Consider the following 72,089-nt stretch of genomic DNA (forward strand, 5'->3'; position numbering starts at 1 on the left):
TTTCATTGCTTTGCATGCAGCTGTCCAGGTTTCCCAGCAATGCTTGCTGAATAGACTTTCATTTTCCCATTTGATGTTCTTGCCTCCCTTGTCAAAGATGAATTGACCATAGGTGTCAGGGTTTATTTCCGGGTTCTCTATTCTGTTCCATTGGTCTGTCTGTCTGTTTTGATACCAGTACCACACGGTTATGATGACTGTGGCTTTGTAGTATTTCTTGAAGTCTGGGAGGGTTATGCCTCCTGCTTGGTTTTTGTTTCTCAGGATTGCTTTGGCGACTCTGGGTCTTTTCTGCTTCCATATAAATGTTTGGATTGTTTGTTCTAGTTCTGTGAAGAATGTCCTGGGTAATTTGATAGGGATTGCATTGAATCTGTAGATTGCTTTGGGTAGTTTGGCCGTTTTTACAATATGGATTTTCCCAATGCATGAACATGGAATATCTTTCCATTTCTCTACATCATCTTTGATTTCTTTGATTAAAGGTTTATAGTTCTCGGCATCTAAACACTTTACATCTTTGGCCAGGTGTATTCCGAGGTATTTGATTTTGTGAGGTGCAATTTTAAAAGGTATTGTATTTTTATGTTCCTTTTCTAAGATTTCATTGCTGGTATACAGAAATGCAACTGACTTCTGCATGTTAATCTTATATCCTACTACTTTGCGGAATTGGTTGATCAGTTCAAGTAGTTTTTGTGTGGAGTCCTTAGGGTGTTCTATGTATAGTGTCATGTCATCTGCATACAGTGACAGTTTGATCTCTTCTCTTCCTATATGGATGCCTTTTATTTATTTTGTTTGTCTAATTGTTGTGGCTAGGACTTCCAAAACGATGTTGAAGAGCAGTGGTGAGAGTGGGCATCCCTGTCTTGTTCCAGATTGGAGTGAGAAGGCTTTCAGTTTCTCCCCATTGAGCATTATATTTGCTGTGGGTGTACCATAAATGGCTTTGATTATGTTCAGGAATGTTCCCTCTATACCCACTTTGGTGAGGGTCTTGATCATGAATGAATGTTGGACTTGGTCAAATGCTTTTTCTGCATCTATTGAGATGATCATATGGCTTTTGACTTTTGTTAATGTGGTGTATGATGTTGATTGATTTGTGTATGTTGAACCATCCTTGTGTACCTGGGATGAACCCTACCTGGTCATGGTGTATGATTTTTTGGATATGTTGTTGGATTTGGTTGGCTAAGATTTTGTTGAGAATTTTTGCATCTATATTCACCAATGATATTGGGTGATAGTTTTCTTTTTTGGTGGTATCTCTGTCTGGTTTTGGCGTGAGGGTGATGGTGGCATCATAGAATGTCTTTGGGAGTATTCCTTCTCCTTCAACCTTTTGAAAGAGTTTAAGGAGGATGGGCACCAATTCCTCTTTTTATGTTTGATAGAATTCACCTGTGAAGCCATCTGGTCGTGGACTTTCATTTGTAGGGAGTGTTTTTATGACATCTTCAATTTCATTTCTAGTGATCGGTCTGTTTAGTTGGTCTGTTTCTTTTTGATTCTGTTTTGGCAGGCTGTAAGATTCTAGAAAATTGCCATTTCTTCCAGATTGTCAAACTTGTTGCCGTATAGTTGTTCATAGTACTCTCTTATGGTTTTTTTTTTTTTTTTGTATTTCTGCAGTATCTATTGTGATTTCTCCGTTTTCATTTATAATTTTGTTTATTTGGGTTTTTTCTCTCCTCTTCTTGGTGACCCTAGCCAGGGGCTTGTCAATTTTGTTCACCTTTTCAAAGAACCAGCTCTTGGTTTTATTAATTTTCTCTATTGTTTTTTGAGTCTCTATTTTATTGATTTATTTTTTCATCTTTATAATTTCCTTCCTTCTGCTGACTTGAGGACATTTTTATTCTTCTTTTTCTTTTTTTTTTTTTGTCTTTTGTCTTTGTTGTTGTTGTTGTTGTTGTTGCTGTTGTTGTTGCTATTTCTTTGGCCGCTCCCGCGACATATGGAGGTTCAGAGGCTAGGGGTTGAATCAGAGCTGTAGCCACCGGCCTACGCCAGAGCCACAGCAACGCAGGATCCGAGCTGCGTCTGCAACCTACACCACAGCTCACGGCAACGCCGGATCGTTAACCCACTGAGCAAGGGCAGGGACTGAACCTGCAACCTCATGGTTCCTAGTCGGATTCTTTAACCACTGCGTGACGACGGGAACTCCTGTTCTTCTTTTTCTAATTTGTTTAGGTGGAGGCTTAAGTTGTCAATTTGGGATCTTTCTTCTTTTTTGAGAAAGGCCTGTATTGCTATAAATTTCCCTCTGAGCACTGCTTTCACAGCATCCCATAGATGTTGAGCGGTTGTGTCTTCATTATCATTTGTTTCAAGGTAGTTTTTAATTTCCTTCTTGATTTCCTCATTGAACCACTGGATTTTTAGCAGCATGTTATTTAGTCTCCATGGAGTAGGTTTTTTCTCTTTCCTTTTCCCTTGGTTGATTTCTAATTTCATGGCATTGTGGTCAGAGAAGACACTTGAGATAATTTCTATGCTCCTAAACTTGTTGAGGTTAGTTTTGTGTCCCAAGATGTGGTTGATTCTTGGGAATGTTCCATGAGCATTTGAGAAGAATGTGTATTCTGATTTTTTTGGATGTAGTGTTCTGAAGATATCAATGAAGTCTAACTTTTCTATTGTTTCCTTTAGGATCTCTGTTGCTTTATTGGTTTTCTGTCTAGAGGATCTGTCCATTGATGTGAGGGGGGGTATTAAGGTCTCCTACTATGATTGTATTCTCATCAATATCTCCCTTTATGTCTGTTAATATTTGATGTATGTATCTGGGTGCTCCTGTATTTGGGGCATATATGTTGACGATAGTCACATCCTCTCCTTGGATGGATCCCTTAATCATTAAGTAGTGTCCTTCTTTGTCTTTCTTTATGTCTTTTGTTTTAAAGTCTATTTTGTCTGATATGAGTGTTGCAACTCCTGTTTTCTGTAATGTCTATTGGCCTGAAATATTTTCCCCAACCCTTTCACTTTCAATCTATATGTATCCTTTGTCCTAAGGTGAGTTTCTTGTAGGCAGCATATTGAAGGTTTTTGCCTTTTTATCCACTCAGCCACTCTGTGTCTTTGGATTGGGGCGTTTAGTCCATTGACATTGAAGGTGATAATTGATAGGTGATGATTTATTGTCATTTTTAATATTGTGTTCCAGTTGATTCTATGGTTCTCCATTCTTCATTTCTTTTTTTTTTTTGGGGGGGGTGTTTGATGGTCTCCTGTTATTATCTGCTTGAGTGTTTTTTTTTTTTTTTTTGCAAATGCAATATTTAGTTTTGTCTTATGGTTTCCCTGTTTTTTATGTATGCTAAACCCTTCCTATAATTGTGTGTTTTAGCATGATAGTCCTGTAGGTTCAAACACTTCATTACTATATTAAAATTAAGAGGAGAAACATACAATCAAAGAAAAAAGGGATATTTATTTCCTAACATCCCTTGCCCACATTTTATGATTTTGATGACTCTTTTTTTAAAATTGTATTTTGTTTGAAGCATGTTCATGATTAATCTGTATGCTGGCTAATTTGAGTGACTGCTCTCTGATTGCGGTTTCCTCAGTCCTAGTTCTTCCTCTTATTTTTTTTTCTTTTCTTTTTTCTTCCCTTTCCTTCCTTTCTTTTTGGATTATAGAAGCCCTTTCAGTATTTCTTTTAGCCTGGGTTTTGAGTTGCTGTATTCTATAAGTTTTTGTTTGTTGGAAAAAGTTTTTATTTCCCCTTCTGTTTTAAATGATATTATTGCTGGATAGAGTATTCTAGGTTGCATATTTTTTCCTTTGAGCACTTTAAATATCTCTTGCCATTCCCTCCTGGCCTGTAGTGTTTCTGTAGAGAAATCAGCTGATATTCTTATGGGGGTTCCCTTGTAGGTATCATTCTGTTTTTCTCTTGCTGCCTTTAGGATCCTTTCTTTATCACTAACATTTGCCATTTTTATTATGATGTGTCTTGGTGTGGGTCTATTTGGGTTCAATTTTTTGGGGGGTCTCTCTGCTTCCTGTATCTTGAACTCAGGATCCTTTAGATTTGGGAACTTTCCAGTGATAATTTCTTCAAATATATTTTCCATTCCCTTATCTTTTTCTACTCCTTCTGGAATTCCTATTATGTGTAGATTGGCCCGCTTTATATTATCCCATAGGTCTCTTATATTGCTTTCCTGTTTTTACATTTTGTTTTTTGTCTGCTGACCTGATTGGGTGATTTCCATTATTCTATTTTCCATATCACTGATTCGTTCTTCTGCATTATTCATTCTGTTTTTTACTATCCTTAGTTCAGTTTGTATCTCTTCAAATGAATGTTCTAGTTTTTCTTGGCTCCTCCTTATATTTTCTAGTTCCTTTCTGAGTATCTGCATTACTCCAGGTCTGTCAGACTGCAGAGATCTGTTTCATTGTTGACTGTTTTAGGTGAGTTCTCCTGTTTGTCTGACTGTGTTTCTCAGCTTCTTCATCTTGCTTGTTGTTTTCTTTTTCTGGAGGGAGTTGTACTCTCCATTACCCAGCAGTGTTTGCCTTGTCACTGCCGTGGAATGTTTTCTGAGGGCTGGCATTGTTGGTCAGTCTCTTTTGAGGCAGTGTGGCTTTTCTGGAGTGTTGATGGGGCTAACAGGGTCTCTTTGAAGCAAAGGAGTGCTTCCTGAGGGCAGAAAGGACTGGGAGGTCCACACCATGATGGTAGCAGATTTGACTTGGTCAGGCAGAGCTTGCTCTGGTGTTTTTAGGCTGTGGGGTCCTTGCAGGGGGTTGGCAGTGTTGGGCAGCTCTTCCTCATGAGTGCAGCACCCCCTGAGGGCTGGAGCATCTATCCGGGTCACTGAGAACCCAAGAGGCTCTTCCCTAGGGCAGCCCAACTCAGAAGGATGGCCTGAGAATGTAGGCGGATCTTTTCACAGTCTGTCCAAGCTTGGTGTAGCTTTTCTGGGCTGCAGGGGGTCCTGCAGAGAGCTGGCAGTCCTTTGTAGCTGTTCCACAAGAGTGTGGCTCCCCCCAAGGGTTGGAGCAGCTAGCTGGGCTGCTGAAATCCCAATAGGCTTTTCCCTAGGGCAGCCCAACTCAGAAAGACTGTCTGAGAATTAGGCAGATCTTTTCATGGCCCAGCCAGTCTTGTTGTAGCTTTTCTGGGCTGCAGGGTGTCCTTCCAGGAGCTGGCAGTCCTGTGCCATTGTTCTGCAGAAGTGTGGCTCCTCCTGAGAGCTGGAGCGGCTAGCTGGGCTGCTACAAACCAGGAGGCTCCTCCCCAGGGGAGCCTGACTCAGAAAGACAGTCCGAGATTTAGGCAGATCTTTTCATGGCCTGGCCAGGCTTGTTGTAGCTTTTCTGGGCTGCAGACCATCCTGCATGGAGCTGGCATTCCTATGCTGCTGATCTGCAAAAGCTCCTCACCCCCTGAGGGCTTGGGTGGCTAGCTGGGGCACTGCCAACCCAAGAGGCTCCTCCCCATTGTAGCCCGACTCAGAAAGACTGTCCAAGAATTACACAGATCTTTTCACGGCCTGGCCAGACTTGTTGTAGTTTTTCTGGGGTGTGGGGTGTCCTGCCAGGAGCTGGCAGTCCTGTGCCATTGTTCCAAGGAAGTGTGGCTCCTCCTGAGAGCTGGAACAGCTAGCTGTGACACTGCAAACCCAAGAGGCTTTTCCCCATGGCAGCCTGACTCAGAAAGACTGTCTGAGAATTAGATCTTTTCACAGCCTGGCTAGGCTTGTTCTAGCTTTTCTGGGCTGCAGGCCTTTTCTTGGGTCTGGTGGTGTTTGGTGCTGCTCTGCGGGGGTGTAGCCCCTCCAAAGGGCAAGCAGGCCTGTGCAGGGACAGCCCCTGTAGTGGTAGGCTTCAGGCAATTGTTTAGGCCAGCCCTCCTGGATGGCAGGCAGCCCCAGGTCCAGCGAGTGCATAGGGGGTGGTGGGGGTGGGGGGAGGGGAAGCACTTGGAAACACAGCTTTCTGCTAGCTAGTGGGCCAGTAGGTTTGCTGTGGCATGGGGAGTATTCTATGGGGACCTACCCCTTCTTCTCTCCCCTCCCCAGCATGGGCACAGACCAGGCTCTTCTCCTAGGTTCCCTCTGATGTGGCTTTCCACTTCCCCAACCCTAGAGTATTGCTCCCTTCCTCTGGGACAGCTTTGTTTTCTAGTCTCCCAGGCAGTCTCTGCCCTGTCAAACTTGACAGACCGGTTTCTAGACCTCCAAAGCAGTCTCCGCTCCACCCACACACCCCCCCAGCCCTTTCTAGGGGACTAACCTCCAGAGCCTAGTTCTCGGTGCCCAGCCCCCACCCAGGCGTCTCAATTTTTGGTGACTGTGCCCGTAGTTCAGATGGTCCGTTTGGTTCTTGATCGGCTTTTCCGTACTCCAACTTAATACTACACTCTTCTCTTCATCTGGAGATTCCTCCAGTTCCTTTGATCTTTCCCCCAAGTAGGTGACTTTCCTGGGTGCAGGATCCCTTTCTCCTCCACAGTTCCCTTTCAGAAGTGTCCATCCAGCTCGGACTCACCTTCTCTCACTCTCCTCTTTTCTCTTGTTTTACCTAGTAATATCACAAACTTCTTGCCGTTATTGGATTTTAGGTTCTTCTGCCAGTGATTGGTTGCTGTTCTCTGTGAGTCATTTTTCCTGTAGATGTGTTTTTTTGTTGTTGTTGTTTTTGTTGTGTTTGTGGGAGAGGGCAAGCCTGTCCCCCTTCTCTTCCACCATCTTGTCTCTTCCCAAAGCTACTAGTTTCTTAAAGGTTGCTTCTAGTCACAAGGAGCAGATACCACCATGAAGGATTTTAGTGCTTTTCTAGATAGAAGGAAATGCAAGAATTTGGCTCATAGAATTTTTCCAGAAAATAACTTACTATCTAAAACATGTTCAGCCAGTTTTCTCAAAGCACGGGGTGCCTCCCTCTTGATCTTCACCCTGAGCTTCTTTCAGTGTGTGTTGAGGGTCAGCAAGTGCAGTGGCTCATGATTAAATCCATGTAGAGGCAGATGGTGAGTGCCCATCTCTAGTTTACAGTGGAACTAAACTTCTGCTCAGCAACTGGGGGGATAAGTGTGCTTCATAACCATGTATGTTATGACCTTGATAACAGCAGGAAGTGGGCAACAGGATCCTAAATCTGTAAAGAAGTGGGGAACTAAAAAGACAGCAAAGATAAGAACAGATAAATAAGTAACCAATACTTACATTTTGTTTGTTTGTTTGTTTTAATAAAGTTAATCCCAAGGTGGAAGCAAAGAATTTGAAATCTTGGTAAGAAATGAAATCGGCCTGGGAAAGAGGCTGTCATTTGCTAGATTAATAATGGAGATCATTCATTCATACTGTCAGTGTCTACCTTGGTCAAAATAAATCATTGCTCTTACAGAACTCTTGTGTTGACTAAAAAAATACAACATGAATGTTGAGAGGTAAGTTTTATTTTGGGTGAAATTAGAACTTAAGCTCCAGAGACAGCATCTTAGGTAGCCCTGAGAAACCACTTCAAGGAGGCAAGGAGGGAAGCTAGGATATATGAGTTTTGGCAACAAATGGGAGGTAGTAGGAACACAAGATTTATAGAGAACCAGACTTACAGAAGATTTACAGGAAACCATTTCTATGGGAAGACTGGGATTACTGAAATCACTCCTTTGATATACTTTCCTCAGTTCCGTCAGGGCTCATTGGCCCACCCTTGGAGGTGGCTGTTCTCACAGGTGACCATGACATCTTTTGTTCAGGCCACTAACTACAGCCCAGGAAGATATAAGTCATAAAGGTGAAGGGGGTGGTGCATGCAGCCATGCACACATTTTACAGGTGTTCTCTGCTCGCCTCATGTAGGTCACCACAAGTCACAGATATTAATCATCATTGATGGACCCTAGTGTTTCTCTGGATATGAGGAGATGTAAGAATTGGGCTCATAAAATCTTCTCCTGAAAATATCCAACTACCTGAAAGCCCATTCTTCCAGCGTCCCAGAGCACAGAGTACCTCTCTCCTGGTCTCCACCCTGATCTCCACTCAGGGGGTTCTGTGGGTTGGCAGCTGCAGTGGCTCATGTTCTACTCCACATAGGGGCTGATGCAAGTTCACACTTGTCTCTCAGAAACCTGAAGAATGAGGACAAAATCTTGTTCCTCCATGTAACTACTCAGAAAGTATTGATGGTTTCTGTAGATACCAAATTTAGTCTAAATATTGTAGCAAACATCCCCATCCCTCTTCTTCATGTGACCCTGTTTACAATTTAGCCTCAATTTGTCTGAAATTCTTATCCATGATTGGTGTCCCAAGCAAGGCCAAGATATTCTCCTTTTATTAGTTGCCTCTTTCTTTAGGAAATGCCTTTGCATCTATCCTCTACCTTTTGAAATTCTATTCAATTCCAAAGCCTAGCTCTACCCTAAAAGCCTTGAAATCCAGTAGGATGCTAAGGGGCATTCCCTGGGCCAGCTCATCCCTTATATCCTCTGCTTTCTCTTCTCTCTGAAGTATCTAGCTAATAGTATCTGGTGCTCATTTCCTGAGTTGTTTTACTATGTCAACTCCCTACCCCCAACCAAATGGAAGAGGTTAGCTACTTGAACGACCATGGGCACAGAGCTCCCAGTTTTCCTGGAGTTTAAGGACTGATCACATTAATCCCTGTGACTTTGCCCTCTTACCTCATCATCAGCCAATCAGAAAGTGTGTACTAGCTGGTCACTTACCCTGTGACTACACTCCCTCACCTGGCTTTTAATAATGCTTTGCAATTTTGGGAGTTCCCATCGTGGCTCAGTGGTTAATGAATCCAACTGGGAACTATAAGGTTGTGAGTTCAATGCCTGGCCTTGCTCAGTGGGTTAAGGATCCGGTGTTGCCCTGAGCTGTGGTGTAGTTTGCAGACGCAGCTCAGATTCCGTGTTGCTGTGGCTCTGGCATTGGCTGGCAGCTACAGCTCCGATTCGACCCCTATACTGGGACCCTCCATATGCTGTGGGAGTGGCCCTAGAAAAGACAAAAAAAAAAAGACCAAACAAATGCTTTACAATTTAGATTCTAGGAGTGTGGGATATTTTGGGGGCATGAGCCACCTGTCTACTTGCATGGGCTGCCACTTGGATTCAAACACTGATGTTTCAGTTCCTTGGCCTCACTCTGTGTCAGACACAGGAACTTGTGCTAAAAACCTTAGTCAGAATTAATTTTTTTCTTTCTCTGTGCTCACAAAATAATTGTTTAATATATCAACTGTTTCTCTTAGCAAGTCTCATGGTAAGACAGTTGTGGAATTTTTGCCATCAAAAAACATTACTCTTCATAAGCAGGGAGGGTATATTTAATCATTTTTAAAACTTTCAGTAGTTTGTTTTTGATAAACTTGAATAACTTTGTGTTGAGCTGAGTTAAATTAATATGTGGCCACAGACATATTAATATATTAAGATACTTTAATTAGTTAAGGTGTGAAATAAGAGGGAACTTGAAGTCAATATAATCTTGCCCAGGTGAAATGGGTTTTCATTAAGGTCATTAAGCAGAGAAAGTTTTCTAGGAAAAATACATTTTATTATAATAGTTTTCTCAACCCAAACTATCAAAAGAAACAATAATTTAAATAAATTGAAATTCCCAAGCCAATGGCTACTTTTACATACATTCTGACTCTCTAAGCTCATTCATCAGATCATCACATCATGAGTATATAATTTTGGGCTTCATACATCTAGTGTCAATCATAAATATCAATGACATTAAGAGTCACCTTTATTTCTGCATCTATATTTGTGGTGGCAGGATTTAACCTCTCCAACTCCCTTCTCATAATCCTCATCTCCTACATCTTCATTCTCATTGCCATCCTGAAGATTCGTTCTGCTGAAGGCAGGCATAAAGCTTTTTCTACCTGTGGGTCCCATCTGATGGCAGTGACTGTGTTTTATGGGACCCTGTTCTGCATGTACGTTAGACCTCCCATGGACAAGTCAGTGAAGCAGTCCAAATTCATTGCTGTTTTCTACACTTTTGTAAGCCCTATCTTGAACCCCATCATTTACAGTCTGAGGAATAAGGATGTGAAACAAGCTTTTTGGAAACTGATCAGAAGAAATGTGCTTTAGAAGTAAAATGATGGTGTATTTTTCTTTATATACTAAATAAAAAATATATATATATGTATATGAGAACTGGATCCAAGCTTCACTGCATTTACAGAAGAGTTGATTTTAAATCCATAATGGAAAGCTATAATCTAAAGACAAAATAGTAAAGACAGGTATAAAAAATTTAGTTTTACATGTGATATGTGTGTAAATTGTGTGTAAAATTTGGGCACTATTTTATTACATATGTAGATATGGGAATAATTCTTTCTTCATACATTTTTACCTTTATAACTTTATAGGTAAATTTTGCCTTATAAAATTTATACATTTTTATAGTAAACATTCAATCTTTGAAAGAATATAACATAAAAGCATAAAATATTTCCTTTTGTTTGCCCCACCCTGATCTTCCACCCTCACTTCTCAAAGTTACCATTATTAAGAATTCCTTATATTTATGGAGTTTTCATCGTGGCTCAGAGGAAATGAATCTGACTAGCATCCATGAGGGTGCAGGTTCTATCCCTGGCCTCGCTTAGTGGGTTAAGGATCCAGCACTGCTGTGAGCTGTGGTGTACATTGCCAACATTGCTCAGATCCCATGTTGCTGTGGCTGTGGTGTAGGCCAGAAGCTGTAGCTGTGATTCGACCCCTAGTGTGGGAATTTCCATATGCCAGAGGTGTGGCCTTAAAAAGCCGGAAAAAAAATCCTTTTATTTAAAAAAAAAATCTATGTATCTACAAGCAAGAATATGGTATGGCCATATATGTACACAAAATTGTTGACACACATGTTAACTGTCATGAACTAACTTTGGTCATTTATAATTCTGTTGCATTTACTATGCAGGAGCTTTGACCCCATAATTTAGAGAAATATGACCATAACTTCTGATAAGACTTGTTCTTGGCTTGGGAGACAGAGCTTATAACCAATAAGACCCTCATGTCCATGCCTGGCATCCATTTATGTCTTCCGACCTGTGAGAGACATCTTCCTCCTTAGGACATAACAGAAAACAAGAATCTTCAAACTATTTATTTTTTAGGTATTAACTGATGAAGTAGACAAAGAATGGTTCCTAAAAAGAGTTAGGGCCTGCTTCAGGAATATTGTGACTTTTCTAGAGTTTATCAATATTCCACCCTCTTAGAGAGTGGGATTTTCATGCCTTCTCTCATCTCTGCCTATCAATCTGTTTTTAAGGATGTGAAAGGTATTTGCCATTTATAAATCTATAGTTCAAATTTTACCTCTACCATTATCACAATTAGTTATTATATACCTGATTTTAGAATTAAATATGATGGCTTGTCTGTAAATATTTTAATGCTAAGGGATGCAAATACAAGCTGATTTTTTAAGCTGTTAACATTTTAGGTGATTTTGAAACTGCATAGCACAGGCGAAGGTGATGAATATTTACTGGGTATCTACATTAAGCCAGGTACTGCTTCAAGTACCAAGGAAATTTTAAGGAGCTCTAGGATTGTATAGTTTTGTGAAACTGTAAAACTGAAGATTGACCCAATTGTTTAAGTTTTATAATATAAGAAAAAGAAAAGGTTGATCCTATGGAGGAAAGAAGATTGTAGTCTTCCGACTGTGCAAGACAAGAACTTGTTCATTTTTTGTGCACCTGCTCCAACATACTGATAGCTCCAAATACAGTATCATGTCAGATAAGGCAGGGTCTGAACAAAATACGTGGCTGATGTCACTTTCAGAGGAAAGGGAAAAGCCACATAACTGTAATTAGTCCCCCACTGACACATTTTTCTCAGTTATATTTCCAAGCATCATTTCTACCATAGAACCTATTTTTGCTTACTATTTCCTGTGGAATAATATTTTCATTGTCATTAATTCTATATGATCTCATTCAATTTTTTCAAATTCTCTATTTCTAGATGTTATTTAAAAACTTTATTTTAAATAATAGGAGTTCCCGTCGTGGTGCAGTGGTTAACGAATCTGACTAGGAACCATGAGGTTGCAGGTTCGGTCCCTGCCCTTGCTCAGTGGGTTAACGATCCGGCGTTGCCGTGAGCTGTGGTGTAGGTTGCAGACGCAGCTCGGATCCTGCGTTGCTGTGGCTCTGGCGTAGGCCGGTGGCTACAGCTCCAATTCAACCCCTAGCCTGGGAACCTCCATATGCCGTGGGAGCGGCCCAAGAAATAGCAACAACAATAACAACAACAACAACAAAAAAAAAAAAACCAAAAAAAAAAATAAATAATTGCCTACAAATTGCATTAAAACACACATGCAAACAAGTAACTATTCTTGTAAATTTAACATTCAGTTAATAGTTTGTTGGCTTCTACTTAAACAAACACCTGGAGATCTATTTCTTTAAAGCACAAACACATATTCAGTTAAGTAAAACAAGCCTGTTTATTATTGCAAATATTCTGATCTCAGTGTTCTTGGCTTTATCTTTACAGCCTCACTTGGCCTGACACAAAATAAAAGTTCTATAATAATTGCAGGATTAAAAAAAATAAATAAATGAATGCCCATTTTGAAAGTGAGAAAAGAGCCTCCATTTTTGCATATGTAAGAAAAATTTTTGAAGGAATCAACAAGTCACTCTGAGGAAACCTATTAGTCTCCTTAATGAAAGTGTCAGAGCACGAGAGTCAGGTGAGGGGTGGGTCGGCACAGTAGAAGAGATTAATGACGTTGGAGCCACAGAAGGTCAAGCATTAGGTCCACATGGTTTCCATCAGGCCACTAAGGAACCCATAGACATATGGACCAGCAATCAGGCAGATACAGACCCCTTTGGACATCTTGCTGCTATACAGCAAAGGATTACAGATGGCCATGTACCTATCATAAGCCATTACAGCTAGCATGTAATACTCAGTAATCACCATGGCAATGAAAAAAATAACACTGGATTAAACATGCTGTGTAGGAAATGTTTTTTTTTCTCTGATAAGAAGTTTATCAACATCTTGGGGGTCACATTAGTGGAATAGCACAAATCCAAGCAGAACAAATTGGCAAGAAAGAAGTACATAGGGGTGTGGAGGTGAGAATATATCCTGATCAACACCAACATCCCAAGGTTCCCTCACACCATGATCAAATAGATCCCCAGAAACAGCACAAAGAGGATGGGCTGAAGATCTGGATCATCCATTAATCCCAAGAGAACAAATTCAGTCACCAAGGCGGAATTTCCTCTGACCATTTTCTTAGGTGCCAGCATCATTCACTTAGGTGAATTAAAATAAATTAAGAAGTGAATGGGAAGTCCATCATATGCTCTTTATCTCTCTTTCTTTCTCTTCTACCCTCAGTTACCCTCACACCCAGCTATTGTTAGATGGAGTCAGACTGTAGGAGATAGGATATTTAGAAAGATCATAACCCCTAAATCTAGGTATATAATGTGCAGATGATTCCCCAAAAGAATGGCTCCTGTGACTCTAATTTGTTTTGGAATGAGAGATTTATGACCCTCAATTTGTCTTAAAATGGTTTGAACCACCAACTGCCACTTATAATTTACTGTAAATTCACGGGCTTCATCATCAATCCCAGGAATGGTTTTGAACAAAATGGTGACGTGTTTGAAAATATTTTGCTGTCCTTAGTGCGTGCATATTTAGAAAGTCAAACCTTGTGACGTGTATTCCCTGCTTGCCTTACTAGAGAGCCCCAAATGGTAGGGGCTTAAAGAAAATAAATTATGTGGGGCCTTTCACACTGCTATATCCAAAAAAATACAGGAGATTATGGTATTTCTATATGAACAGACCAAAGACAAAGTCCCTGAAGTTGGAAATAACAAAGTCCTATATGAATTGCTGATGAAGAAATGTTCACTGAAAAGAGTTTGTATGACTAAAGCAAGAGAGACTTAGATTGGGGAAAGGAAAAGTGGCCAAATCTTAGATCATACTTTTGTTGCTTATCCATTTTTTTATGTTTTCACATTTAAGAACTTTATAGTATATGACAAAATTTGGCAAATTTCCGCTGCTAGTGGAACACAAATTTAACTCTAATCTTCTTAGCAGCCTCTATAAATAGTTCAACACTTCTCATTTACAGACTTACACTGTCCAGAAGTTATAAAATAAAACTAATCAACAGAGATAGAATTATTCTTAGTACAGAGTTCAAGTAATAATAATTATAATGAAAGGATTATACTTCCGGATAAAATGTTCATGTGTGTAATTGTACTATGAGACAAGCTACAAATTTTTCAGGTACTTTCATATAATTTGCACACATTTTACTTGATGTTGAAATTAGTACATATTAAAGGTCTTTTAAAAATCATACCTCCTTGAGTTTTTCTTTCTCTCCCTTTTTTTACTTCTATCTTGCCATACAAGACTATTCCCAGGACCACTCTAGGTTTCTTGACTGATTTACACTTAAAAGGTGCAAAGTATCTGGAAAACATGATTCTCTATATGTAATTTTTTTTAAAGTATAGTTGATTTAACTATACAGTTTGTACAGAAAAGTGACTCAGTCATACGTATATAAGTGTGTATATATATATTCATTCTTATTCTCATACTCTCTTCCATCATGTACCTTAAGAACTGAAATGTGCATATTACATTTTTGATAAATTTATATAAAAAAGTCAAAGCAGTTGCATTAGAGATAAAGCCTTTTTTTCCCACTAAAAATATCTGAATGATTTTGGAATACTTTATATTAACTGAAAATTACTTGTTTGCATAAACAAGTGCTTAAAGAACTTGTGCTGCTGGGAGGTATCAAAGGCTCATGTTTAATAGTTGTTGTAAAGGACTTGGTAGCATCCTATTTAATGTTACTGTACCCAATGTTTCCTGTGTTTAGAAATATTGTTTATTTTATATTTATGCAAAAAGTAACGAAATTTATCCACCATAAACTCTTCCATTTGTTGACTTCCTTTCCAATATAGAATACTAAGTAATTCATATTAAATTATTGGAGAGGTTGCTGAACTAGTTTTAAAATAGCCATAAATACTTTGTTCTCTGAATAAGAACTATCACACGTAAAAAATTAGTTAAACTTCAATGAAGCAGGAAAAAAGACATCATTCTAAAAAGGCTTTCCTTGTGACACAGGTGTCCAATTTGAAATTTCTGGGTCATTTGTAGTCAGTGTAGGTAGCTATCAGTTTTTTATAGTTTATGCTCCTTATTTCAAAAAATATAACTGAAATAAAACTCTTCATTAGATTTCAGCTTAATAACTTCAAATTGCTTTGTTCTGGATTGGAGCAAACCTAAATAAGTTAGGTAACAGAGAAAACAGACGTGTGTATGCTAATGAATTTGATTCATAAGGATATTGATAAGCACATATATTTACTTTTTATTATGTAAAGATGCAAGAAAAAAGCATCACTTGTAATTTAGCAGTAATTATTGAGCAAAAAACCAGAGGTGACATTTATGGTAAACTGGTAAACATAATAGATATTTGGTGAAAAACTGAAGTTCCAAGAGATTCCTCTTATCTTTCTCAAAAAACAAAACAAAACAAAACAAACAAACAAACAAGTAGTCCTGTCATGGCCTAGTGGTTAACCTATCTGCCTAGGAACCATGAGTTTGTGGGTTTGATCCTTGGCCTCGCTTAGTGGGTTAAGGATCCAGCATTGCCATGAGCTGTGGTACAGGTGGCAGACATGTCTCAGATCCCACATTGCTGTGGCTCTCCCATAGGTCTATGGCTACAGCTCCGACTGGTCCCCTAGCCTTGGAACCCCCATATGCTGTGAGTGCAGCCCTAGAAAAGGCAAAAAGACAAACAAACAAACAAGAAAACAAACAAAAAACTATCAGTGGAACTGCAAAGCTCACTTCTACAAATGTCATATGTACCTGAAATACTACTCATTGCATGTCTATTGGGGAAAATTGTGCCCACTTCAGGGTCCAATTAAAATGATAACAGCAGAATAATTTTGAACCATTGTCACATTTACTGGCTATTCCATGTGCCTACAGGTGGTCCTATAAGATGGATTGAACGGTCTAAGAGGGGATGTTGGAGCCAAGGATAGGACAACATAAAATGAAAATAACTAAACTATGGAAGTTTAGTTTCAGTCTAGAAACTACATCAACTGATCATTCAGACATATGTAAATCTGCAAGAATAGATGCACAAATAATGATATTTTAAGGCAATACATGAAGATAGAGAAGTCATGTAGTTGGTGGAATCATGCATTTCAAGTGAAGATAAATTTCCCAGTATGGAGCACCTTCTTCGTCTTGTTCTGTTGTAATAAACTCTGGCATATCCCCCTCCCTTACATTTCCATTCCAGTATCTCACAAATGCTAAGGACGAGGTACATTTCCTGATTACAAAACATAAACATAAATATAAATCATGTTAACATACGGTGGCTTCATACTAGCCAATGACATACCAGTAAAATCTCATTTGTGTCTTGATTCAGAAAATTGCCTTTTTACCTTGTTATTGGTGGACTTCAGAATCCTCATCTATTCAATATCAGACTCACCTCAATAATTTTTAAATTATAATTCTGCTTCATTATTCAGGTAGTTACAAGTCCTACACTTATTACTAGTCATATATCTCTTAGTTAATATTTAAAATTTCCCCAAAATTATCTTTCCCCAATAATCTAAAGTGAGATTTATAAAGTTCCACAAGTTTTATTTCTTGCTAGAATGAGTTTAATTCTCACTTAACTTCATCTCTCTTTTTTAAATTACTTCATAAAGTTGGCATTTTGTGGAGGAGGAGAGACTGTTCTTTCAACAGCTATTCTAGAAAAGTTTATAAGGCTATCAGGTTGTTACTTTAATATGGTTATTCAATATGTGTTGAGTTATTGAATGAATGGAGAGAATGATATTTATAAAGTGAAATGATGAGTGTAAATACATAATTCCTGTAAAGCTCTAAAATTTCTATTGACCATTCTATATAAGAACTATGTAATGACTTATTTTAACTGGCTAAGAAAATAAGCTAACATTCAAAGCTGATTTTGTTATCACCTGATTCCTATGGGTGAAGGTCCAAAATGGAAACAAGAAAAGAAAACGTAGGTACAGAAGTAGAGTTTTCAAGCCTACCTGAACCAAAGACTCAGAAACACTAGTGGTCCAAGTGATGAACTGCTGGGAATGATTTATATCCTCCTTGTAATTTGGAACTTTTATCCCAAAAGTGTTTTTGAACACACTCTGAGGAAATAATTACAATGTTATTACAAGAAAAAACTCTAGAGAAATAGTAATTTATGTAGATTCATTCTCATTAGGGTTTTGGGATTTATACCATGGGATTGCATCAATCTGTAAACATTTTGAGCTGATTGCTTTGAGTGATCAGGAGATTTTTTTGCATTAGGGAATCACCATGTATTTCAATCAGATCAATAGAACAATTAATAAAAATATATAGTGATTATATAATTCATAGACACTCATGTTTCTATGATATCTTCCCAGTCTGAATTGCATTTTGTAAGTGCTTCCCACTAAATTACTATTGATTGCTTAAAAGGACTCTCATATTGCGAATACAATGGTTAAACTCTAAATCCCTGTGAGGAGTTTCATTTGGATAAGATATCATAATGAGTTGAGGTAGAGTCAGTTCAAAGTGTTAGGTCCAGGTATTAGAAAGTAACATTTTATGGAAACCTGGTGAGCATGTAATTTAGCAATACGTTATTTATTTGACCAAACAGGATAAAGATGAGGTGACAATAGTATGCCTATTCCTTCTTTCCATTTACTAAGTATTCAAGTATTTTCTCATCAAAGATTAACAAATGCAGAAATGACATAATCCATGTGCTTACATAATTCTTAGTGTAATTGTGAAGGCAGGAGACATGTGAAGTCTTCAGTAGTAACACATTGTCCAAATGCCGTATGGAAATCAATGCTCTTACTGCAATACTCAATCTGCTTCTAGATTTTCTGTCATTCTCTCCCTGTCTATTCATCTAGCCATTATTGATCTTGTGACAACCCCTTTCTAAACTCAGAACCTTCCCATATGCCTGTCGCTGCTTTGAATACTAACTCTTCTAAACTTCCTCAAGTTATTGCCTACCCATGATTTAGATATCTTAAATGTCAATTCCTGAGACAGGTATTACTCTACCTAAATGAAAACTAATAATCACCATAATCATTCCAGCTTATCTCACCTTGTTTCTTTTAATAACATTCATTACAAATTTTTTTTTGGGGGGGGCACACCTGTAGTATGCAGAAGTTCTTGGGCCAGGGATCTTACCCATGTTATGGCAGGGACCAGAGCCACAGCAGTGACAACACCAGATCCTTAACCATTAATCCACCAGGGAACTCCAATTACAGTTTCAATTGTCAATAAAATGTGGTTTATTTTCTTAAGATTTGTCTTCCCATGCAGACTATTAAATTCCAAGAGAATAGGAGATGATAACTTTATAGTCACTACGTACCCAGCATTTAGCACACTGACTTTCTCTGCTAAGTGTCCCATAAATATTTATTGAGGCAATTGATGGAAAAAATGTAGCAGGATTTCACCCACAATGTGTTTTGTTTTTGTTTACATGGTGTTTTAAAATGACCTATTTTGCATTAATTATGGTATTATGAAAATTATATTAAAAAATCAAACAAAGCAAATGAATATAAAAACAAAACAAAATGAATATCAGGTAGAAATGGGGATAGCTAAAGGGGGGGTTATGGGGATCAGGCAAAACAGATGAAGGGGGTCAAAAAGTGCCAACCTCTAGTTATAAAATAAGTTGTTGGAATGTAATGTAGAATTTGTTGCAATGTATACAATATTTAATCATTACATTGTACAAATGAAATCAATATAATGCTATATATCAATTACGTCTCAGCTTAAAAAAGGAAAAAAATAAAAATCAAGGTACCCCAAATTCCCATGGCTTGCAACCTCTCATGGTAATAAATGACTAAAGCTGAGTAGCAGCTTCTTCCATTAAAGGATAAATGCTCTCTGGGTTGCCAAAAGCCGCTAAAATGCTTATTATTATCTTCCCACCTTCATGCCAACTTTACTGTTGATTTATACTATTTGATGTTTTTAGTCATCGTATTGAACATAGTGTGAGATTCACTAAACTTTACTTACAAAGTGGAATAGTAACAAAATAGACACAATGATTACTTCTACTTACAAAAGCCTAGCAACATAATTCATAGGTGATGTCTTTATATCCACAGTGCCTTGATCAGGTGAGCAAGAGAGAACAAGTCATCATTCATTTATGAAGGTAGAAAGTCATGATCTTTTGTTGTTGTTATTACATCTCTTCCATTTGAGTTACGTCAGCTTGCTGGAAGAATCTTAGTTTGCCCTTGAAATAACACCGTCATAAAGACAGTCTGATACTAGTGAAATAACCCGGGTTTAACAACAGATGGATGGATAAATACATTGTGTTTTATCTTTAAAATGTAATCCGATTCAATAGTAGAAAATATATCAAATAATGGCTCCAACTAACAAATGGATAATTCTCCAAAACATTTTTCTAAGTGAGAGAATCTACATATGAAGGACTATAGTGAGTTTGATTCTTTTTATATGAATTATGGGTATAAAAGCAGATCTGTGATCATTAATGTCTGCGTGTGCAAGGAGGAACTGTCTGCAAAGAAATGAAAATGAAATTTGGGGAGTGATGAAAATGTTTTGTCAATTGTGGTGGTTGTAAGAATGCACATATTTATCAAAACATTTAATCATAATTAAACATATATATTTTATAATATGTAAAAACATATTAATAAAGTTTTAAAAATCCTATATTTTATGGGTAGTGCACATTGTGGCTTAGTGGGTTACAGACCCAAATAATATCCATGAGGATGCAGGTTTGATCCCTGGCCTCACTCAGTGGGTTAAGTATCCACGGCCATGAGCCATGGTGTAGGTCGCATATTGCTATGGCTGTGGTGTAGGCTGGCAACTCTAATTCAACCCCTAGCCTGGGAACCTCCATATGCCACAAGTATGGGCCTATGGATCCACGAAAAAATCCTATATGTTATTATTATTACCAAAGAAGTTAAAGCACCTGCCCAAAGGACACATGTCAAATTTTAGAAAAAAAGTTCAAGTTAATCTGTACCACATTATAATAGTATAACTTCTCCACAGAGAGCAGTTGTTTGTGAGGAAATAAATGAATTAATATAATCAGAAATTAAAATCAGATGATCTTTTCCGTAGATACAGAAAAAGCACTTGACAAAATTCAAAATCCTTTAATGATAAAACCTCAACAAACTGGGTATAGAAAGAATATAACTCAATATAATAAGGACCATAAATGACAAGCCCACAGTTAACATCATTCTTAAAGGTGAAATATTAAAAACTTTTCCTCTAAGATAAGAAATGAGAAGGGTACACACTAGCACCACTTGTATTCAACATAGTATTACAAGTCTGAGTTAGAGCAATTAGGGAAACATAAGCAGCATCCAATATCAGAGAGCAAAACATAAAATTGTCTCTGATTGCAGATGATTTGATCTTATATGCAGAAAACCCTAAAGACTAAATGAAAACTCTGGAACTGATGTACAATTTTAGTAACTTTATGGGATACAAAACCAACATGCAAAATTCAGTTGCATTTCTATATACTAACAATAAACTAGTTGAGAAAGAAAACAATCTCATTTAGAATAGCACCCAAAGCAATAAAATATATAGAAATAAATTTAAGATGTTAAAAAAATCTGTAAAATGAAAACAATAAGTCATGGATGAAAAAAACTGATGAAGGCATAAATGGAAAGTATCTTCAAGGCCAGGAAGGGCTAAATTTGTTAAAATATTTGTACTGCTCAAAACCATTTATAGATTCAATTCAATGCCCATAAAAATGCCAGTGGCATGTTTTAACAGAAACAGCCAATAACTCTTTTTTATTATTTTTTTTTTATTTTCCCACTGTACAGCAAGGGAATCAAGTTATCCTTACATGTATACATTACAATTACATTTTTCCCCCAGCCTTTCTTCTGTTGCAACATGAGTATCTAGACAAAGTTCTCAATGCTATTCAGCAGGATCTCCTTGTAAATCTATCCTAAGTTGTGCCTGATAAGCCCAAGCTCCAGATCCCTCCCACTCCCTCCCTCTCCCATCAGGCAGCCACAAGTCTTTTCTCCAAGTCCATGATTTTCTTTTCTAAGGAGATATTCATTTGTGCTGGATATTAGATTCCAGTTATAAGTGATATCATATGATATTTGTCTTTTTCTGGCTCACTTCACTCAGTATGAGATTCTCTAGTTCCATCCATGTTCATATGGAACCACAATGGATACTGAATAGTCAAAGCGATATGGAAAAGACCAAAGCCAATGACATTACACTTCCTGATATTAAATTATTTTGTAATGAATGAAAACAATTAATTAAATAATTAATTAACAATGAAAACATCACGGACATAAAAATGTACACATAGACCAATAAAACAGAATTGAAAGCCTAGAGATAAACCTGTGCACATTTGGTGAACTAATATTTCAAAAAGTGCTGGAAATACTTATTACAGACAGGTTAGTCTCTTCAATGAATGATGGTGGGAATGCCGGACAACCACATGCTGAAAAATTAGATTGACTCATCATAAATCCCTCACAAAAAATTTACCCGAAATAGATTAAAGACTTAAACTTAAGATTTGTAATGATACAATACTTAGAAGAGGTGTAAAACCTCTTTGACATTAGTCTTGCAGATGGCTTTTTGTATATGACAAAAAAAGGCATAAGCAACAAAAACAAAATTAGCCATTTGAGACTATATTAAACTTTTAAACTCTGCAAAGTGAAAGAAACCACCAGCAAAATGAAAAGGGAAAAAAAATGGTTTGGGAGAAAATATTTGCAAATCAAAACCCAAATATTTATAACCATGCATAATTAATAAATAATAATATATATGCATTATTCTACATACATATTCAAAGAACTCATAAAACTGCAAAAAGCCAAATAATCCAATTTTTAAAAATGAGCAAAAGACCAGAATAGATATTTTTCCAAAGAAGACATATAAATGGCCAACAAGTACATTAAGAAGATACTCAATATCACCAATCATCAGTGAAATACAAATCAAAACCATAGTAAGATATAACCTCACACTATTAGAATGGCTATTATCAAAAAGGCAGGAGATAATAAATGCTGGAGAGAATGTGGAGACAAGTATACTATTGATGAAAATGTAAATTGGTACAGTAACTATGGAAAACAGTGTAGAGGTATGGAGTTTCCTTAAAAAATCAAAAATAGAACTATCATATGCTCCAGTAGAACCACTTCTGGATGTATATCCAGAGGAAATAAAATTGTGATGTCAGAGGTATTTGCACCATGTTCATTTCACCACAGCCAAGGTATGAAGAAACTCTAAGGGCCCATCAGTTGATTAATGTATAAAGATACACACACATGCACACACACGTATGCTCAAAAAAAATGTATGCAATGGAATATTATTCAGCAAAAAGAGAAGGAAATTGGCATTTGCTACAACATGAATGATACTTGAGGACATTATATTAGGTGAAATAAGTTAGACAAACAGGAAGAAAATCACTGAATGATCTCACATTTATGTGGACTCTAAAAACGTTGGACTAACAGATGGCAGTCAGGGCCTGGAGGTGAGGGAAATGGGGAGATGTTGATAAAAGGGTACAAACTTCCAGATATAAGATGAATGAAGTCTGGGGAGCTAATGTATAGCATAGTGACTACAGTTAACTATCTAATGCGTGGCACATTTGAATGTGCTAAGAGAATAGATCTTCAATGTTTTCACCACTGTAGAAAAACAACAACAAATTGTCCTTGGGTGAGATGATAGATGTGACAACCAGTATTATTGTGATAATACTTTTTCAATATATAAATATATCACACCATCCCATTGAGCTATCATCACATCATACTAAACTTACAAATATTACATGTCAGTTATATATCAATAAATTTGGGAACATGCTCAGTATTTTTATAGTATACAGTCTCACTATACATTTTCAATATTAAAATCATAAGGCATATGTTCTCTGAAAAATAGAACTAAATTGTAAATATAGAACCATTAAAAATCTTTTAAAATCACAAATATATGTTCATTAAGCAACATCTTCTAAACAGTGCACAGGTTAACAAAGGCACTGGAAAAATAATAAAATATTTCAAGCTAAGGGATAAAACATACAAAAATGAGGGGTTTCAGAAAATGCACAGTGTAGGCAAAATATATAAAATTTTGTATAAGAAAAGAAGCAAGACAAATCAATTATCCAAATTTATTAAAAAAAAAACTAGAAAAGAAGGTAAAAGGAAAACCCTAGTAAGTTCTAAATTTTTCAAGTCCAAGCACACATAAAACATTCACTGTGTTCCTAGATCTGAGTTCCTTGATCCAAGCTTGGAGGTCTGAGGGAAGAGGTAGGTCCGTATAGATAAAGACCACACACTATATCCACAAACACAGGTCTAGGAAAAGAGTGATTATTCTATTAGTCTCACTTCCTATTCCATACAGACCAATAAAAGACTACTCTTAAAAAACAGAAAATTACTATCATGAACCAAAATTACTAGTTTTACTTGGTAAGTCAGGGGATGCCTACAGAAGGCTGTACTTCTTAGATTCCTAGACATCCCAAAATTTATGGTAACAAATATAGAATAAATATAAGGAACTAAGCTGAGAGCATGTTTATTCTGTTTATCATTTTAAATAGTAGGAGCATACCAGTGCTCCAGGGAATACCAAGTGTAATTTTCACTTAGAGCAGGGCTTCTCCAAATGTAATGTGTATAGAAAATACCTAAGATTCAGTTAAAATATTGATTTAAATATAGTGGATCTGAAGAGCAAAATGGAATTATTCATTTCTGAAATATCCAAACTAGTGCTATTTCTACTGATCGATGGACAGCATATTAAGGGCAAGGATCTAGAATAATAAATAAGTGCAGACCGTTTACTCGCAGACCCAAGGATATTTGAAACATGGCCAGAAAGAACTTGAAAACTTATCACACAAATCCAAATATGTTTGAGACAAAGGATTAGAATTATGGCTTATTGAAAATTGGAGGCATTGCTGTCTTAGTGACCACATTTCTACTGAGCACTCTCTTCAAGGCCTGTTTTACATCTTTGTTCCACAGACTATAGATCAACGGATAAGGCAGTGGACTTACAAAGGTGTAGAAGACAGCTGTGATTTTGGATTCTTCAACATTCTGCTCTATGGGTGGTTTTACATACATGCAGAAGAGGGTGCCATAAAAGAGGGTTACACCCATCATGTGGGAACCACAGGTGGAGAACACCTTTCGCCTTCTCTCTGCTGATTTGATCCTGTGGATGGTGGCAATAATGAAGGCATAAGACAGCAGGATGATGGTGAGGGAGTTGGAAAGGTTGAAACCAGCTGATATGAGCATGGCATGCTCTTTGACATAAGTATCAGAGCAAGAAAGTTAATGAGTGGTGGGTCAGCACAGTAGAAATGGTGGATGACATTGGATCTACAGAGGGTGAAACAGAAGGTCACGATGGCCTGGAACAGCCATTTGAGAAGGCATAAGCATAAAGAAATATGGCCAAGCACAAGCAGATCCGCCTGGACATCTTAACACTGTAGTGCAAAGGGTCGCATATGGCCACATAGCTGTCATAGGCCATGGCTGCCAGCATGTAAAGCTCAGTGAGAAGCAGTGCTATGGAAATGTAACACTGTGCAAAGCAGCCAGCAAGTGAGATGGTCTTCTTCTCTGAGAAAAGATTAGTCAGCATCTGTGGGGTTGCATTTGAGGTGTAGCACAAGTCCACAAAGGTTAAGTTGGTGAGGAATAAATACATGGGGGTGTGAAGGCGAGGATCCAGTTGGATTAACACCATCAAGCCCAGGTTGCCTAGGATGGTGACAAGGTAAATGACCAGGAACAGCATAAAGAGGAGAGGCTGGAGTTCTGGGCAATCTGTGAGCCCCAGGAGGATGAATTCTGTCAGTGCACTGGCATTGGTGATGGGCACTTTCTTCACCAGAAACATAAGCAATCAAAACAGACTGGGAGGGTGAACATCTTATCACTGACTGTGAAAGGATTTTTCTCTACACTTCCAGATGCCATTCAATGAATATTACCATAAACTAATGTTTTATTTCTACTGAGTCATTATTTCAGCTTTCTTATTTATGAACCACTATTATTTTCCTATCTCTTACCTGTGTGATTATGACTTTTATAGTGTGATTCTGGGAATGTACCTATAGATATCTATATTTCTGTATTTTCCTACTGGCAAGTGGCTGGGGGTTAAGTGGGGATGCAGGCCAGGGTGGAGGGGGTAGCGGGAGAGAGTCCTAGGAAACAGGCAAAAGAAAAGGATAGAGAGAAGGAGAAAGAAGACTGATGACAAGGGTTAAGCCCTGGCAAGATTATTCTAGAATGGAACTCAGCTTAATGGACTAGCTGTCCAGATGAATTTTCTAATTACAAGGAAATGAAAAAAGACTTTGTTTCAGAAGGAAAAAAAGGGAAATAAGCTTAACAGCAAACTTTTAGCAAGAATTCATTGGAATATTGTCCTTACACTTCTTTTATTAAATTCAAAACTATGAAAACCTATTGAAATTATAGATTATCAACTAAAATAAATGTACAATTGCAATATCTTACATTAAAAAATCCACAAAATAATATGTAAGGAGTTCATAGATTGCCTGTTTCTAACAAAAAAACTTTTGCATATTTCTAACAATAAGAACTCAGCTCTCTCTAATGCCTGAAAATGTCCTCACATTTGTGAGGGGTCTGCAGAATGTTTGCCTTTCTCTATTCTTTTGCACCAGTGACACAACTGTAAAATATTTCTGGGAAATTCAATAGAAATTTCAATAAGCCTGTTGTCTTGGAAATCAGTTGTGGTTCAAACTCTCCTACTAAAAGCATATTTTGAGCAAAGAGGGTAAAATTCGTGGGCCTCCATTTGAAACTTTACTACAATCTCCCTTTGACTAAAAATAAAGGTAGAAACATAGACTTACTTCTGCTTTGAATAGGCACCTATTTTCTCAACCTCTAATTAAGGAAGTTCATTGGTCCTCTATAAGCTGAAAAACGTAGTCGCATTTCTAGTAGGAAATGGGAAGTAGGAAGCTGCTTTTAAAGCAAATCTCAGGAAGATGTAAGAGCAACATAAATGAGTATGACATGGGACTAACCATTCTCAGGATTAATTGGAACACTTGGGATCAGAAAGCAAATCACAGGCCTCAGTTGTATTCTCCATCATTTCATATAACTATTTGCCCAAAGAGCTTATGTGGAATGCACACATGAAATTTCAACTTGAAATTTTGATGATTGTCTGATATTTTATTATTTTTTTTTCTTTTTACAGATGCACCTGCAGCATATGGAAGTTTCCAAGCTAGAGGTCTAATCAGAGCTGCAGTTGCAGGCCTACACCACTGGTACTACAAAGCCAGATCCAAGCTGCATCTGCAAACTACACCACAGCTTGCAGTAATTCTAGATCCTTAACCCACTGAGTGAGGCCACGAGGTGAACCCTCATCCTCACAAACACTATGTTGGATTCTTAACCCACAAAGTGAAAACGGGAATCCTTCTTTTTCTTTAAACCAAAACTCTCCTTTCCAATATCCAGAGCTTTTATAAATGTCTTTCCTGATGAACATCAATGTCTTAGGTAGGGTCAGGTATGCATGGGAATGTGACACAGACAAGGCGATTGGCAAACACCTTTTATGTAGGAAATTTAATTGATTCCTCAAAGTAACTCTTAGAGGTAGGGACTCCAACCTGCACTTTCAACTAAAGAGCCAGAGGTTCCACTAAGGAAAAGTAAACCCTGTGCCACATGGCTTGAAAGAGACAGGGTAGGATTTGAATTCTTGCCTTCACATACCCAGCTGATGACTGTGTCAACTGCAGGTAGCTTCCATCTCTCAATCTAAAGTCATAGCTTGTCCTTCACCCGTTCGCCATTTTTTAAATACTTCATTAGCTTTCCTTCTCCTCATCGGATTCCAGTGTGTCCTGGCACTGACTAAAAGGCTCAAATTGAAGTCTTCTCCAGTGATCCTTTCTCTGCCTCCACAGAACTGGGTTTGACCTCCATCTTCCATGCTGTCTTACCACTCTGCACCACTGTTGGCTAACACACTGTTTTAGTTATCGGCTCACACAGTCTGTTTTAGTTATCCGCTAACATGTCTATTGCCATCACCAGATCACAAACTCTTGCAAGAAAAGACTGTGATTGCCACAGCTAGCACACACCTGAAGATAATAGCTGATCAATAAATTCCTCCTGAATAATTTAAGGAGTGTGCAACGTGCAGTTAATTCAGGGAAGGTACCACAAATTTTGGTTATCCTCCCTCAGATAACTCTACTTATTATTGAATGCATTTCTTCATTCCTCAAAAATGAAACTCAGTAAGGCGATGATATGGGATGAGAGACTCTCTTGTTTAAAAAACACAGGAAAGAAGACAAGTGGGAATAATAATTAGATATAGGTAATAGGCATTGAATACTTAATATGTGCCAGGCATTATTCGCTTGATGACTGTACAAGCATTAGCTGAATTAATCTTCACAAATTCTGTGGGTTTTTAGTGTTATCTCCTTCATTTTATAGAAGAGAAACTGAAGCCAGTAGAGGTTAATTAATTTGCCTGATATGTATAGCTAATAAATTGTAAGGTTGAGGTTCAATTAGGCCAATCAATAATCTTTTGTTATCACATTGATTAGGAAAGAAATGTGACAAGCTTACACAATGCTATGGACTCTCTGAGTACAGTAGCATTCATTCAACCAGTAATTCATTCATTCATTCATTCATTCATCCATATAGTTAACAAATATTCAGAGAAAACACCATACTATAAATGCAGAGGTGTGTAAGAAAAAGTCAAAAGATGGTTTGTGTCCTTAAAGTGTATTGGTTTTGTGGTGGGGGGGTGAGCCATGCAAGTTGTAAAATCAGGCTTTAGATTATCAAGAATTAGTGAAAGTCATGTTGGAAAGTGAAAGGTAGTAGCGCTTGTACTACTCAAATAGCTATAATGCAAGGGGCATGGTGATTTTTAGGTCAATAGATGTTTACTAAGAACCATTAACATCTTAGGTTTTTGGGAAAATGCTAACTTTGACCAGTGAGCAAAGCCAGACATTCACCTGGCCCTTAGGAAGCTGACAACCCTGGGTATAATATATAAATGAATCAGTCATACATGTAATGTTGAAATTATAGTCATGTACAATTCTACAAAGTTATAGGATGTTGTGAGAACATACACTAAGAGGATAGGACTTCAAGAGATCAGCCAAGGAGGCACTGAAAATGCAGAAGCATAAATACAACTAAATTACAACAAAGACAAAAACTGAAACTGACAATAAGAAAATTCTTTTAAAAAGACAGAGAAATAACAAATAATATGGTAGTGTCACTATCTGTATAACCAAATAAAATGAAGTCAGAAAATGAGATACTTTTAAGTACTGAAAACAATTATCTGTCTGTTTACATTCATACCCAAATAAATTCTTCTTTGAGGATGAAAGTTAAGACAAGAAATTCTCAGACAAGTAAAAACAGAAAAAACTCTCACTGAAGAAACTGATTAAAGGTTCATATCACACAGAAAAAAACTAAATCATGAATGAGGCTTGGGTGCAAAGAGTGCAGTGAGAGAATCACTGACAAGTTCACTAAAATTAAAGGAACAGTGATATTGGATAATATTAAGTACAAATATAATTGTAATTATATATAATATATAATATCTAAAGTTCATGATTAAATAATAATTTATTATGAATGATTTATTCTAAAGTTACAAATGACAGCACATAAATTAGAAGCAGGATATAACTAGATTAAAAATATTCTAAATTTCTTTTATTATTTTATAGCAATGTAGACTTACCAATTAACAGAGAGTTTGAGTATGAATATTAAAATTTAAGGGAATTTATTAAAATCAAATATATAATAATCAAAGAGGAAGTAAAAAGAAAAGAAACTTAGAAAATGCAATTTAATTCAGAGTAGGTAATGGGTAAAAAGGCATAGGAAAAAATTTGTAAAAAGCACAAAATACACTGTTAGAAAGTATTCTATTCCTAAGTATCAATATTCACAGTAAAATAAGAAACTCCATGATTAAAATGACTCAGGGCCTGAAAATAAAAGTGTGTTTCTCATAGGGAAATGAGTCAAATAAAAGAAAACAAATGCTGTACAATATCATTATATGTGGAATCTGAAAAGTCAAACAAAATAGTAACTTTAAAAAAGAGAAATAGATTTGCAGATATAGAGAAGAAACTAGTGGTTACCAGTGGGGAGAAGGAAGGGGGAGGGACAAGATAGGTTTAGAGAATTAACAGGTACAAACTACTGGTAATAAAATAAATGAGTTACAAGGTATATTATATGCCACAAGGATATAGCCAATATTTAATAATGACTATAAATGGAGTATAACTTTAAAAATGTGAATCACTGTGTTATACACCTGAAATATATAATATTGTCAATCAACTATACCTAAATTATACAAAGGGTAGAAATTCATATAACAGGTGCCAACTAACCAAAAACAACTAAAAAATACTGCTGAAGATCTACAAAAATCAGGAAAGACTTTTAGATTTTAAGCATCAGAGACGGGTTAGAAACTATAAATGATAAAAGGAATATTATTTCAGCACCTGACATGATCTAATAATATAGCCTCAATGCTTAAAGAAAAAAAAAATTACAAAAAGAAAGACACAAATCCACAAACATTTCTCTCAGCTTTTATACATGAAACAATAAAATGTTTGTAGAGATACTGAAGATCTGAAAAAAGAACAACAACAACAAAAAAAATCAAGTAGATTAACCTAATTGATTCCTGCTCTCCTCAACTTCCATCTCTTTTCAGAGCTTTCCACCAACACAGGCTACTCCATCTTAAATGGCTCAGGAGAAGATGTCAAAGATGACAAAAAGGGTTCCATGACATGAAGGGGTGTGCAATATCTGAGTTTCTAAAATATCTGAAACAAAAGAGATGTTGTGTGAAGACATAAATGATTAATTGTGCTTATACTAGTGGTCTTTATACTAGTTTACATGTTTGGCTGCGTATAGGAAAGAGTTCATAACCAAAAATAAACAAAAGCTGAAACCACAAAATCAATTTTAAGAAATGGAAACACATTGATTAAAAAAAATTAAAAGAAAGAATTTGGAGCTCCTCCTGTGGCATGGGAGTTAAGAACATGGCATTGTCACAGCTGTGGCATAGGTTGTAGCTGCAGCTCAGATTGCACCCTTGGTGCAGGAATTTCCATATGCTGAGGGTATGGCTGAAAAAAAAGAGAGAGAAAAAAAAAGAAACAATTAAAAAATAATACAGGTGTTCTCTTTGCAGCTAAGTGGGTTAATAACAATAACCTTTCAGTGTCCATGAGGACTTGGGTTCAATCCCTGGCCTTGCTCAGTGGGCAAAAGATCTGGGGTTGTCACAAGCTGTGCATAGGTAACAGTTGAGGCTTGGATCCAATGTTGCTGTGGCTGTGATGTGTGCCTCGGCTGTAGCTCTGATTTGATAGTGATCCTGGGACCTTCCATATGTGCAGGAGCCGCCATAAAAAAAAAGAAAAAAATTAAAATTAAAAAATACAAAGGAAGTTTGGCATTTTCATCAAAATCCTTCTTGGAGTAATTACCTGAGATTCCTCAGGATTTTCATTGTTATATAACTTGACTGCAAGGAAAAAAAACAAAATAATGCATGTTATAGTTGACAAGTTTCTGGAAATTAGTTTGGGAATCATTAAAACCTGAAAATATAAATTGTCAATGCTGTAGCATCATTTGATAATTCCCTGTTTTATAACTCGGTACACATATGAGTACTCTGGATAGAATTACCTGTCATTTACTGGTTTTATAGAGCAATCATAATGCTTTCTGGACTTATCTTTGAATTTCTATGTGGTATTTCTTTTATTTGACTGAGACAACATGAGCTAATGATTTGACACATTCATCTAAACCTTATAGGCAAATTACAAATGACAAAATAATACCCAGTGACGAAAGGTGATTTTTTAATTTAACGTGCTCACATATTGTTCAGGGAATACAGATATGTTACATAATTGTGATCAAAATGTTTACCCTATTTTACAAACAATTTCCTTTGAAACATTCTCCTTATTGCTCCTTTAACATCTTTGTTCCGAAGGCTATAGATCAAAGGGTTTACCATGGGACTCACAAAGATATAGAAAACAGCTACAATTTCCCCTTGTTCTACAGATGCCTCAGAAGGAGGTCTCAGATACATGCAGAACAGTGTCCCATAAAACACAGTGACAGCCATCAGGTGGGACCCACAGGTGGAGAAAGCCTTGCGCCTCCCCTCGGCAGAGCGGATACGCAGAATGGCTCTGAAAATAAAAATGTAGGAGATGAGGATGATGGTGAGAGAACAGGTGAGGTTGAAACCAGCCACCACAAACATGGCAGTCTCTTTGACATACGTATCTGAGCAGGCCAGGACTAAGAGAGGTGGGTCAGCACAGTAGAAGTGGTTGATTTCATTGGGTCCACAGAAGGAGAGGCGGAGCATCAGGATGGTCTGTGCTAGACCATTGGCAAAGCCGTAAATGTAAGGAGCAGCAACAAGAGCGAGGCAGACACTTTGGGACATTTTGCTCCCATAGAGCAAGGGTTTGCCGATGGCCATGTAGCGGTCATAAGCCATCACTGTGAGCAAATAATAATCTGTGATCACCAGGACAATGATAAAGTGGAATTGTATGAAGCAACCAAGAAAAGAAATGGTTTTTCTCTTGGATAAGAAATGAACCAGCATCTGAGGAGTGACAGTAGTTGTGTAACAGAGATCTACAAAGGCGAGGTGGCTGAGGAAGAAGTACAATGGCGTGTGAAGTTTTGAGTCACTTCTGATTAATAAAATCATGCTGACATTGCCGATTACTGTGATAAGGTAGATGACGAGGAATACCACAAAAAGGAGAGGCTGCAACTCAGGTCGATCTGTCAGTCCCAGGAGAATAAACTCAGTCACCGCTGTGTAGTTGTTCTTTAACATTATTTGCTTAGCGTCAAATGAGGTCTAAAGTAGAGGAAATAAACATGGCATTTGTCTTTTGTTATTTTGCTGCTATGCACATCATGTCATCTAATACATACTGTCCTCAAACTTGTAAATATGTGTGGCATCAAAAAATAACCTAGGGGTCTCCACTGTGGCTTGTTGGGTTAAGGATCCGACTGCAGCAGCTCAGGTTGCTGCAGAGATGTGAGTTAGATCCTGGCCCTGGGAAGTGGGTTAAAGGATTTGGCATGGGGGCAGCTGTATTTTAGATCAGCAGCTGTAGCTCACACTCAGTTCCTGGCCTAAGACCTTCCATATGCCACTGATACAGCCACTAAAAAAAAAGGGAAAGAAAAAAAAAGGAAAGACAAAAGAAACTAGTAAGCATGTAATTGATGTTCAATATCTAAATTAATATATAGCTCCTTTATATAAAAGAAGTTATAGATTTAAATGCTTTTCTGCAAATCTTTCCATATTTGAAAAGGCTTCATCTCTTCTGCAAATTCCACTATTGTAAATTGTTTACTTAGGGTCCCCTTAAACATTACTTTTCTTTGGAATTATGATACTTTGTTTTTCAATATACCTTTTGCTGTAGTGTCTAAAGCATAGGTCATTGAAGCTCTGGTGCTTTCACAGCTGAATAAAATAAAAGGAAGTTGAACTGACATGTGACACAGATCCTTATAGAACCAGGACCTGTCTACCTGCCCTTCTAAACTCAAGGTCATTTTCAAGCAGGTCCCTCACCCTGTAGTGCAAACACTTTTTCACCACACTTATCTATCTCAATGGCCCTCATATACCAAATCTTACTTAAATTTTTAGACTCAGCTCAGGAGAGGGTTGGATTTGTATAATATAGAGAATTGTTAGGGTCAAAGCTTGGTACATGGGACACAAAAATCACTGTTTTTTTGTATAAAAATAAACATGTAGTACATAAACAATACATAATATATATGTGTATAGGTATATACTTACACATTTTCAAGGTATTAAATTTTCAAGGGGGGATACTGATTAGGGGAAAAATAATGTATTAAAAGTCTCCCTGGTTGAGTAGCTGATAATTATTAAAAAAAAAAAGATTGACATATATATCCCCAAAACCTAATGACTTTCGTTGTAAATCTACCTCAAGTTAATTCATGCAAAACATAACCTGATTTAAATTTCATTAGAACATGTAAAATATCATATTGATAATAATAATCTCATTACCCATACAACTGAGGCAGTATATAAGAAATCATAGAGTGTATCTCCCAACATTTGTGCAGTATAAAAATGACCATGAAGACCATCATGGAAAAAAATCTGTATTTTCCTTCAATAGCCAATAACCAGCTATGTCAATGTTACACTGACTCTTGTTAATGGCTGTAGTGCCTAAATGGACATAGGTCACTTTGTAAGGCATTTGTTTATTGTTTTGCTTTTTTGCTTTCCTTTTATAGGGCTGCACTCACGGCACATGGAGATTCCCAGGCTAGGGGCCCAATCAGAACTCTAGCTGCCGGCCTATGCCACAGCCACAGCAATGTAGGATCCGAGCAGTGTCTGCAGTCTATACCACAGCTGATGGCAATGCCAGATCCTTAACCCACTGAGTGAGGCCAGGGATCAAACAGGCAACCTCATGGTTACTAGTTGGATCCATTTCTGCTGCGCCACAGTGGGCACTCCTGTAAGTCCTTTGTAAATGAATCACTCCAGCTTTCTTACCCCTTTGCATTATCTCATTCTGCAATTGAGGATTTTGGACTTACTAACCAGGGTGACAAAATGCAAGACAAATCACTTAAATCAATGAAATCATAATAGTTCTGTGGTTTTCTAAGTTCATAAAATTATAGTTGTCATAATAAACATTTTTTTTTGGTTCTGGGGGTGTATTTTTAACATCTCTAATTATTAAATCATTAATAAAGAGTCAAAATAATCAATATATTCACCCTTTTTCACTGTGAGGAATGAAGCAGTGCAAGCAATGAAAATAATAGATCATTTAATGGAGTACTTTATGGTAATAACCTTACCTGATAAAATACAACACAATGTCCTAACTTACTGAGCAAGGAAAGTGAGAAAGAAGCATTAGTAAGTGGAGAGAAGTGGCTCATGGGACAAACAGGCTTTGCATCTTTAAAGATCACCTTCACCTTGAGGCTCTGTCAGGTGGCCTTTCATCTACTTCTTTTTCCATTATGATCCTACTTCACTGTATAGGTAAAAATATTTGTACTCTGAGAATAGCATAATTTAAATCAAGACATTTGCTAATTCATCAGAATGTGTTTTGGACCATAATTTTATTCATATTAATTAAAATGTTATCTCTAATTTCAAAATATGTTTTAACAATTACTAATCCTACCTATGAAAGAAGAGTGATCTCCCAATGACAGTACCAGATTGAAGAAACTCGAGGTTTATAACAGATTGTGCACGAGGGACCAACTCCCTATGGTTCAATTATTTCTAGCAGAATGTCATTCAGACTATAAGCAACCATCTATAATTTTTTTTGTTTTAAAAACTTAGGCTCACCGAAGGACATGAATTTTTTGCCACTCCCCAGTGTCATCAAGGAAGGAATCGTCCTGAAGTGATGAAACAGTGGATTCTCTCTTATTTTAATGTCTGATAATTTAAGACTTGACTTGGGATATAGTAAGTTATCTTATTTACCACACACAAGATAGAAAACTGCATGGTATACAGAATAAGTTTTGGAATGTGGAAAACCACTGGAATATCAATTAACAATTCTAGAACTTGAGCTAATTATTTCCTGATTCTGAGTCCTGTTCTTTCCATTTTGAATATTATCTTTTATCCACAAAGGGAACCTTGTGGATATAGCAATAATATAAATGTGCTGGTGATTCTTCCTTTATCAGCCTTCCCCACCCAGACCTGTTGTCTTTTCTTCTCTACTTTGCTTTCTCTACCTGGAATTTCATCCTTAGATTCCATCAACTATAGCTCTTTTGGTGTCTACTTTCCATTTAACTTTGGACCTTGGGTGAAACCAGGAGCATGTCAGAAGTATGAGGAAGAAAAAGTAGCCCAATTTGGTTTTGTATTTTCCCCTAGTTTCACAAGGAAGACTGCTCTGAGTAACGTTCTTCCTGGTTCTAGCTCTCACTGGATTCCTGATAGTAGCCTCTGGCTGCTTTGGGACTAGGATGGAAATTCCTTTCTGCAATTAGCCTCCAAGTGCCTCAGCTTCTCGACTGATTTCCTTTATCGTTACTTGTATTCTGTCTTTTCATTAAATATTCTTCAGTTAAATATTCTGAGTAGAAGTTTTTTAAGGATGTGTCCTGACTCACATTAGTTTGACACACAGCAGTTACTCAATAAATGTCACAGTGGAAGTTACAGCAGTAAGAATAATTATTCATTTTGTTAAAAGTTTAAAAATTTGAGATATTCTTGGCTTCACCATTGTTGGAGGGCCAAAGGGCCATTGAATCACCCTTCTTCTGGATGCTGGATCAAGTAGACTATACAAAGGATGCAGGTGTTAATATTATGCTCTGTTGCAGGTGAAATTGGATTTGAGGGTGCAGCTTAGGCATGATTTTCTGTCCCTTTTCTCTGAACTGACCTCACCCAGGCATAGAAGAGCTATGAGAAAATTTGCTCCTCTCTTCCCTTTCCAGAGCTACAACTAGTCAGCATGTTCCACTGAGATGAGAAATGTGCATCAATCACAGAGGAAGAGAATGTTTTGTATTGAAATCTAGGCGGCTGCAATGATATTTTTCATACTCTCACCAATCTCCATTCACCCTACTAAGGTTGATTTGGTGGTGTATATGGAGAAGAATCTGAAGTTCTCCAAAGTCTTTCCCCCTAATGTCATTTAAAACCCTCTTCCTTAATCCTTTTTATCATAGTTCACACCCTCTTTCAGCTGTGTACACATTCCAGAAATTTCTGTCATCCATGATTTCTCCCCTCTCATTCCCACTACCTCCCTTAACCAAATATTACCTTCTTGACTTTTTAACTATCTTAAAGGTCCAATTTTTCTACATGAGGAAGAAGAAAGAGGAGGAGGATGAAGAGGAGGAGAGAAGGAGGAAAGAAAGGAATTCTTGCTATTGAAAAGAACTTCAAAGAAATTTGCAACAATAGTTGAAAAGTTTGGGGAGACCCCTTTTCTTGATTTGGGGTTTTGTTTGTTTATTTTGTTTTGTTTTTTGGCCACAGTGAGCAGCAACAGCTTGATGTGGGATCTCAGTTCCCAGATCAGGGATTGAACTTGGGCAGCAGCAGTGAAAGCATTGAGTCATAACCACTAGATTGCCAGGGAACTCCCTGGGAGATGTCTTCTCTTAAAAGCTAAAAACAAGTTTTACTAATTTATTTCTCATATAAAAATTTCAACTTTAGGGAAGTGCTATGACTTGGAGTTGCATGATGCAAGAAAAACAAGTAATGATTCTGACCACATTTTATCTCATCCTGTACTATCACACTATTAACCTAGTTCCAGACTCCATCCTTTTAGCTTGGAATATATGCACAACATATACACTTTACATATATATTATACTCACACACACACACACACACATACATAATGCATATGTATGTGTATATATACATGTGTGTATATATAGTGTGTATTTATGTATAATGAACATACACACACAAAATTCAGCAATTTTGAAAATTGGCTGAAACATAAATACCCATTAAACATCTAAACCCATGTGATCTGAATTGTTTGCAGAATCAGCCCAGAAATATCTAAAAGAATAATAATTTATCTTGAAACCTAGCTCTACATCCTTGGAAAAAAATGTCTAATTTCTTCAATATTCAGGGTTTTCATTTCTAAGAAATAAATTATAATATCTCTAGCACAGAGATCGTAAGTATTAAAGAAGATTTAATTTTCCTTGATAATAAATATGCATATCTATTTTAATAGGTTCATCACACTAGTTTCTGGTATCTAATAAATATTCAACAGATGGCAGTAACTGTCAAACTAAGACAGCTGCAAATGTGTGCACTTTACCACCATAAAATATAAATAAATTGTGAAAAGACAGCTTTATAAATTCTCTGTAACTGCTTTCCTCTTCCACAGGAGTCCCAGTTATCTGAGCAGAGATATGATAAAACAAGTTTTTAAAGTATGTTTTTTATAGTGAATCTACTATAAAACTAATTGTATTTGTTCAACCTGAATTTTAAAAAGTCGGAGAGAATTGCAGCTACCAAAGGCATTTGTACAGAGTATATAATGATGAAGTTGATTGTAAAAAACATCCATGAGGTCATTGTGGTACATCAATGATCGTAACATTGATGAGCAAATTCAAATTTTATAATGAACCCAAAATATAATCTTAAGGGAAGAAATACAATTTCTTAACTACACATTAAAATGTAATTTCTGGAGTTTCTGTCATGGCTCAGTGGTTAATGAACCCAACTAGTGTCCATGAGGATGCCAGTTCAATCCCTGGCCTCGCTCAGTGGGTTAAGGATCTGGCATTGCCATGAGCTGTGGTGTCCGTCACAGATGAGGCGCAGATCCGACGTTGCTGTGGCTGTGGTGGTAGGCTGGAGCTGTAGCTCCATTTGACCCCCTAGTCTGGAAACCTCCATATGCCTGCTGAGTGGGGCCCTAAAAAAACAATGAAATAAATAAATAAATAAATAATAAATAAATAAATAATAATATTGATTTCTTCTAACCAATATATTTAATGAAGAATTTGACAATAACATGTATTTAGGACTAAATGTCATAAAACATGAGAGAATAATATTATAGGATAGTTTTACCCATGTCAATAACCAACTCAACAAAAAACATTTCAGAATGACAAATTAAAGAACTTATAGGCCTTTTCTCCCCCCTAATCAGTAGGGTCTTTGCCACCTGATAAATAAAGTGCTTTTATGTGCTTTTATTATTCATTCTTTGCATGTTTATGGCACTATATAATATATATATATATATATATATCTGCACACACACAATATTTATCTCAAATTTTTACAAAAATATAATATATATATATATATAGTATATTTATCTCTTATCTTTTCAGAAAAATGTTAATGACCAATAACTTTAATCATCATATAAGTTAAGTTGTTATTTCAAGATATAATTACACGTAAACTTGTGAAGAATGATTTTCCTTGAAAGAGGAATTTTGGACTTACAACAGTCAATTATTTCAATAAAGTCTTAGTTGATCTTTCTTTTAGGTAAATGCTCAATCCTCATAGTTTAATGCTTTTCCCCCTCATATGACTCATGAGGCCTCCCAGCATGGGGAAGAGAAGCTTTGATCTGCATCTATTATTGTGTGCTTCTCTCTAGTATTATCTTGGCCCTCTCACCTGCATGGATACTCTGCTCTGCTGCTATCCACTAGCACAAATGTGTCTTGGGGTTGTTACTCTCTCTGTTGGACAGAGCCTGCTAATTTTCTCTGCTGGCCCAACTGCAGCTTGGCTCTTGAGGGAATTAGTGACTCTGTTTAGGGTCTTTATATTATTGGGAACCTGGTCTAGGAAGTCTACCGTACAGTAGTCCAATTGTCTGGTGCAACATGTCTTCATCATCAAATTTTAGCTGTTTTCATATTTCTCGATTAGGAAGACACTGGAAATTTGGGAACCAGGTTACCGGTTATACCTCATGGAAACCAAAGTTACTGTAGGAGCATTAACTCAAGTCCAAGCATGAACTGCTTAAGTAAGCTGAGCCCAAAGTTTACTTTGCTTTGGCTGTCCAACCAAATGACTCAAGGCCAGAGTCTACAGCAAGGAGATTGGGACACCCAGTCTCAGACAGATTCCCCTACACCCTTGAATAACCTTTTGCTATTTTTCTATTGATTGTTATTATATCCATGCTGAAAGGCATGGCTTAGAGCTCTTTAATTTTTTTCTGTAATAATCAACATTTTTTTAAATGTCAAGCATAATAGGTGAATGGAGTTTGGATAAGAAAGATTGGTTTGATCATATAGAAGATGTAAGACTACCATCCTATTTTTGTTGTTATCTGTAATAGTATTCTTATAAACCTAGCCAGAAATACTAGGATTTGACTCTGATTTCAAATACTAGTGTAGACAAGACCTAAAAGGAAATAGTATATGAGTTAATAGTTATCAAGAATCATAAACTAAACGAGTGGTCCAAGATAATATGTCTACTTGAATTAATTTCATGTAAACTAACTGTTCATTAGATCTGAGAGTCTAAAAGCTGATTCCCCTGCAACTTGCACTTTAGTTCATGAGATGAAATTACCTTATATTACCAGTGAAAATGAGGTAAAGTATAGTTTACATGAAAAACCTCTAATTCACAACCTTCTGTTTATCATCACCGTTTGGTGTTTACTCAATAAGTCTTCACTACATTTTACCTATGAACCCAAATATTTACAGATTGCAACTGGAGAAGTCAAATGAAATTGACATGAAGGTTGTCCTCAGATACTTACTGTCCTTAAAAGAAATAGAAAAGTTATAAAAGGAGACAAGGATCATAAAAGAGACAGAGAAAGAGCCATGGGGATTCAGAAGACAGAAACATTATTCCAGGGGAAGATAAGATAAGCAGAGATCTTTTATTACAAAGAATGTGGGAGAGCGTTTCAGCTGCCTGAGAACTACTCCCAAAGTCAAAATTGGTACTATGCGCTTTTACATTTACTAAAAGACACTGTGAGCTTCTAATGATCAACCCATACATTAAGATCCTGTTTATTAGGATGTGACTTTTGTAACCACCTCCAGAGGGAGTTCTAATAACATCCTCTAGGTAACTTGGTGAATGCTTCAGGGATGAGCCTCGCCCCACTCCCCTCCCCAGTTAGCCCTTCAGGTGTAAATCCTCCTATTTGGGGACCTCTAAGGAACCTAAGAAACCACCATTCCTTCACAGGTAAGTCTGACAGTTCTGAAAACCAAGAATTCATAAGAAATATTATTTGATTTCTTACTATTTCCTCTTTCAAACATAAAAATGCAATTAGTAGTGACTCTAAAAATGCCACATTAAGACCAAGCAGTAGACAGACAGACCCCAGACTTTTTCTGTCAAAGACAGCAGGTGACTTGTGATGTATTAAGAGGTCAGACAGCCCTTACAACCACCCCTGACTTTACTTACAGGTTCATTTCACAATATAGTTAAGATTTAGAGTAGAGTTATTTATGGAGTGTTAGCTAATTTTTGGAATTTAAAAAGTCCAAATAGCGTACTTCCTTTCTAACATGTTTTCCTTCTTCAATACTAGTCTCTTAGAATTTGGCACAAGATAATATACTCCCACTCCATATGTTCTTAATGATTTCAAACACTTATTTTTTGAGAGGAAACTGTAAAGGGATTTGGGTAAATGAGCATTAGGTTAAAGGTGAGAAAGAGTAAAACAAATGTTTTCTTCATTTGAAAGGATTTCTCAGGTTTTTCCAATTTAGTTTTGCATTGATATATGATAGCTTTGGTGTATTCAGAATCATCAAAACAGGTTTACATTGTTTTATTCAAGGGGAATATACTTTTCTCTATCGTATTTGTGTTCCTTCCAACACTGCTGTGAATTTTATTTAAATTTCAGCTGAATCATCGTGTTTGGCCAATGTTCTTAGAAAAGACCTTATAGAGATTAAAAAAAAATGGTTTTCTTCCCCCTGCATTGTTCATGAAACTTGTTTTGCGTGTGTGTGGGTGTTTTGTTTGTTTGTTTGTTTGTTTCACTGCACCTACGGCATGTGAAAGTTTCTAGGCCAGGGACCTCAGCCACGACAGTGACAATGCTCAATTCCTAACCCAGTGAGCCACCAGGGAACTCCATGCATGGATCTTTAATTCTTACCTATGCTAAGTATAATGGTGATTCTTTTCAATAGTTCTACTATTTGAACTGTAATGATTTTATACATTTAGCTGTTATCTTCTTTTGGAATATCTTTATCACTCTCATTTTCTCACACACCTTCCTTGTGGAATGAAGAGGATCTCAACAATTTGGAATGAAGCCATATGATGGAGATCCATGGCATCAAGGGCTGTGATATTTAATGGGGGCGACTGAAAAATTCTCAGACACCGTTCAGCACAAGCAATGTGCATTGGTATTTTTACAACTCTGAATACTTTAGTGAGAATGAGAATAAATCTTTCACTTCCACTCCTTCACTTCAGCTCCTAACTTGAAACATAACTACACTAAATCTTTTCACAAATGGTGTTTCTGCACGTGAATCCCAGAACTAAGCCCGCAACCACATGTAATTAATAATAAAAGGGTGTTATCCTTGATAAGGTTTCTTCCTTTTCCTTCTATTTCCTGAATATGAGAAAACGTAAGACGAAATCACAGAGTCTCTCAGGAAGATATTTTCTTTCCCAGCTTCCTAAAACCTAAAGAATGTTACAAGGGCTGAAATCATAGAATGGGATTTTTTCCTTCATTATAGTTAATTAACAGAGTTCCTGTTTTGGCTCAGCATGTTAAGAACACAACTAGTATCCATGAGGATATGGGTTCTATCCTTGTCCCTCCTCAGTGGATCATAGACATGGCTCAGATCTGGCATTGCTGTGGTTATGGCATAGGCTGGCAACTGTAGCTCTATTCAGTCCCTAACCTGGGAACTTCTTTATGCCATGGGCCATGGGCAACCCTACAAGGAAAAAAAGGGTTAATCAACAAGTGTCTGTATACCATTGATGATGATAATTCTATATTAGGGGGTTTAGTGCAATGCCTCAGAATTCACTGAAAGGGGATGGTGTAAGTTATCAGAGGGTAAAATTATATGACTCCTTTTATTTGGATTAAGTATATCATCTCAATTGTTTTACTAAATTCTTCAGCCCTGGCTGTGCATTAAAACTTGTTAAAGATACACCAACTTGTGTACCCACCTCGGTTGAGCTGGGTCCCAAGGATCAGTGATTTTAGAAGCTCCACACCTGATTCCAATGTGAAGACAGTGTCTGTAACCACTGATATGAGTCTTAGATATATGAATATATGATTTTAATAAAGCTATATAATTATCTGTTTAAAAATGTGATCTTTCTATGGCCTCCTACCCTTGCAAAATTTGCTATAGAGATAACTATAACTCGTTTCAGTCAACTTCCACCTGTTCCCAAAAGACCACCCTGCCATTTTTAACTGTCAGTTATCAAGGGTCTAAATCAGGAATCATTATCACTAGATTGCATTATTATAACCACACCTTAATTGTGCTTCCCTTCTGTACATTGTTTGCATGACATCTGTAGTTGTTTGTAGTAACTCCATCTCTCTTACATCATGGAGGTAAGAGATCTACATGCCATGGAAAATCAATTAATGTATGCAAGTGGAAAAGTTACCTCACTAGTTCATCCATTTACTTAATGGATAGATGCTGCTTATTGACCATAATTAAAGCATTTTCTCATATTCTGGGGCTATACCACACAAAAAATTCCTGCCCGTATGTGGCTCACATTCCAAGGATGGGAGGGATGGACAATAAAACATGAAGCTAACAGTTATTTGTAGGAATAAGTAATAATCTCAGAAGCAATAAATGATATGAGAAAATATATGGATTACAATTCAACTGTTTTGGGGATGGAGTAACTGAGACAAGAGACCAGGCAATGCCTTTCAGTGTATGTGTTATTAGAAGTGAGATGTAAATGAAATGATGAAATGAGTCACTTATGGGTCCCAGGGAAGAACAGTCTAGGTGGAAGGAACAGTATGTGCAAAGGCCCTGAAGCAAGAATGTGGTCAGAATGTTCAAGATACAGCTTGGGATGGACCATGGTGGAAGATATAAGAAAGGGAATGCACACACATATCCCTTTCATGTGTGTACAGACACAGACACACACACACAGGCACATATGTATACACATATATATGTATACATGTATGACTTGGTCACTTTTCTGTACAGTAGAAATTGAGACAACATTGTAAATCAACTATAGTTTGATTTTTTTTAAAAAATGAAATAAACAGCAAAAAGGTCAATATGGCAGGAGAAAAGGACTAAAGAGAAAGTCATGGAAGAGTTTGAAAGACATTACACAAGTCCCTCTAGACTCTGGTAAGAAGTCTAGTGAAAAGTCTTGGACCACTTTACCAGATCAGTAGCATGATATTTTTATGTTCATAAAAGATCAGTGGCTTGTGTGGGAGGGTAAAAGCTTTCACCTGTGGATGAGGGAAAATTATTAAGTAGCTTAAGTAAGAGCTAATTTTACTGTAGACCTGAAAGGTAAGGAGAAAATGCTGCCAAGATGGTTTAAGATTCAGTACAAAATGTGTTAAAGGTAGAGCATATGAGACTTTATGATAGTTTATTTATTTATAAGGTGTGAAGTCAAAGGTATGAGATTAATTGAAATGTGAATCTAGTATATAGCAGTTATTAGGGTAAGAAATAACCCAGATTACCAGTTGTTGACATAGAACATGGAGATGGGATGGAGAACATCAAAGGACTGGGAGAAGTTTATTGCTACTGGAGAGTAAGGAAGAAATAAAGAAGAAACTGAATCTTAATCAATGTACAAGAGGCTCTCAGGAAGTATATGCCTCTTCAATTGTGGAAGGTTTGCCTTCAGTGACAGTAATAGAACCGATGTGAGAAAGCCAACCATTCTCTTCTTTGCCCAATCGAGCATTTATGTCATAATCAAATGATGGCCGTAGTTATGGCTGAGTATCAGGTGTTCTGATTCTACAGCCTAAAGAGGGACACCAAAGGGCTAACTCAAATTCAATATGGGCTAGGTGAATTAAGGTGGGAGTTGCAAAGATGCCAACATAGGTGGTGCATGAACTTCAAAACATATTTATCAAATATATTGTCCAGTTTAATCAGCACCATCAACCATCTGAAGGCATCTACTGAAACTATTGCAATAACTTATTTGAACTTCTCTTTTCAAAACCAATTGGTTTTAGTGCTAATTTTGTCTGTTCTTGAACTGCATACAATTCATTTATCTTTTTATATCTGAAAAATAAATTCTGAAATATATAACTGAAAAATTATTCCTCTCTTAATAGAGAAAATGAAGAGGAAGATATTTCCCCAACACAACGGCACTGAAGCAACTGAGTTTGTTCGCTGGGACTGACCAGTCAACCAGAGCTGCAGCCCATTCTTTTTGTGGTGGTTCTCCTGATTTACCTCATCACCCTGACCAGGAACTTGGGGGTGATTTTATTAATCAGATTCACTCCCCAGCTGCAAACCCCCATGTACTTTTTCCTCACCCACTTAGCATGTGTAGATATTTTTTATTCTACTAATGTCTCTCCTCAGATGCTTTTTAATTTCTTATCTGAGAAGAAAAACATTTCCTACACAGGGTGTCTGGCCCAATGTTTTGTTTTTGTGACTCTGTTCCTTACTGAGTATTACATGCTTGGTGCCATGGCCTATGACAGGTACATGGCAATCTGCAAACCTTTGCATTACAACAGCCAGAATGTCCAGGCCACGTTGCATCTGCCTGGTCACTTTCCCCTACTTCTGGGGATCTACAGTGGGCACCATGCAGGTAATATTGACCTCTCACTTGTCCTTTTGTGGACCCAACACCATCAACCATTTCTACTGTGCTGACCCACCCCTCCTAATGTTGACATGTTTTGACACTTACATAAAGCAAACTGCCCTGTTTGTGTCTGCAGGGATTTACCTCACAGGTTCCCTCCTCATCATCCTCATCTCCTATGTTTTCATTTTCAACACCATTACAAGCATCCATTCCCATGAAGGGCAGTGCAAATCCTTCTACACCTGACAGTTGTCACGATGGTCTATGGGTCCCTTTTCTCCATGTATCTGAGACCCACAAATGAACAACCTGTTGAACAAGGGAAAATTGTGTCAGTGTTTTGCATTTTGTGAGTGCCATGCTGAATCCGTTTATCTATAGCTTGAGGAACAAGGATGTGGAACAGGCTTTAAGAAGAACATGTACAAGAAAACTTAGGACCATGGAGAAAAGTTCTATTTTAATAGTTTCCCAATGAAAAATAAGTCTTTAAAACAATCCAAAAGTATCTGTTGTAGGTTCTGCCAACATTGGAATGAAATTATCTGGACTAGCAATAACATTTTGTTTTATTTTATTCTTGTCTTTTTTGGGGCCACACCCTCAGCATATGGAGGTTCCCAGGCTAGGGGTCAAATCGGAGCCAAAGATGCAGGCCTATGCCACAGCCACAGCAATGCCAGATTCTCAACCCTCTTAGCAAGGTCAGGGATCAAACCTGCATCCCCATGGATGCCAGTTGGGTTCCCTAACCACTGAGCCATGACAGGAACTCCTAGCAATAACATTCTATATGCAGAGGGCAGGATCAATGAGAATCTAATGCAAACAAATAATTGAGGAATTGTTTGGAGATGATGATTGGTAGGAAAGAGGAACAGAAGTCAGCTGTTTATGATTAAGCAGGTTCAAGTTTTAGTCTCACTCAAGAATTCACTTCCTCTTGACTAATTGGCAGAGAGCAGTTCTTCCATTTACTGCCTAGGTTACCGATGATGAGCATCACTGAACTATTCGTTCCAGCAAAGTGACGTGCATTACAGTATATTTCCTCAAATATGTGGTAACATATTCCCTAGGACATATTTCATGTATTCTTTTAATGAAAGTTGATTATCTTCAAAAAATTTCATTTCTCTAATTTTCAATATCTGTCCTGAATAAACTTTGGATTAATTTTTGTGTTTACTCCCCTTGAGTGTAAAACTATATGGGTTTTATTATTTCAACAAAAATATTTGATGTTTTACATTTTATGAACCCAATGATTTGTTTCATTAGTGTCCTTTAATCAAAACAGATACCCTTATGAATGGGAGGTTCCCATGCTTGATTTATAATTTTTATTTCTTATGTAAGAGATTTAGATCATTTTGTCCCTACAATATTAGCATTATTTCTAACCTAATTTTAAATAGTATCTTTTGGTTCTTGTCCAGCCACAAACAATTTTAAAATAAAAGCTAGTCTAATACACATGAAATTTTTGTTTTAGTGTTTTGCAGCTAAATATGTGCAAGCATAATCCAGACTGCTTGATAATCTTTGGAATTGGTCTTTACTTAAAAGCATAATATAACTTAACTGTGATATGACATATATCGTTCATCACTTCCTTTTAATACTTAGGGAATTTTATTTTTTCCACTTTTAGGAAAAACTTTATGCATATAAGTTATTACTTCCAATCAGTTATGTTAAAATAAATTACCACAGTTTTATTCTTGGGTGTCTTCATATTTCTTTTTTTTTTGGATGTAGTCACATATGAAATCAACACCAGAAAATGTGTACCCTAGTTTCCTATATCCTTAATAACATTAGGAGTATCATTTTATTGTGTGAATATAGTAGATATAAATGCAATATAGAAAATATTCATGCAACAGAAACAATTGGAATCCATATTTTTTCACTTTTTCTCAATTTTATAATATAGTATCATAGCTACTGGGCTAGTGATATTTAATTTCCACAAGAATAAACACTTTATTTGGAGGAGATTTCTCTTGAGAAGTAAATTTATGTAAGAAAGAAAAATTTGGTTTCTGGATTAAAACAGTGAAGTGGGAGATAGTGATTTTCATATGCCCTCCTCCCTCACTACTAACACATAAAGATAGCTTTGTTAGATATCTGAAGATCTCAATCTATTCCAAAGCACAATATTTTAAAAGGGAAAAATAATAGAAGCTTGAATTAGGACTCTGGATGATCATCACTTTAATACCTTTAGAGAACAAGTTTTAAACCCTGCTTTTTCCTACTATCATATTTAAATTCTAACATCAATAAATAAAGATGCTTTAATTTTATATCAGGATCTGGATGAATCTGGAAATATGCATTTGTTATTTATTTTCTTGCTTATAAAAGCAATAACTTGGAGTTCCCACAGTGGCTCAGCAGAAACAAATGAGTCTGACTAGTATCTCTGAGGATGCAGGATCTATCCCTGGCCTCACTCAGTGGGTTAAGGATCGCCCAACATTGCCATGAGCTGTGGTGTAGGTCGCAGATGAAGCTTGGCTTGGATCCCGAGTTGCTATGGCTGTGGCTCAGGCTGGCAGCTACAGTTCAGATTCGACCCTTAGCCTGAGAACCTCCATGTGCCGTGGGTGCGGGCCTAAGAGGACAACAAAAAATTTAAAAAAATTAAAAGCAATAACTCTGTACAAAGGAAAATTGGCACATAGATATAAAGAATGAGTTTTAATTTTTCTTAATCCTAGTATTTTACAAAGTTATATGTATTGAAGTATCCTTTTCCTGTAAATAAACTGCATGAAAAGACATGGCCTATTCTTAATTGGGAGGTTCTCTATTTTAATGTCTGTATAACATTCTAATGCAAAATCTGTCACATGAGAGTGATGCTCTCCCTTATGACCACAACCAGGACCCCTTCCAGGGTTCTAGTTATATCCATGCAGCCCCTGCTCTGTCTGGCATCTGCCTGTGCATAACTGTGTATTGAATGCAGGAAGTCCTCCCTTTGCACAGTGCTGTGGTCACGAGATTCACTCAAAGCAAGGACATATTTCCTGGTTCTGTGGGTGCAGTTAAGCAAGATCATGCAAAGTGAGGGCTGCCTGTATTAGCATATCACTTTTTCCCTTTTACTCAACTCTAAACATTGCAATGAAAATCTTTACCTAAGTTTCTTATTATGCCTTCAGCACATTTTTAAAACAGGACTGAGTAAAAGGGTAGAAACTTTTTTAAGACTCCCTAAAACAACATTACGTGATTTCCATTTATTGTGTTATTATTTTTCCTGACATCACCAGTGTATGAAAGGGCCAAGTCTTTTGTTTCTTTGTTTTTTTGTTTTCTTCACAAATGTAGATATACAAAACAGTATCTTAATTTGTATTTGTTTTTTTTTTCTTTTTAGGGCCACACCCACAGCACAAGGAGGTTCCCAGGCTAAGGGTTGAATCAGAGTTGTGACCACCAGCCTACTCCACAGCCACAGCAATGCCAGATCTGATCTGTGCCTGCAACCTACACCACAGCTCATGGCAACGTTGGATCCTTAACCCACTGAGCTAGGCCAGGGATCAAACCCACGTCCTCAAGGATACAGTCTAGTCAGGTTCATTTACCACTGAGCCATGACTGGAACTCCTTAATTTGTATTTTTGATGACCAGTAATTTTAGTCATTAATTTTAACATTTGTTAATTTTTTATTATTTCTCTATTCATAGCCTTCAACATGTCATTTTTCATGCGATTTCTATGGACTTAAGTTTAATACTGTTTCCATTTTTTTCTGACTTGAGACAAAATCCTTTGTCAGTTTGGTGGGTGTTGATTAATTTTACATTATTTGAGCAAAATAATTAATTTATTTTAAGTCAAATTCAAGTGACTTTTCTATTGTGAATTGCTCTCACTCCAATAAAGCTGAGAGATTTTTTCTCAATATGAAATGTTTAATGCTTATGTTCACTATGATAAACAAAAAATTTTCAGTGATTAAACGACTCACAGTTGAGGGTACAAATGGGCAGGTCAATTCTTTTAGGGAATGGTTGTTGGAAAAAGGAAAATCCTGTCAGGAATAAGATTCTGTATTTAGATACCTTTGTTGAAAAAATATTATGCATTACAGACACTGAAATAGTGCAAAATAAATGTTTATGTAAAAGTGTTCATAAATAAAAGCATTAATATCCCAAGGTTACTTAATTATCTCCCCCATTCCATACATCTCCTTTCTAGATCATGGGACCAAACTATAGCAATATAATAGTAAAATATTTTGGCATTTTTTCAAATAATTTACAATGAATATGTATTATATATATATATATATATATATATATATAGTCATACTTGATTGTTTGATTTTTATGTATGTGTATGTATATATATATAGATATAGATATAGTTCATAAACTGAACAGTGATATGCATTATTTCCAAGTTTTTTTTTTTTTTTTTTTAGGGCCTCACTCGTGGCTTGTGGATGTTCCCAGGCCAGGGCTCTAATCCAAGCTGTAGCTGCTGGCCTATGCTGCAGCCACAGCAATGCAGGATCTGAGCTGCTTCTGCAACCTACACCACAGCTCACAGCAATGGCAGAGCCACAATCCACTGAGCAAGGCCAGGGATCGAACCCTCAATGTCATGGTTCCTGGTCAGATTTGTTAACCACTGAGCCACAACAGGAACTCCTACTTCCAAATATAAAATATTGGATAGGAGTTCTCATCATGGCTCAGTGGAAATGAATCTCAATAGTATCTATGAGGATGCAGGTTTGATCCCTGGTCTAGCTCAGTGGGTTAAGGATCTGACATTGCTGTGAGCTGTGGTATATGTTGAAGACACAGTTGGATCCCACACTGCTGTGGCTGAGGTGTAAGCTTGTAGCTGTAGCTCCAATTCGACCCCTAGCATGGGAACTTCTTTATTCCATGGATTTGGCCCCAAAATGCCAAAAAGAAAAAAAAAATTGGATAAGTAGAAACTCTGATTCATATTCTCCTGAGATAAATTTGAAAGGGACAAATTATTATTATGGAATTTCTCAAGTAGAAATTAAAACATACTTTAAATCCACATAAATTACAATTTAATTTAAAATACATATAGAGATTAGACAAAGATAAAAAAGGATTAATTCAGTGTACAATGAAGAAAATATCACAAATTGGTGGAGCAATAAAGCATTGCTCAATAAATAGCAGGAGGAAATAGATTATCATGTAAGAAAAAAGTTATGCGTAATATTAGAATAGACAACAAAACTTTATTTAGAATATTAAAGATGTTCCTGTACGAGAAGGCTGTGAAAAAATGATGGCATACTATAGATAATTGATTATTTAATTTTAGAATGGAAAAAAGCCATAAAACAAATGAAAAATTATCATTTTTCCAAAAATGTAAATATTCAAGTGAGTAATCATCAGAAATATAAAAAATGATCATTCAATTGAAATTATATTCTTTATTTGTTAAATATATATTTGAATTCTTCTGTTTGAATGAAAACATATTCCTTTCCCAAGAATCTTAGATGAAATAACAAAGAAGCAAACAAGCTTAAATATTATTTTCTAATGTTAATAACTTTTGGTGAATGACTGTAACAAAATAGGAGTTCCCATCTTGGCACAGCGGAAACAAATCAGACTGGGAACCATGAGGTTGCAGGTTCAAACCCTGGCCTCACTCAGAGGGTTAAGGATCCCTTGTTGCTGTGAGCTGTGATGTAGGACAAAGACAAGGCTCAGATCTCATGTTGCTGTGGCTGTGGCATAGGTTGGCAGCTGTAGCTCCAATTAGACCCCTAGCCTGAGAACCTCCATATGCTGTGGGTGAGGCCCTAAAAAGACAAAAAGACAAAAAAAAGAGAGAGAGAGAGAAAACAACAACAAACAGAAAGAGAAATAGAGTCACATATATGAAGAACTAGTGATTATCGATGAGAGGAGGGAAGGGGGTAGGAGCAAGATAGGGATAAGAGATTCAAAGATAAAAACTACTATGGTAAAATAAATAAGCTACACAAATATAACGTACAACACCAGGAACATCATCAGTGTTTTACAGTAACTTTAAATATAATATGTAAAAATACTGAATAACTATGCTGTACACCTGAAACTAATATAATACTGTAAATAAACTTTTATTTTTAAAAAGAAAAAATAAGGCTATGGTGAAATGATTACTCTTGAATATTACCAGTCACAAATGTAAATGGTTCATGTCTTCTGGAGAAAATGTTATTCACAGAAAAATTTATCAATGAATGATTTTTAAAGTGTCCGAGGTTAAAATCAGCATTTCCACATTTAGAAATCTATCCTAAGGGAAATCAGAGGATTATATACTTAGAGATATGAATCAATTCTAATACTAAGTGCATCAATATGATGGAATAATGGTTTGTGAGATAAGCTAAATGGAAAAAAATACATCAAATGCAGAGAGGATCTCTCTTTTATTAGGAGATTACAAATAAATTGTGCTGCTTTTATTCCAAAATTGGCATTAAATAATATTCTAAAATTGAAAAATCTTAAATGTTAAAAGTTACAAAAATCTTCAGTATTTTTCAATGTGCTTTTCTGCACTGATATATGGTATTTTTGCAATTGAAATCAAGTGTGATTGGATATTGTGTATTATACTACATCAAAAATTATGTTCACTGAAAAAGTAAAACACAAACATTATACTATCAAGTGAAATATTAATATTCAAATGATATATAGTATTTTTGCAATTGAAATCAAGTATGATTGGATATTGTGTATTATACTACATCAAAAATTATGTTCACTGAAAAAGTAAAAAATACAAACATTATACTATCAAGTGAAATTTCAATATTCAAACTTGTATATGGCATACTATTCCAATTTTTATTTATGTATTATCAGAACATATATGCATGCCAATTTATTTGAGAATATATAACAAAATATGTACAGAAGTTGTCCTTTGGTTTGGAAGACATTGCTGATAAAATTACTTCCTCATAACCATCTGTATTTTCATTTATTTTTAGTGAACATAATCAACCCTTTTCAATCAATTAAGATTTAAGAATGGAGCCCAATTTTCTAAAACTAATGGTCATCTGGGTGATTTTCTGGAAAATAATTTGAACATGTTACAGTGAATATAGGAGTTGATTTCATATTATTATCTAGTATTGTGGTCTTAATTAAAATCAGAGTGCACAATATTAGAATACAAACACTTAGGACAAATTTTTAAAAGTTTACTCTGTGTTTCAACACATCATCTAGTTGACCACTAATGCACATACAATGAGGATGAACTATGTATCTCTTACTATAAGCTTCTACACTATTGATTTTCTCAGTAGGAATTTTGAAAACTGCTAGAACAATGTTGTGTAGAAAGTAATGTCACAGACAGTTTTATGAAATGAAGTAAACATTGGGTGTTCTATGCCAGAGAGTTACCTGAACATAGATTCATTTGTATGCTGTTTCAGGACTTGTTTTAGTACAAATGATAGGCGCTATTTACTCTCAATAAATTAGACCTAGGTCAGAGCTACTACATGAGAAATATACCTAGACTGCCACTAGACTTTACTGATGATTGAATCTATATCATTGAAAATTTTTAAACATGGGTTGACAGATTATTTTCCATAATGAGAAGCATAACAACTGTTTACAAATGAACAAAAAGTTTCTCAGGATATCTCTGATTTGGGTTGTGGAAAAATAAAAGATTATAGTAATTTCAACCTGTGGGTGATCCATATATTTAAAATTTCCCAGAGATTATTCTAGTGATTAATCAGGCACCAGAGCCATTGTTCTAAATGACACGCTGAAGAAGAAATTATTTCATAACTTAAGAAAATTAAGGCATTCCTGTTGTGGCACTACGGAAAATAGTCCAACTAGTATCCATGAGGTTGCACATTCAATCCCTGGCCTTGCTCAGTGAGTTGGGCATCCAGCATTGCCATGAGCTATGGTGAAGGTCTCAGATGCAGCTTGGATCCCCGTTGCTCTGGCTGTGGTGTAGGGCAGCAGCTGCAGCTTGGATTTTACCCCTAATCTGGGAAATTCCATGTGCCCCAGGTGCAGCCCTAAGATATTAAAGAAAAAAAAAAAAAAAAGGAAGCATTGGGAGTTCCTATTGTGGCTCAGCAGGTTGAGAACCAGACATAGTATGACTGAAGATGTGTGTTCCATCCCTGGCCTCAGCTAGTGTGTTAAAGATCTGTCATTGCTGCAACTTGTGGCATAGATTGAAGATGTGGTTTGGATCCATTATTGCTGTGACGCTGGCACAAGCCTGCAGCTGCAGCTCAAATTCAACAACTCACCCAGGGAACTTCCATATGCCACTGGTGCGGCCATATAAAGAAAAACATATAAATAAGTAAAGTTCTAAAAATTAAGTGTAAAACCTATCATCTTATTTTGAACATAACATTAGTTATGTAAACCATAAAATTCAAATGAAATGGATTTCTAGCAGTACTATCAGAGTGAGTTATTTATAATATATACACACAAAGTCAGTAAAGACATTAAACTATAACATGGAATTACTGAATACCACCCAATTTATTTTCAGAGGTTCTGCTAAAGAAAATAATTTTGAATTTCAATATTAAAGTTTTTAATGAAACAATTTATCTTGAAGGTATTAAGTCTGAGGGGAGTTTGTGAAAACAGAAAAAAACTATGAGTATTAACCAGTAAGTTTTCTTTTAAAGGGAGTCACTATGTAATTACAGACACTCAGTAATTACAAATGAACAGATACCTAAACTGCAATTCTATGAAAAAGTTCCCTTAATCATTTGCTGCATGGCATGGATCACATGCTTGTTCTGTAAACTGTAGATCAATGGGTTCAGCATTAGGCTCAGAAAGGTAATAAAAGACTGCAATTATTTTGGACTCCTCCACTGACTTCTTAGATGTAGGCCTTAAGTGCATGCAGAAGAGGGTCCCATAAAATAGAGTGACTGTTGACAGATGGGAACAACAAATAGAAAAGGCTCTGTGCCTGCCTTCTGCAGAATGGATCCTCAGGATGGCTGTGATGATGAAAAGGTAGGACAGGAGGATAATGAAGAGAGAGCTCGAGAGTAAAACCAGCAACTGCAAACATTGCCATCTTTTTGACCTAGGTGTCAGAGCAGGCCAACATTATGAGGGGAGGATCAGCACAGTAGAAATGATTGATCTCAAGGGAGCCACAGAAGGACAAGTGAAAAGTCAGCAGTGTCTGCGACAGTCCATTAAGGAAGCCACAGGTGTAAGGGACTGCGGCTAGAGAGAGGCAGATGTTCTTGGACATCCTGGTGCTGTAATGTAAAGGGCTGCAGATGGCTACATAGCGATCCAAGGCCATTGAAGCAAGGATAAAAAACTCAGCGATCTCCAGGGCAAGGAAAAGAAGACACTGTGTGAAGCACCTGGCATAGGAGATGATCTTCTGGCCTGTGAGGAAATTGCACAGCATGTTTGGAGGAATGTTGCAGGAATAGCAAATGTCCACAAAGGAGAGGTGGCTCAGGAAGAAGTACATGGGCGTCTGGAGGTGGGGATGGGTCCTGATCAGCAGGATCATGCCCAGATTCCCTGACAGTGTGATTAGGTAGATCACCAGAAACACCCCAAACAGGATCTTCTCTAGCATGGAGTCACCTGTGAGTCCCAGGAGAATGAATTCCGTCACTACAGTGTGGTTTGAGGAAGACATGTTCTTATCGCTTGAAACCAAAAGTCACAAAAATGGGAAGAATTTGCTCTGATCTTGATTTTAGATTTATTCCATTCTTATGCCATTCCTTTCTCATCTATTTATCTGTGAGAAAATTACTCTTCTCAACAAATTTGTCAAAATATCGTCATAAACATTAATCTTATATCTCTTGTGTTGTCTTTTTCCCTGTATATCTCAAACACACACTCACAAACTCTCTCTCTCTCTCTTCTTATGTCTCTCTAAACTGTGTGTGTGTATATATACACATGCACATTTATACCTGTCTTCTTGTGAAAATGAAAACCGGGGAAATGAATATCATGTACGAAAAACATCAGACCAGTAGAATCATTCAAATAGACAAATGAAAGTAGTTTAATTTTAGAATCCCTCTAGTTTTGATATCCTAGTGTCTCAGACACAAAATCTAAGGAATGCCTTCAGAACAGCATATTCACTTGAAACCCAGACTCTTCTGTCTTCATTACATTCAGAGGACATTGAGTTAGTAAATTTAGCTCTTGATGTACGGCTAAGAAATGACAGAATGAAGACTCATTCTCTCTGCTTTGTAAAGTCACCCACTCAATATTTATGTACACTCTAAATACTGATTTTTTTTCTTTTTCAGATTTTGGGTTTATAGCAGTGAGCACATTCTCTATCTTCATAAAGCTTGTATTGTATGAGAAAGAAGAGATACTGACCCCATAGACAAAGATCTATTACAACAGAATGCAATTAGGAGAAAATACTTGTAAGCTATCAAAGATGGTGTGCTTTTAGATGGCTATTCAGAGAAAGCAGAATTTGAACAATAAAAAAATAATTCAAGTATGTAGAGAAGCAAGTGGACGTTTTTGGCTCCATTTGTAACATTTTTTTAACTAACATATGTGTAACACATTAGGATAATATTTAAATGTGGACTTAGCTCCCAGGTGGAGTCAGTGTCTCTGTTTTGTTTTGCTTTTTCTTCTGAAAAAAAGATATGACTGAAAAAATTGTGCCTCAAGGATTGTACCCTTGGACTTTTTAAATTTAGTTTTCACATGGACATCACAAGAGCTTGTATGTTAGAACTGATTATTTAGAGATGCTGTGCAATATTAACATATGAATAGAAAAATCAAGCACAATTGATCAAACCATTTTTTTTTTCAAAATTAGTGAGATATCAAACAAAAGCACAAACATATTTTTAACAAATAAATGTAGAAAATGACCTACTTGTAAAAGCTGACATCATATTTTCTGAAAACAAGGTGGGAAGATTTATAATGTATTTCTTAGGTATGTTCCCTAGGGCATTTTAAAAATAATTCTTAAAATACAAGTAAAATAAGTTTTGTTTCTCAAGGGCATAACATTAATTTCATGCTTTGATGTCTTAGATTCTCCTTCAAGGCCAAAATCTCTACCCAACATCTTTTTATTCTGTTTGGTACTAAATGCCTAAGGCATTTGATAAAAATAGGGAAATTAACCATCCCTTTTAATAATATGAAGGGAGGAGAATATGGATGGAAGAATTTGGAATTTTAACATGTAAAATAATAATATTCTCATCAGAAGGCTTCAATGTTTCTCTATAAACACTTATGTGTGTCCACTAAATGAACACCTGATGACTTTAGATACATAAACATCACAAGAGTCAGATAGTTAGAAATGCCCCACTAACATTGTAAGTTTTTTACTTGTCTTTCTGTGATTATTTAATTGTCTATTTTGCTAAAGTTATAACATTTTCAGCATTTTACTGGAAGTTCTAATCTGTTCCATAAAGTTATGCTAATTAGAAAGAAAAAAAAAGTTATGTTATTCATAGAGCCCATGATAGTTAGATAGAATCTTCTTTTTAATACATGCAAAAGGAATTTTAACTAGACATTTTGGTAATCATTTTACAATATAAACTAATATTGAATCATTTTGAACACCTGAAATTTTTTTTAATGTGCAAAAGAAAAGTTAAGAGTATATTTTGGAAGGTCATATCATTATAAAATCAATATACATAGATTATTACATTATAATATGAAAGCAAAACACAGTTGGAAAATATTTTCAATATTATTTTGTAATAACAGCAAAAGCATAAACTAGTGTGATTGTGGGATGGAAATCCTATAAAAGTGGATTGTGATGATCATTGTACAATTACAAATGTAATAAATTCATGGAGTAAGAAAAAAGAAAAACAAGCATAAACTAGATAGAAGGGATTTGCTAAAAAACTGCAAGGGGTACATACAGAAAACTGCAAAGGGTACATACAGAAAACTGCAAAATAAACGTAGAGAGAAATTAAAGACGACCTTAATAATGGAGAGATATTTCTCACTTGTGGATTGGAATCTTCAATATTTTTATGTTGCCAAGTCTTCCTAAATTGGTTAATAGTTTTAACACTGGTTCAGTCAACATTTGAGCAGGCTTATGTTTTTAATCTATAACTGACTCTAAAATATGTGATATATAAAAGAAGACTTGGGTTAGCCAAAATATTTTTGAGAAGAAAACTTTAATGATATATACTACCTAATTTTAAGTATCAATAAGAACATACAGTACTCAAAACAATGCATGGAACCAAGGCTAAGAGATTAATGATACAGAATAGAGTATCCATAAATATATCCATTTATATATGGTTAGTGGGTTTTAGAACAAATGCACAAATGTATTTCAATGAAGAATACTACTGGGACAATTGAGTATCTGTATAGAAAATTTTAATTTCCATCTTTATATCATATCATAACCTAATACTCCAAAATTAACTTGATGTGACTCATACATTGAAATGTGAGTCCTAAGTCTATAAGTCTGGAATTCCCACTGTGGCTCAGCGGAAACCCAACTAATATCCATGAAGATGAGGATTCAACCTGTGGCCTTGCTCAGTGGTTTAAGGATCCCACATTGCAGTGAGCTTTGGTGTAGGTGGGCAGCTACAGCTCCAATTCCATCTCTAGCCTGGAGACTTCCATATGTCCCAGGTGCAGCCCCCCCACAAAGAAAGACAAAAAATAAATGTCTACAAGTCCTCTGGGGGTTGGTGGGGGCAGGTAGCATGATCTTGAAGTAACAAATCTGTCTTACGAAGGACAGGAGAATCATTAATCATGAAACAAAAAATTACATGTTTCATGTCACCAAGTGTCAAAACATGAAAATTTCACTCATTTGTATTCTTCAAAAGTAATGTTACAATAATGAAAAAACAAGACACAAACTAGGAAAAATATGTGTCACATATTGGTAATTCTCACAATATTTCCATTTTTTTTCACTGTTCATACAGTTGTTATGGTAATCCATGATCAGTGGTCTTTGATGGACACAGTTTTGGTGCCCCAAAACTCTAATTTTTTTTTCTTTTGTACATCACAAGCTGTGTCCATATAAGAGAGTGAACTTAATAAATGTTTTGTGTGATCTGACTGGCACACTGACTACTTGTTCCCTCTCTTCTACTAGGGCTTATCTATTTTCTGAGACACAATGACATTGGAATTAAGCTGATCATTAACTTTATAGTAACCTTGGATTCAGAATATCTAGCTAAGATAATAAAAATGTCTACACTAAACCACAGATTTTCATTGTAAATGAAAGAGTCTTAAATTGGAAGAAGATGCCACCTAGGATTTTCATGGCTAGAGAGAAGTATTTGCCTTAAAATTTCAAAGGATATGTTGACTTCTTCAATAGAGGCTATTGCAGCTCATGACTTTAAATTGAAGCCGATGCTGGTTTACCATTCTGAAAACTCTAGGGCCCTTAAAAAGTATACTAAATCTACTCTACCTGAAACAATGAAACCTGGAAAACAGCACATTTATTTACAACATAGTTTACTGAATATTTTAAGCCAGCTATTGAGATCTACTGCTCATAAAAAAGATACCTTTAATAAAAATATGATTACTCATCAATGATCCACATGCTCATCAAAGAGCTCTGATCAAGATGTACAATAATATTAATGTTGTCCTATGCCTGCTAACACAACATCCATTCTGTAGTCCATGAATCAAAGAATCATTTGAGTTTCAAGTCTTTATTTAAGAAATAGGTTTTGTAGGACTACAGTTGTCATAAGTAGTGATTCATCTGATGGATCTTGGCGAAACAAATTAAAAACCTCATAGAAAGGATTCTCTATTATGTATGTCACTAAGAACACTCATGATCCAGGACAAGATGTCAAAATATCAATATTAATGAGAGTTTGGAAAAACATTTTTAGATGACTTTGAGGGGTCCATGATTTTAGTGGCGAAAATAACTGCAGATGTGGTGGAAATAGCAAGAAAACTAGAATTAGAAGTGGGCCTGAAGATGTGACTGAATTGCTGAAATCTCATGATCAAACTTTAACAGTACAGGAGCTGCTTCTATGGATGATCAGAGAAAGTGGTTTCTTGAGGGATAACCTGCTGGTGAAGCTGCTGTGAAGACTATTGAAATGACAATAATTTAGAATATAATATAAAATTAATTGATAAAGTACTGGCAGGTTGAGAGGAATGACCCCAGTTTAAAAGAGATTCTTCTTTTGTTTGTGTATTTGTTTGTCTTTTTAGGGCTGCACCCACAGTGTATGAAATTTCTGGCTAGAGGTCAAATTGGTAGCTTCCGGCCTATGCCCAAGCCACAGCAATGCGAGTTCCAAGCCACATCTGTGACCTACACCACAGCTTATGGCAAAATTGGATCCGTAACCCAATGAGCAAGGCCAGAGATCAAACCCATGTCCTCGTAGATACTAGTGGGGTTCATTATCACTAAGCCATGATGGGAACTCCTTAAAAGAAGTTCTAATGTGGGTAAAATACTATGGAATAGCATTGCATGCATCAAAGAAATTGTTTGTGAAAGAATGATCAGTTGATGGGCAAACTTCATTATTGTCTCTCTCTTTTTTTTTCCTTTTGATTTTTTTAGGGCCACACCCGTGGTATATGGAAGTTCCCAGGCTAAGGGTCCATTTGGAGCTCTGGCCACTGGCCTACACCAGAGCCACAGCAACTCGGGATCTGAGCCATGTCTGTGACCTACACCACAGCTCATGGCAATGCTGGATCCTTAACCCACTGAGCGAGGCCAGGGATCAAACACGCATCCTCATGGATGCTAGTCAGGCTCATTAACTGCTGAGCCATGACAAGAACTCCCATTATTGTCTCATTTTAAGAAGTCACCCACTCAACATTCAGCAACTGCCACCCTGGTCAGTCAGTATCAACACTGAGGAAAGACCCTCCTCTAGCAAAAAGATTATGACTTTTGAATGCTCAGATGATGTTAGTATCCTCTAGCAATAAAGCATTTTTAATTAGGGTATATACATTAGTTTTTAGACATAATGCTATTGCGTACTTAAGAAACTTAGGAAAATGAGGATGTAACTTCTACATGCTTTGGAAAACCATATATATATATATATATATATATATATATATGTATATATGTATATATACACATACATATAAAATGCCGTATATATATCATATATACACACAACGCACACACACACACATACATATACATATATATGCCATTCTGTAACTTGCTGTATTATGATGCTTACTTTGTAGCTTTGATCTGGAATTGAACCCAGAGTATCTCCAAGGTGTATGCCTGTATTGGGTTTTATGCCTCCAAGCAGGGAGTGGAAATGTGATATTAGTTTATTTTCAAGTATATAGGTTCTATGGAGTAAGTAGGATTTATACAGAGCAACAATATTCTCCAGGATGTCTGAGATATTTGTTCAAATTCCACTATCAGAACTTTGTAGCAGAATGATATGGAGCCAGAGTACATGAAGGTGGATTTTGTCATTTCTAAGTTCCCCCAGAGTCCTAAAACCCCAGGCTTTACTCATTCTAAATACAGAAGCAAAAAGAGGTTGTTTTAAAAATTTTACCTAAGGAGGTTTTAACCTCTTTGTTTCTCAGACTGTAGATAAGAGATTTAACATGGGGATGGCCACCGTGTAAAATACGGACACCACTTTGTCTTGGTCCATCGCATAACTGGAGCTGGGGCAGAGATAAATGAACAGGATTGTGCCAAAGAAGATGGTGACCCCCACCAAGTGGGAAGAACAGGTGGAGAAGGCTTTGTGCCTCCCCTCAGCAGAACTGATCTTCAAGATCGCAGTGAGGATGTAGAGACATGAAATGGGAATAGTCAGAAGGCAACTCAGTTCATTAAAACTGTCAAAAGCAAAAATGACAATTTCATTGACACGTGTGTCAGAAAAAGAGAGTTTCAGGAGCAGTGGCGTGTCACAGAAAAAGTGGTTGATGACATTTAAATGGCAGAATGACAGTTGGAAGCTAAGGCCAGTGTGAACGGCAGCATTTATAAAGCCTGCAAGATACGTGGTCAGTACCAGCAGGACATTAAGATAGGGGGACATAGTGACTGTGTAAAGAAGAGGCTTAAAATGGCTGCATAATGGTCATAGGTCATCATGGTCAACAGGAAGCCCTCAATGCCAGCAAAAGAACCAAAAAAGAAGAATTGAGTGGCACACGCATTGCATGAAATTATGGGGTTCTTCACCCAGAAATTCACCAGCATATTAGGGGTAATGTCAGAACAATAACAGAAGTCAATGAGGGACAAGGTACTGAGGAAAAAGTACATTGGAGTGTGAAGATGTGAGTCAATCTTGATTATTAGGATCATGCCAAGATTTTGAAACACAGTGATCATATAGATGAGTAGAAGTGCCATAAAAAGAAGACACTGTGGCTCTGTATGATCGCTAAATCCCAGGAGAATGAATTCAGTCACTGATGAATGGTTGTTCATACCTTTGTCTCAGAATGGATGATTCACTTGCGGAGATAAGACAGAACCCAAGGAAATAAATTCTACAAAAAATACCAAGAAAATCAAACAGTTCATTTTCTGCTCTAAGTAAGACCTTTTCCAAGATGGCCTAAGAATGTGTGTACTAAACCTTTTTTTCTTTCTCTCTTTCTTTCTCTCTTTCTTTCTCTTTCATTTTTCTGCAAAGCAGCAACAGAATAAAACAGATTTCTTAAGTAAACTCATTAAACTATTTTATTTAAAAATGAATATTTAGGAGTTTCCATTGTGGCTCAGTGGGATAAGGACACAGCATTGTCTCTGTGAAACTTCCAAGTCATTTGAGTCTTCTCATTTTAGGGCTTTAGGCTGAATTTTAGATTCTTGAGGGATGATATCCCAGAGCAGTAATGAAAAATTAAAATTTAATTATTTGTTCTGAGGGATTCCTCCCTGATGTGTGTGTTTGTTGTCCCCCTCTGCTCCCTTCCATGCATGTAAAACTTTACTATGGTTAAGTGCAACCTGTCTTCCACGTGACCAAGATGTCCTCATCTTTCTGTATTGCCTAATACTGGCAACCACAAAAACAGACACATTCAATGCAAAAACAGCAGAACCTGAAAGGTGGGTTTCAGAGACCATACACAGAGTCATGTCTTGGAATCACCTGGAATTTAGAGATGGTTTTGCTCCTAATTACACTCTCAATTGTCCACATAGCCAATCTGAACCCTCAGTACTCTTCTTCCTGATCATAGCAAACTCTGGAACCATTTACAATTGCAGGGCTAGGGAATGCAAACTGTCTATAAGGAAAGAATAAGTCCATCACAGGAAGTTACTATTTTTGTGAGATCAAATATACCATTTCAGTTTCATAAGCCTTGATTTATTCATTTTCAAAATGGACATTAAAATATCTAGATCATTATATTGCTCTTTTTTATATAACTAAAGGGAAGAAAAAAGAAAAGAAAAAAGGAAGAAAGGGAGGGAGGGAGAAAAGGAGTAAAAATTTAATATTGATTAAGTCCTTTCAAAATACAGAAAGCCAGCCGAGTCAAATAATGTTTCCACATAATAATATAACTTAATCTCAGGATTCTCAAATTCTGAATGCATTATAATTGGCTGTTGGTTGATTTTAATATCAATGTTCAGGACATATTCTGAATCAGAATCACTACAGATGGGATTTAGATGAAGATGTTATTGGAGTTCCCCTTGTGGCTCAGTGGTTAACAAATCTGACTAGGAACCATGAGGTTGCAGGTTCAATCCCTGGCCTCACTCAGTGGGTTCAGGATCCTGCATTGCCATGAGCTGTGGTGCAGGTCTCAGTCGTGGCTTGGATACCATGTTGCTGTGGCTCTGGGGTAGGCCAGCAACTACAGCTCCGATTAGACCCCTAGCCTGGGAACCTCCAAATGCCAGGGTGAAGCCCTGGAAAAGACAAAAAAAAAAGACCAAAAATGTTATTAAAAATTCCACAGGTGAGCCATTGAAATCCTATTTTCCCAACATTTTTATTGGGAAAAGAATACAATTGTGGATTTAAACAAAGCTCAGCCCAAAATATGCATTCTCTTAGCAAGTTCCATGTTGTTAACTTCCACTTGTGTTACTTTGAAGAACTGCTGTGGTAACTGTAGGAATTGGCATATGCACATTATTTTATATGGAATTGATGGTCAATGCGGACTTGCTGCATAGCACAGGGAAAAGATAACATATTTTTGAACAACTAAAAGGAGTAAAAGAAGGTTCTAAGATGAATGAATCCTAAGCACAAACAATTCGGTATGCAAATGTGTTTGGGATACGAATGAAATATGTGTACATATGACTGTGCACAGGTTAGGTGGGAGAATGCAGACATTTCTAGAAAAGAGATTCCCTGAGATATAAATCTCCCCCTGTACTGCAAAGCTGTCTCAGGTCTACCTGTGGTTCTCTCTCACGAGATTCTCAAACCACTCTTATAAGAGGACAGGATGGATTAGGGAGTGAGGTCAGGAAGTCAAGTGCTATTTGCCCCTTCTCTTCAAGATGTGACTAAGAGCAAAGATGCCTAAATGAGGAGTTCCCATTATGGCTCAGCAGGTTAAGGACTTGTCTCTGTGAGGACCTGGGTTCAATTCCTGGCCTCACTCGATGGGTTGAGGATCTAGCATTGCTTCAGGCTTCAATGTAGGTCACAGATAAGGCTCTGATTGGGCCCCTATCCTGGGAATGTCCAGTGTGGATGTAGATAGAAAAATAAATGCCTACAAAGAAGGAGTATTTATGTCATGGCAGAAGGTTTAGGAAGAATTTGCTGTGGTAAAAAAAAGCGTAGAATGTAGAGTCACAAGCACTGAGTTTTGGACTCAGCCATTTCCACTGACTTGCTTTATAACCACTTGTGGCCACTTTGAGTCTTTAGTGAAATGTCTCTCTCCTCACTTTTTGGATCCTAAAGTAGACGTGGGTGTAGAGTGTTTACCTATCCATCAATCAGTCTTGATCCACACATATTGATTTGGGCAGTGATATTTGCCTCCATATCACCATGAGGCTTTTTGCACAGCTGCTGACACTTCAGACATCTTATTATTGGTCCAAGAGAAGCCACTGCCTTTGAGAGTTTTCTGAGTGTAGCATAGAAAGCCCTCTGCAATCTTGCCTAACATTAGGCCAACAAACACACTCTACACTGTAGATGGCTATGACAAATCGTCAATGGTTCCGTCATCCATTCTATTTCCTGACTCAGTGCCTTGATAGTTTTAGTTTCTTCTCCTTTTCCAGAAATGCCATATTCCCACTGGGTAACTGTCCATGCGTCTTTAAGCTCACACACATTTCTCTCACTTCTCATCACACACACAACACTTCCTTTATTGACTCAAGCAAACTCTCCATTCTGGCCTGCCTCCCTCTGTCAACCATGATAGGTAATTGCAACATAACCTGTTGCAGTTATTTGTTTACAAATATTTGGTTTCTCCCATAAACTGGACCCTTGTTGAGGTCAGAACCCATACCTTAGTTCTATCACTTTCCATAGGTCCTAAAAGAGCATCTAGAACCTAGGAAGTACTAGAGGGCCATGACATGGGAACAGATGATGAGCCCTGAGAGAAAAGCCTTAAATCTTCCCTGTACAAGCCTCAAATTTTGTGACCTTGAACAATGTATGTATAATCATTTCTTTTTTTTTTGTCTTTTGTCTTTTGTCTTTTTACTGCTGCACCTGTGGCATATGGATGTCCCCAGGCTAGGGGTCTAATTGGAGCTGTTGCTGCCGGCCTACACCAGAGCCACAGCAATGCCAGATCTGTGCCATGTCTGCAACCTACACCACAGCAAACAGCAACTCCAGATCCTTAACCCACTGAGTGAGGCCAGGGATGATACCCCCAACCTCATGGTTCCTCATCAGATTTGTTTCTGCTGTGCTAAGATGGGAACGCCTGTATGATCATTTCTATGTCTCAGATCATCCATACAATGGGCATGAAAATCATATTTATCTCACAAGATTACTGTGAAGGTTAAAGTAAGAGAGTCTTTTAAAGCTCTCAGTGTAGTGTCTGACACATTTTAAGTTCTCAATAAATATCACTGTGATAAATAATGAAGAAACTTGATGAATCAATTTTAGGCACATTAGTTAATATGACACTTTTTGCCACTTAAAAACTGAGTAACAGGACTTCCCTGGTGGCCTGGGGGTGATGGATTTGACATTGTGTTGTGATTACTATGGCTTAGGTCACTGTTGGCCTAAAAACTTCTCCAAGTCGGTGGTGTGGAAAAAAAAAAAAAAGGCAGTAATGAGTTGATGAAAAGTGAGGCCAAATATGATTGTTGCAAAATCTGACTATATAGAAACTCAGAATAAGTGCAGTTTGCTTTTAAAGCATTATAGTCATAGCAGAATAGATAATTATTATATGCCTTTGAAATATGCTTGGCATAGAAAAGACTTTAAATTTCCTAACCAGATCAGTTTAAATCCTGACTTTACTTATTTATCATTTTACCGGGAAAATTGATTAACTTCCCTGGATCTATTTTTTATGATTTTTATTTTTTCTATTATAGTTGATTTACAGTGTTCTGTCAATTTCTACTGTACAGAAAAAAATATATATATATATATATACTTTTTATCACATTATCCTCTATCACGTTCCATCACATAGTCCTGTGCTATACATCACATCACATAGTCCTGTGCTATACAGCAGGATCCCATTGCTTATCCATTCCAAATGCAATAGTTTGAATCTATTAACCCTAGACTCCCACTCCTTCCCCCAACCTCTTGGAAACCACAAGTCTGTTCTCCAATTTCATGAGTTTCTTTTATATGGAAAGGTTAATTTGTGCTGTATATTAGATTCCAGATGCAATATCAAATGGTATTTGTCTTTCTCTTTCTGACTTACTTCACTTAAGTATGAGTCTAGAAACTCTCATACTAAGTATTTTCTTGTTGAGAGTTGGAAAAGCAATCTGTACTCCACAGAGGTTTTTGACAATCAAATAAAATTCTCAAGAAAGTGTTTTACAATATTTAATTACTCAAAATATAGTAATTGTATGTTATTTTTAAAATCATTCACTTTTGCATTGAGTGAGAGTCTCCTAAATAAAGTTAACACACTTTGGTTAATTGCTTTTTAGAGACTTTCAAAGCTATGAACCCTTGAGATACATAATGCATCAAATACACTGGGGACCTAGAGCAAGTATAAGTTGTCTGGACCCATGGCATCGTCATTTGTTGCTTGTGACTGTGAGAGCTGCAGGTAAGTGGCCTGGTCCTGAGTAGAATGTTTCTAGGACGAGAATCAGTATTGGCTGTCAAGGTAAGAGACATAGGACTCTGCCCAAAGATGATTTGGAAGCTAGTTGGAAGCATTTATCGGACACCACATGTATGGTGGTACTTAGCTGGGATAGCATCTCAGCATGATCATATTAAATTTAAGTTAGGATATTGTAACCAAAAACAGAGGGACCCATGGATCGCAAAAGCAACGTTAATGTATTATCAGGAAAGAAAGGAAGACACTTCATAGTTAAGCACCAGGTCTCTAGAGAAAGAAAACACTTACTCGTTGTACTACTTGCTTCTCATGAGAACTCAATTAGGTCACCTATAAAAATTATTTCTATTAACCATTAAGCACAGCTATGATGGATGTTGTGGAAATAGGTAAAATAATGCTCGTGAAGCACTAAGCACAATGCTTGTCAGAGTAAATTATGCAAAATACTTATCTACTATTTTTATATGTGATAAAGCTCTAGAATCAAATTAGGAGAATCACAGGCATATAGAAACAGAAGATAGTTAAGTTTAAAGTTTTATCTAGGGCTTTTCAACTTTTCCCACAGGAAACCCTTCGTAGTTTTCATGGATTCATGTTTTCAAAGATTTTGCCCAGCACAAAATTGTTTTCAGTTTGCATTATTTGTATTCATTTAGAATAAACGGCCCACAAAACTTCACAGTAAGCCTCAAGATTAAAATGGAATAAACCCTGAACTGATGTACATTTTCCATCAAAAGCAAATAAGAAAGAATATATTCTATTTTAAAAAATGAGAAGTTAAATTAATGGGATATATGTAATAGCACATAATGAGCCATTCTAGAGAGAATGATAAAGCAGAAAAGGGATATAAAGAAATGTCAAGGAGGTGGATGGCAGTAAGGTGATCAGAGAACACCTGAAAGACGGTAACATTAGTGGCAATTGACAACTGGGAAAAAGGGTAGGTGTTGATTACAGAGATATCTGAGGATGAGCATTCTAACTATAGGAAGGAGCAATGCAAAGACTCTGAATAAACTCAGTTTATCCCAGGAAGTGAAGGGAAGAAATTAAAAAATGCAGTTCCCATCATGGCTCAGAGAGTTATGAACACAGCTAGTATCTGTGAGGATATGGCTTCAATCCCTGGCCTCACTCAGTGGGTTCAGGAACCTGTGCTGCTGAAAGCTGTGGTGTAAGCTGCAGATGCGGCTGCGACCCCATGTTGCTGTGGCTGTGGCAGCTGCAGTTCCAACATGACCCCCAGCCTGGGAAATTCCATATGCCGCAGGGACAGGTGTGGCCCTAAAAAGAAAAAAAATATAAAGAGAAAGAGAAAAAATAAAGGAAGGTAGGGCAGCTGAGCTGGAGTGGAGTAGATGGTGAAGGGGATAAAGTAAGAATCAGAAGCAGAAAGCTTGTATGTCTTTAGAAGGATTGGGGATTTTACTCTGAAAAAATCATGAATTTATTGGAGAATTTGAAGAGGAATAACATGACCTTTCTAGTATTTTAACAGGATCACACTTGCTGTCTTTGTTGAAAGGCTCAGGGGGATAAGGATGGAAGTGGGGAGGAAACAGGGAGGCTAGTAAGAGGCTCTGTTCTAAAGCAAATGGGAGAAGATACAGGCTGAGTGTGGTGGAACCACTGGGGCTGGGAGAAAATGGGAAGTTCTGGAAATATTTTGAGGGTTGAATTACGGTATTTCTGATTAGTTAGCTACAGTGCAAAAGACAAGGAGTCAAAAATATCTCATGATTTTCCCTAAACTGAGATAATGCAATCCTTTTACTGAAATGGAAAAATCTGAGAGCAAAGCAGGCTTAGGGAGGACTATTAAGAGCTCAGTTCTTCCTGAACTTCCCAGGGGACATCCCCATAGAAATGTTAAGTAGACATTGGGATCCAAGAGTCTGAAATTCAGGGAAGAGAAACAGTTGGAGGACAAGCAACAGGTAGATTAGAAAGCCAGATAAGATAGATTGACAGATGAGAGATAGATAGATGATTAGATAGATAATAGATAATATATGATAGATGATTAGATAGATAATAGTTGCATAGATAGATAATAGTTGCATAGATAGATAAAGACTCAGGTATAGAGAACATTTAGAGTCATTAGATTGGATGATTCAGTGGGGAGTGACTATAGATGGAAAAGATAAAGAGAAAGCATTCAAGGGTTGATTTGGGGGGCATTCCGAAATTCAAAGCTAGGGGCAATAATGCCTGAGAACACACAGCTATAGAAATAGAAGAAAAACCTAGCAAGCATGAAGGCATGGAAACTTAGTGAAGTGACCATTTTCCATAAGAAGAACTGATGAGCAATGTCCAATGCTACAAACAAATCATCAGAGGAGAAACAATACATGATCACTTGGTTCAGTTTTGTGGGGTCTTTGAACCTAGACAAGAACACATTTAGATAAGCGGTAGTAACAAAAACCTAAGAAGAAAGTCTTACATTATTTGAAATTTTACTCAGAAGTATGTGTTAGTGACACTAATTGATAGTCTAGTGTTGACTCTAAGTTCCAACACACAAATAACAGTCATATGCACTGGATTTTGTTTATTTGGCTATAAAATGATCTATGTTGGTGGAAAGTTAGTGTGATTAGAATTGTTTGAAAGTGCAATATAGATGTACTGTAGCTAGATATATTCCTGTCTATCTATTTCAATAGAGCATTTATAGTCTACATGCAGAGATTCCTGAAGACAGTGAGCAAATTTCTGTTTCATAAGGTGGAATAATGAGTCTCACAGTTATATTCTGAAATATGTATTTTTTTCCTAATAGTTATTAAGAAAAGACCCTTAAATAAAAATGTAAAATAATGTATAGATTTCTATATTATTTATGTGGTATATGTGAATTATATCTAAACTGGCTCTTTATATTATTTATTTATGTATATATAATATATATTTTTATTGTTATAATATGCATAAAACACTGGTTATCCTGTGTACTTTATGATCCTATCATTGTATATCATCCTATTATATACCCAAAACTTTGTCTATATTGTTTTCATTCTTATAAGTGTTATCTTGTCTATAGATATCACTGTAAAATATGAATGTAATTGGCTGTGGGGTGTCCAATACATGGGAGTGCTGACAGAAAAGTAGTTAATGCTTTCAAAATATAATAAAAATAAATGAAATGCAATATTTCAGATACCAAAAATTAGCAATTTGAGCAAAGAAATCACACAGTTGGCAATAGCAAATTTATGTGATGGAGACCTAAGAACAAGACAATAAAAATTATAAGTTCATCCTTTCTTTAGTTGGATATTTATTTTAAGAAAAAAAGTAAATAACCAACATTAGAAATTTGGTGTGAAATATTGTTGAAATCATTAAGTAAGGAAACCATTAGACTGAGTTGGCTCTAATTTATACCTTGTAAGCAAAAATAAAACCTAAGCCCAAATCAGTGCAATTTAATTCAAGAAAATAAAACATAAGAACAATCAAGCACAAACAGCCATCTAGAATTTTTTTTTCCAATTGAATGACCACTTACTCTATAGCCAATAAAATAATTTCCTTTTTTTGCCCTGCATCTTCTCTATAAAAACATTAACCAAGCTCCTGTCCGTGAGTGCTTGTAACACCTTTGGCAGATGCCTGATTCAAATGGATGTTTGCTCAGACAAATTATTGAAAAATTTAATGTACCCAGTGTATCATTTAACAATATATAACTGTAAAGCCTAAGTGGTTTGTTACAAAATAAAAACTGTTTCTAAAATAAGAACTTATACTGTTGGACCATAGATTTGTAGGTTAAAAAGTGATATGGTGCAGTTTATTTAGCATATTTACATAGCAAGTGTATTCACCACAGTGATTCAAGCTGAATTCATTTTCTCTCTTTATAGGTCAGAGTCCCTATAACCATGGAGAAAAACAATCACACAATCACTGAGTTCATCCTGCTGGGCTTCACAACAGACCCTGTGGAGCAGCTGGTCCTCTTTGTTGTCTTCCTTGGTGTCTATTCTGGGACTATCTTAGGAAATACCACCCTCATGGTGTTGATCAGTAAGGACTCCAGGCTGCACACACCCATGTATTTCTTCATTGGGAATCTGTCTTTTCTGGATCTCTGGTATTCTTCTGTCTACACCCCAAAGATCCTAGTGACCTGTGTCTCTGAAGAGAAAACCATCTCCTTTGCTGGCTGTGCAGCCCAATTTTTCTTCTCTGGTGGGCTAGGGTACAGTGAGTGTTACCTGTTGGCTGCCATGGCTTATGACCACTACATGGCCATCTCAAAGCCACTGCTTTATTCTCAGGCCATGTCCATAAAGCTCTGTGCATTCTTTGTTGCAGCCTCATATCTTGGTGGCTTTATTAACTGCTCCATCATCACCAAAAGAATTTTTACCATGAATTTCTGTAATGACAATGTCATTGATGACTTCTTTTGTGATTTGCTTCCCCTGGTGAAGTAGGTTTGTGGCAGGAAGGAAGGTTACCAGGCTTTGATGTACTTCCTCCTGGCCTCCAATGTCATCACCCCTGCCGTGCTCATCCTGGCCTCCTACCTCTTCATCATCACTACCATCTTGAGGATCCGCTCCACCCAGGGCCACCTCAAAGCCTTCTCCACCTGCTCCTCCCAACTCATCTCTGTCACCTTGTGCTATGGCTCCATCCTCTATATCTATTCCCATCCACGATCGAGCTGTTCTTCAGATAGGGACAAAATAGTTTCCACATTTTATACTGTGGTGTTCCCCATGTTGAATCCCATGATCTACAGCCTAAAGAATAAGGATGTGAAAGAGGTTCTGAACAAACTCTTCAAATAAATGAACATTCTTTCCTTCCATCTGAGAGGATGCAAAGATAGTTATCGATCAGGTTATTATATTCCAAGAAGAACTCCATTGGTTTTTCAATTAAATTTCATGTTCAACTAGATTAAAAACAAACACAAACCATAAACTCAAAATGTTAATGGAAAAAAATTAAAATTATTATATTAAAAAAAGAGGAGTTCCCGTGGTGGCGCAGTGGTTAACGAATCCGACTAGGAACCATGAGGTTGTGGGTTCGGTCCCTGCCCTTGCTCAGTGGGTTAATGATCCGGCGTTGCCATGAGCTGTGGTGTAGGTTGCAGATGCGGCTTGGATCCCGAGTTGCCGTGGCTCTGGCGTAGGCCAGTGGCTACAGCTCCGATTAGACCCCTAGCCTGGGAACCTCCATATGCAGCAGGAGCAGCCCAAGAAATAGCAAAAAGACAAAAAAAAAAGACAAAAAAAAAAGAAAACCAAAATGTTTCTTCTTCTTTTATAAAGTGACAGACCATCCCACTTGTTTAGCATAAGAATAATTCTGGTTATCTCATATACATAAAAAGTATTTAAATAGTTTTTTCTTATAGAAAAACAAATAAGCTGAATCAATGTTTGGCATTTTGTTATGACTATTAACTAGCTAAAATCATCACTTTTCATTCCCTTAAACAGAATTTCTTAAGCATGTTCTATGTACTTTTTCTGGCAAGAAGTATTACCGTAAAGACCTAGAGGCAACCAGTAATAAATCAGTAAAACTAAGTTCAAAAAGCATAACCTCTTCCATAATGTTTCTTATATATGTTACTCAATTAATGAAACATTGATCAGGTTCCTATAAATACAATTTTTGAAAATTACTATATAAGCTTCCAGGCTCCTCTTTTAATTTAAATAGGTGAATCTATAGGAGTATCTACTTTCAACTTGTGATATTCTGAGCACCAAAACACAATTATTATAATAA

The 72,089-nt window shown here is 36.7% G+C and overlaps 4 protein-coding genes and 3 pseudogenes across 4 annotated transcripts; 2 read left to right on the plus strand and 5 right to left on the minus strand.

Moving 5' to 3' along the window:
- Positions 1 to 10,204: 10,204 nt before the first annotated feature.
- On the minus strand, positions 10,205 to 13,287 carry LOC125120692 (olfactory receptor 1030-like; annotated as a pseudogene).
- A 10,926-nt stretch (positions 13,288 to 24,213) lies between these two features.
- LOC125120693 (olfactory receptor 5M11-like) lies at positions 24,214 to 25,198 on the minus strand. Its single transcript, XM_047769160.1, is given in 3 exon segments — positions 24,214 to 24,626; positions 24,629 to 24,712; positions 24,715 to 25,198. Coding segments are annotated over 3 exon segments (981 nt in total).
- Positions 25,199 to 31,366: 6,168 nt separating this feature from the next.
- On the minus strand, positions 31,367 to 32,305 carry LOC125121090 (olfactory receptor 1030-like). Its single transcript, XM_047769396.1, has one exon. It carries the CDS (start codon positions 32,303 to 32,305, stop codon positions 31,367 to 31,369), a length of 939 nt encoding a protein of 312 aa, XP_047625352.1.
- Positions 32,306 to 40,161: 7,856 nt separating this feature from the next.
- On the plus strand, positions 40,162 to 45,383 carry LOC125120694 (olfactory receptor 5M10-like; annotated as a pseudogene).
- Positions 45,384 to 53,691: 8,308 nt separating this feature from the next.
- Positions 53,692 to 54,636, minus strand: LOC125121091 (olfactory receptor 5M10-like; annotated as a pseudogene).
- A 5,906-nt stretch (positions 54,637 to 60,542) lies between these two features.
- On the minus strand, positions 60,543 to 61,479 carry LOC125120695 (olfactory receptor 1020-like). The gene is given in 3 exon segments (XM_047769161.1): positions 60,543 to 60,628; positions 60,631 to 61,107; positions 61,110 to 61,479. Coding segments are annotated over 3 exon segments (933 nt in total).
- An 8,737-nt stretch (positions 61,480 to 70,216) lies between these two features.
- LOC125121092 (olfactory receptor 9G1-like) lies at positions 70,217 to 71,134 on the plus strand. The gene is given in 1 exon segment (XM_047769397.1): positions 70,217 to 71,134. A coding segment is annotated over 1 exon segment (918 nt).
- Positions 71,135 to 72,089: the final 955 nt, after the last annotated feature.

Source organism: Phacochoerus africanus, chromosome 2, assembly GCF_016906955.1.
Source record: "Phacochoerus africanus isolate WHEZ1 chromosome 2, ROS_Pafr_v1, whole genome shotgun sequence".
Lineage (NCBI taxonomy): Eukaryota > Metazoa > Chordata > Mammalia > Artiodactyla > Suidae > Phacochoerus > Phacochoerus africanus.

What these genes read in the sequence shown, in the direction of transcription:
- LOC125121090 (XM_047769396.1), bottom strand. Translation starts at nt 32,305, where the DNA reads ATGTTAAAGAACAACTACACAGCGGTGACTGAGTTTATTCTCCTGGGA.